Raw genomic sequence first — 64,445 nt, forward strand, 5'->3', positions numbered from 1 at the left:
TTGAGCTCAGGATCACTACTGTACTCCAGCCTGGGTGACAGAGTGAGACCCTGTCTCCAAAAAAAAAAAAAACAAAAAACAAAAACTGAGGCCAGGCACAGTGGCTGATGCCTGTTATACTACCAGCACTTTGGGAGGCCAAGGCAGGTGGATCACTTGAGATCAGGAGTTCAAGACCAACCTGGCCAACATGGTAAAACCCCATCTCTACTAAAAATACAAAAATTAGCTGGGCATGGTGGCAGATGCCTATAATCCCAGCTACCTAGGAGGCTGAGGCAGGAGAATCGCTTGAACCCAGGAGGCAGAGGTTGCAGTCAGCCAATATCGTGCCACCGCACTCCAGCCTGGGTGACAGAGTGAGACTCTGTCTCAAAAAAAAAAAAAAAAAGGACCAAAAAACAACAAATATTACCTTGCAATAAACCAGTACTAAAATTAAATCCTCCTGTGACTCTGACTGAGTCAGTAAATGGACATTCCATTATCATCAACATCATCATCAGTTTCTGACCAGTGTCCTCTGCATCATTATCAACAAAAGAGTGTGATTCAGACCCTAAGCAGAGTCACGCTGCCCTGGGTATTGTACAACATGATCTACATAGTCCTGGACCTTGTTCCCTGTAGGCTAAAACCTCATCTCGGTACAATCCTGTGTTCATCCAGACAGCACACGCAAGCAGCAGTGCCCTTTAAAATCCAGGTCTAAGATCATCTCAATAAAATGTCGCAACACCCCTAGTCAACCCAACAATTTAGTTCAGTCCAAGCGCTGCACTAAAGCTTAAAAGGACATGTTCCCTGCCTTTGTGCCCCTCTCAAAGTCTGGAAAAAGAGACAGAAACTTAAACAGTTCATTTCAACAGGATGGATGTTTCAGACCGCTGCCAGGCCAAGACTTCCATGAAGGGACTTCTTAGAAGTGGGGCAGGGTTAAAGGAGCCACTAAGGGATGTTAAAGATCCCAGGTAATATAATAGCAACCGTGGAAAGCTATTATGCATTATCTAGGCATTTAAGGATGGAGAGCCAGGGCCCTGCTGGGGGGTCTGTCATCTTGGAAGGAGAAAGCCTGAGGGAATACATACCCTGGCTCTCTCTCCTCCTGCCCTCCATCTCCTGTTTCCTCCCAGTGTTCAGTCTTGACCCAAATCCAGAGGGCAATGGGTCTGCAGTCTTTTAGAGTTAGCCTCCTGGAGCACAGAAGTCAGGCAGAGAAGGGCAAAAATTCTGGGGGCTGGAAGGGACACAGGGGAGGCACAGTGTGAAGAGGCAGCGTATGGGTTAAATGTCTATGGTAGTGTGCACACCCAGATCTCGGTCTCAGAGTTCATCCACTGTCCCCCAGCACTTTGGACAACTCAGGTACAGCACCTCCCACACGTGCATAAAGAGACATCTCCCTGACCTGGACAAAAATGGTGTCGGATTCATCTGACTCCCAGAGTCACTGCCCATCCTTTACCCTTGCTTACATTTCATCTAATTGTCTTGTTTGAAATTATGATAAGTGTATATTACATTTGCAATTCTAAAAAAATCATACAGACAGAAAAACCTTCAGATGCATGAATGTTTCTTCTTAGGTCCTTTTAGGCAATACAGCATGAAGACATACTCTGGTGGGAAACCAAAGGGCCTCATTTTCCACACTGAGCATATCAAGCCAGCTGGGCAGAGTCTCTATGCTCCTCATGGGTCAGCCCAAGTTCAACAATAAAGGGAAGGACAATAAAGGGTTGGACACACGCACCTTTATCTCTGCACTTTCACGTGCTCCACAAAGAAGCTATGTTGGACCTCCAGAAGCTGGCCACACCTCGTGGCCCTGGGTGTTTGATCAGGGAAAGAAGGAGAAAAAGAAGAGTTGGTACTTCCTAGAAGGCTTCCTGCCTCTTCCTCATCTAGGGGTTGTTCGGAAACTATTTCGACCTAGTGGAGACCACCAGCTACCACCACAAACCACAGTCCTATAATAGAAACCTGGTTCCTCTCAATTTTTTTATCCTAAATTAAATTCACTTGATGCATCCAGAAAAGATATTTTGCACATGCATTGCTCAAGATGAACATAGGAAAAAAGAAAAAAATCACACCTTTCTCTGTTCCCCACCCCTTCCCAATTCTGTAGGGTACAATTCCATCTAAGGACCGGGTCAGATTGGAACTGTTGAAGGGCATTTGCTACTTGTTTTAAGGGTGTTATTATTTTTTAGTATAGAAAATTTATAAATACAGAGTTTTAAAAAATGACAATATGGGTAAAGGTACTTTTATGACTTAGAATAAGCTTTGGTTTTAAGACAGTGCTGGGGTTAGGGCGGTGTGAAGACCACGAAGCGCAAGATGTGTGCTCTTATCCCTCCTCTGCTTCCGACCAGATAGGGGCCTTTTGTTCACAGCTTCATCGAGTATAATTGGTATACAATAAACTGCACATATTTAAAGTGTACAATTTGATACGTTTTGGCATATATATACACCCATGAAACTATACACACAATCAAGATAGGGAACCTATCCATCATCTTCCAAAACTTCTTTGCACCACCTTCTGACCTTCACCTCCTCCCCCTACACTGTACCCACACAACCACTGACCTGCTTTCTGTCACTATGGATTAGTTGGATGGGTGACTTTGTTTTATTTATTTATTTATTTTTATTATTATTATTTTTTTTTTTTAGCTCTGTTGCCCAGGCTGGAGTGCAGTGGCACGATCATAGCTCGCTGCAACCTCCAACTCCCGGGCTCAGGAAATCTTCCTGTCTCAGCCTCCCGAGTAGCTGAGACTACAGGCATGCACCACCACGCCAGGCTAATTCTTTTATGTTTTGTAGAGACAAGGTCTCGCTGTGTTACACATGCTGGACTCCAACTCCTGGCCTTAAACGATTCTCCAGCCTCAGCCTTCCAAGTAACTGGGATTACAGATGTGTGCCACCACACCCACTGAGGATGGGTGACTTTGATCTAGTTACCTAACCTCTCTGATTCTCTAGTTTCTCACTAGTAATATGTAATTTCAGAAAGAATCAGACGTGATGAATTCAAAAGTCCCCTCAAATTTTGAAATCCTATGAGGTCAGTATTCTGAGTAGAGTAAAAAGTTCAATCAGCCCTGAGGTGTAGCAGAGTGGGAACAGTGCTCCCCCTGAGTCAAGGCCCCTCTGAACTTAGACCAGCCACCCCAAAGTGGGATTCCATGTGGCAGACATTCAAAAGAGCTGAGTGCTACCATCAACATTCCCCACAAGTTATCAGACAGAGATCGGGGATGGAGCAAGAGGGACCTACTTTAGAAAAAAAGACCTCAGGAAAATGTACTAATTGCTGCACTCCATTTGTATTAATCTTACTGAAGCCCCTTTCTTTGGCCAAACACTCTCACCCTGCAAAGGATGCTTAAACAGAATGCACGCCAACTGAGGGTCCTCTACTGACACGGGCCCCCAAGATCCACCTGGAGGCTTGTGGCTCCCTCGGTGTTTCTGCCAACTGCCCAGATTCTCTCCTTGCCCTGACTGTGACGGGATGGCTCAGGCACCACAGCTGTGTGTTGGAGGTGGGGGGGTCCCACCTCCTCCTTCAGCTTCCAGCAGCCACCACCGCTCTTTGTAAGGAGCTGAGAGGGTGATAGGGAACAAGTGTCTGTCTTATGGTTTTCCAAAGCAAGGGATTTTCCAGAACTCCTGCCCATTTTACCCTTGGTTTTCCCAGAAATGGAAATGTCTGGAAGGGCACAGGAAGATGATTGTTACAGGAGACACAAAGAAACATTAAATGCTGCAAGAATGCATTTTTAATCCAGTTCAGGTGTTGCTTCTAAAGATCTACTTTCCCTAGGTTCATTTCTCTTTGTTTTGATGTGTGAACCTAATAATCGCTTTCTCTATTTGTGAATCAATCAATCTATCTGTCTGTCTAACCATTTATCCATCCATCCATCCGTCCATCCATCTTTATCTTTATGTCTTATTACATCACCTGAACCTTGGAAAAGCTAATTGTCCTTTTTTTCTCATCTTTCTTTATCTTTAGTAGACAGCCCTTCTGAGTTCAAAATTGAAGCCACCCTACTGACAGCAAATGTGGCGTTTTATTAAAAAGTACAAATCCCGGCCAGGCGCAGTGGTTCACGCCTGTAATCTCAGCACTTTGGGAGGCCAAGGCGGGCGGATCACTTGAGGTCAGGAGTTCGTGACCAGCCTGGCCAACACGGTGAAACCCCATCTCCACTAAAAAATACAAAAATTAGCCAGGCATGGTGGCACACGCCTATTAATCCCAGCTACTTGGGAGGCTGAGGTAGGAGAATCACTTGGATCCAGGATGCAGAGATTGCAGTGAGACAAGATTGTGCCACTGTACCCCAGCTTGGGCAACAGAGTAAGACTTCATTTAAAAAAAAACAACAAAAGCAAAAAACAAATCCTTAGGGGTGGAAGGAATGAGAAGTGACTGCTAATGAGTATAGTGTTTCTTCTTGAAAATGTTCTGGAATTTGTAGTAGAGATTCAGCCTGTGAATATACCAAAACTACTGAGTTGTATACTTTACAGGGTAAATTTTATGGTATGTGAATTATATCTCAATTTTTTAAAACACACGAGCCAGGTAGTGGCAGGTATCTGTAATCACAGCTACTTGGGAGGCTAAGGGAGGAGGATCACTTGAGCCCAGGAGTGTGAGGCTGCAGTAAGCTATGATTGCACCACTGCACCCCAGCCTGGGTGACAGAGTAAGACCTTGTCTCTAAAAAAATAATGATAATAGAATGAGCATTCTGTCCTCCTAGAATATTCTACTAGATCTTCCTCCTAAGGGCAACTGGGCTTGTCCCCCGGGGTGTCACATCCATTACAGGGGAGGTTGCTTTACTCCCCTGTCATCACCCTATTTCCAGGCTGGTATTAGGAGTTCCCCAAGCTTCCCATTGCCACTTCTGAGGCATCGTTCTTCTACTTTGGTGCTAAACCTTTCCTCCTCTGAGGTGTACACACCCCTCTCCACCCCTCTCCTCCTCCTTGCACTCTTGTCTTCCTCCAGATTTACCCCCACAGAACTTGAGCACCTTACCCACATCCTCCTCTTGTCCATCCTGGGTGATTTCAGGGTCCCAGTGGATGAATTCCCCAACCTTCTGACCTTAACCTCCTCCCTTCCAGCGATCTTTGCTTCTGCTTCACTTCAGCTATCCACTTCCATGGCCATATCCCGATCTTAACTTTGAGCTGAGTCGTCTTGGAAAGTCTGAACGTGTATATTTGCCCTCTAAGTCCAGCATTCAGTTCTGCTCAGGGTTCACTTACCTGTTGTTCATCATTGTGAAACCTCTAGATCCCAGGACCCTCTGTTTGCTCCAAGTGTCCCATCCCTCATGAGTTAGGTCTTCCCTCCTCTCAGCTTAAGTCTGCCACATTTGCTACTTTCATTTCTTTTTATTTTTCTCTGCGCCCAGGGGTCTCACTGCCACCCAGTCTGGAGTGCAATGGCGTGATCTCGGCTCACGCAACCTCAACCTCCCGGGCTCCAGTGATCCTCTGACCTCAGCCTCCTGAGTAGCCGGGACTACAGGCACGTGCCACCATGCCCGGCTAAATTTTTTGGTGAAGACGGAGTTTTGCCATGTTACCCAGGTTTGAACTCCTGAGCTCAAGCGATCCACTCACCTCGGCCTCCCACAGTGCCGAGATTACAGGCGCGAGCCACTGCACCTGGCCTACTACCTTCTTAAGAGCCTTTCAAGAAGAGCCCCTCACCTTCTTTCTAACAGACTTGTCCAAAATTTCCCAGTCATGGATCAATCAATCCCATACCCAGGTAGACACAGCCAGAATTTATTTATTTATTTATTTATTTGTTTGTTTGTTTGTTTATTTATGTATTTATTTATTTTGAGATGGAGTCTTGCTCTGTTGCCCAGGCTGTAGTGCAGTGGTGCAATCTTGGCTCACTGCAGCCTCCACCTCCCAGGTTCAAGCAATTCTCCTGCCTCAGCCGCCTCAGTAGCTGGGACTACAGGCTCATGCCACCATGCCTGGCTGATTTTTGTTTTTTTGTTTTGCTTTGTTTTTCTGTTCATTTGTTTGTTTAGTAGAGTTGGGCTTTCACCATGCTGGCCAGGCTGACCTCAAACTCCTGACCCCAAGTGATCTGCCCGCCGTGGCCTCCCAAAGTGCTGGGATTACAGGCATGAGCCACCGTGCCTGGCCAACACAGCCAGAATTTATTTCACTGAACTTATGTCACTGTTATCTAGCAGTTCAGAGAGGCCGAGCACTGCAGTCATGGAAAGAGCACAGGATTCAGAACAAAATAAACCATGGCTGAGTCTTGGTTTGGCTGCTTACTAACATGCGCACCCCTGGGCAAAGCCTCCACTTTCTAATAATTCATTTGCTTGCTATGAGAAAATCAAATTATTCTTAAAAAATTATAATTAATATTGTAAGTGAAAATGTTTAGGCCAGGCATGGTGGCTCACGCCTGTAATCCCAGCACTTTGGGAGGCCAAGGCAGGCAGATCACCTGAGGCCAGGAGTTCGAGAACAGCCTGGTCAACATGACGAAACCCCATCCATACTAAAAATACAAAAATTAGCTGGGTGTGGTGGCGCACACCTGTAATCCCAGCTACTTGGGAGGCTGAGGCAGGAGAATCACTTGAACCCGGGAGTTAGAGGTTGCATGAGCCAAGATCATGACAATGCACTCCAGCCTGGGCAACAGAGTGAGACTCCGTCTCAAAAAAAAAAAAAAAGTGAAAATGCTAAATTCTGCTAAATTGCAGAATCTGGTGGTAGGAGAAGTCAGTTCAGTCAGGAAGTCCTCTATCTGTTAGGTTCTGGATGCTTCACCGAAGATTGCTAAGGGTTACCAATACCTGAATTAAGACACTATTACATTAATACTAATTAGGACTTCATGGAAAAACTTTCTAACAACTAATTTTGTACTTTAAGCAGATGATCTCACAGACCAGGGAACTGGGTGTCTTTGGAGTGTTCCCAGCTTCAGTGGCCACGGTCCAAAGTTGTAGATGAGATCTACTCTATACTCAATGGCAAACTGTGCTGCTGTCCATCTCTTTCAACCCTGAGAATTTCTGAGTCTCAGATGGATTCCAGGAGAGTCTTGTACAGCAGAGAAATTGATGCTGGTATCACTCGTTCAGTATCACCATCAAAAGATGAGCAATCACTCATTAGAAAGGGTTTTCAAGGGTTTCCAGGCTGGCCTGACCCATCTCCTCCAGGCACCTAATGAAGCCTGTCCTTTCCCTAGTGTCTTACTATATCTTTGTTGAGATGGGGTCTCGCTAGGTTGCACAGGCTGGTGTCGAACTCCTGGACTCAAAGGATCCTCCTGCCTTGGCCTCCCAAAGTGCTGGGATTACAGTTGTGAGCCACCATGCCTGGCCTTGTTTACTGTATCTTAAGCCTCCTCTACACTTTGCATTTTATGTCTGAATTTTTGCACATAAATATTGGCCATGCGGGGTGGTCTTTCCTGAAGGCAGATTGGATCTATCTGAAAAGAATGCTAATTTCTCCTGTTAGTCTCCGAGGTAAGAGATGATTTCTAAGGCAGAAAAAGGAAGCAGTAATTCAGAAAGTGAATCTTAGGCACAAGTCTGTCCTTAGAACTCATCTGTCCACCACATGGGAGCCAGTCCAGGGCTAGGGAGATAGGGAGTCTGCAATCCCCAGGGATCAAGTGTTTTTTTTTTTTTTTTAAAGAAAATTGTTCATATTCATGTGGTTCTCTCTATTCCCCTTTTGTTTATCATCTAGGATTTATCACCTTTTCACTAGTTGTTCCAACTTCTTTCTCATCTCTGGGCTCAAGGCTATTCCGTTTCTTCAAGAAGCCTTTATTGAGCACCATTTCTGGGGTGGGAACTGTGTTAAGCACCCAGAGTACAAAGATGAATAAGACACAGTCCCACCTTCAGGGTATTCCCCATAGGAAAGAAAAATATAAAATAAATGTCTAGGATAATGCAGTAGATGATATTGCAACATGTGGAAAGTAAAAAGAAAAGGAAAGAAAGGAAAGGTGGTAATAAAGCGTGCTAGACATAGGAAATATTGATCAGAGTCACAGAGGTAGGAACTGATCATGGTAGGACATAACAAGCACTGTTATACCTGCTTCATTCATTTAATCTTTACCCCTGTGAGGCAGGGGACTATTAATGTGCCCATTCAACAAATGAGTATACTGAGAGTCAGAGAAGCTGAGTAACAAGCTGACATTCATGCATCTGTTAAGCAGCAGAGCCAGGACTCGGGGCCTTCAGCCTGGCTCATGACTTCATGTCTTACTGCCTTGCCATGCTGGGATATTCTCATTGGCCAGGCCTGGGTCATGGGCCCACCCCAGAAGTGGATTGAGGGCTAGTAGGTTTCCCACAGAAAAATCCTACTGTTAAAATCATTAAAAGAAAAACTGAATGTTGGGCGAACAATAACAATAGTTGTCCATTGCAGAATCACTTCAAAAATACAGCTTTTCCTTTCTCTTGCATTATTTGCTTGAGATAAATTTTCACAGATGGGATCCCATGAGTCACGGTGGCTTTTGATATAAAATGCCAAGTAGTTTTTCAACAGGATGCATATATTTACATTCTGTCTGCTCAGAATGAACAAATTTCACCACACCCTTATTTGTGTTGGATGCCATATGTTTTGTAAACCTAGACAATTCTAATTTTAGTAGATTCTGCAGTTATTTATATTTGCATTGTTTTCCCTATCCCTTTTTAGAGTGGAAAATACAAATAAGAAAGTATATATAAGTTGGTTAGCATGAACCTTCGAATCAACAGATGGGCCAACTGGAACCCTGGGAGCAAGTGGAAGAACAGGTGTGTCTCTCCTGCTCGCGGCCTTAGGGACCAGAGGACAGGGTCTGTGCTGAGAGACGAGGCCAGCTCATCCAGTTCCAGCCTGGGGTTCAAACTCAAAAGGAACTTCAAATGTCAAACATTTCTGGGTTATTATTATTGTTATTACTCGTCATTTCAGCTGTGTTATTGCATGAATGTTAGACTTCATCTAAATTTTAAAAATGCATGTGCGCATACACTACTGGAAAAAAGCTAGAGAAACTTGTTGAGTTTGGGGGTGTCCTATTGTGTTCTGTGTCTTCATTTTGTTAAATCGTGATGAAAGCAATTTCCGAGGCTCTGCTGGTGGTACTGCCAGGTGCGCACGAGTGAGAAGGGGTAGGAAAGGGATCGCGAAGAGACAAGCCGATGCTCCTTCCCCTCCTCGCTGGGAGGTCACTTTCCTTTGCGCCAGAGACCACAGGCTCCGCCGCTCGAGGCCCAGACCATAGAGATGCGGAAACCTCCGGATTCCTAGAGAGGAAATGCGGGCTCAGGATGTCGGCTTCGGGCGGTTGCCCACTTTCGGCTTCTTTCAGACAGCGTGAGTGCACTGAGTTTGCGGGCTTTTTTCTGCTGGAGGGTTTCTCGCATCCTCTTAGGTCCCTGCTCCGGGCTCACGGGAGGCCTTGCCGGGTGGACGCGAACCCCTAATGCCGACTCTGGGGCCGCGAGCGGCGGGGCGGGGCGGGGCGGGGTGGGGGGGGTGGGGCCTCCTCCTCGGAACTCGCGCGCCGCGGGATTGGGGGCCGGGGTGGAAGGCTTTTCGGAGGGGCCCCCTTGAAGCCCATAGCGCCGGGATCCCTTTCGCCTAAGTGCTCCCTCGAGATCGGCCCCTCCAATACCTAAGCTCTGGACTTTCCTTTTTATAACCCCTACAGCCTCGAAAAAAATAATGGTGACACTGCAACTTAAAAGTATTTAATTTAGGCCGGGCGCACTGGCTCACGCCTGTAATCCCAGCACTCTGGGAAGCCAAGTTGGGAGGATCGCTGGAGCTCAGGAGTTAGAAACCGGCCTGGGCAACATAGCGAGACCCAGTCTCTACTAAAAAAAAAAAAAAAAAAAAAAATACAAAAATTAGCCGGGCGTGGTGGTGTGCGCCTGTGGTCCCAGCTGCTCTGGAGGCTGAGGTGGGAGGATTGCTTGAGCCTGGGAGGTCGAGGCTGCAGTGAGCCTTGGTGGCACCCCTGCACTCCAGCCTGGGCGACAGAGCAAGACCTGTAAATATATATACTTTAGGGCCCATTTTTCCCGTATGTAGGAGAACGACTGACTTGTCAATTTTAAAGTCAAGTAACCAAAACAAACAAACAAACAAAAAATGCACTTTAGTATTGTGACCACATAATGGGGAAGAAGATTAGTTCAGAAGATGAGGAACTATGAGCCTGGAAGAGTAGAGTACAAGAACTATGCAGACAGTGCCACTTGGAAGGAGGTTTGGAGGTACAGGGGTAGAAAGGGTCCTAACGTCCTCCCTATGGGAGAGGAGGGTGAAGACAAAATCTAGATCTCTTAACCAAAGGCTGTGCATCATGGTGCACGCCTGTAGTCCCAACTACTCGGGAGGCTGAGATAGGAGGATGGCTTGAGCCTGGGAGGCGGAGGTTGCGGTGAGCTGAGATCGTGCCACTGCACTCCAGCCTGGGTGACAGAATGAGGCCCTGTCTCAGAAAAAAAAAAAAAAAAAATCTTACCAAGGAGAAATGAGACTCATGATTGTAGACTACTAGTTTGAGAATACTGGCCTGGATTCTCTACCAGGGCAGCCACTTACCACAGGTGTTAGTTCCTCAATAATTTTGAGATGTTATTTTACTGTTCATGATGTATGCTGGAGGAAGGCCAAGGCCGGGTTTTGTTCATTTCCATTTCCAGGTGTTATATGGCTTGTGGCAGTTCAGTGATTATGAATCATTTTCTTGAACATTTATAAAACGGAAACTATCCATAAAACGGAAACTATTCATGTGTGAAACTGATATACCTTCTCTGACACTTCTATGAGATTGTGTTGGGAAATATTCCCTATAAAGAAGCATTTGCCATTATGTGTTCCTGAGGAGAAAATAAGAGAGAGAGAGAGAGAGAGATAGAAAGAAAAGGAAAGAGAGAAAGAGAGGGAGGCAGGGAGGGAAAAGGAAAAGAGAAAAAGAAGGAAAGAAAGAAAAGAAAAGAAAAGAAAGAGAGAAAGAGCGGGGGAGGGAGGGAGGGAGGAATCTGCCAGTCTCTTAACACAGTTAATAGAATATTAGATCGTTCAGAGAAGGCCTGCCGTGATGAACTTGCTTAACTTTGTTTAGTCTGGTGTTTCTCTAGCATTTTAACCACAGAAACTTTAAAGTAACACTCTATTAATATCCCTCCCATGTGGTTTTTCCCAGAACACATTTTGCAAAATGCTGACATAAAGCATTCACCTGGGCACAGGACTGCTCAGAAGGCACTCGCAGCTCTCAAAAGGCATTTCAGATCTACTTTTTTGAAATCATCTGACTGGATTTCGGTAAGGATAGTTTCTGTTTTATGAACATTCAAGAAAATGATTCCTAGTTAGTCAAGTGCCACAAGCCATATAACACCTGGAAAAGGAAATGAACAAAACCTGGCCTTGGACTTCCTCCTGCATACATCATGAACAGTAAATAACATCTCAATATTATTGAGCAAACATTATCAATATACAGTTATTTATAAAACAGTAAAAATAATTATTTGGAAAAAATGTGAATTGTGTCGAAATTCTAAAATTCAGTAGATTCAGGGATTCTTAATGACAAACCTAGAAATTTGTTCACAGTCTCCTAGATGGACCTATTTTAATAAGATATGATCAACATTTGCTAACTGTATAAATAGAATGTAATTAAAAACCATTTAAATGTGTTGTATATTTGCATTGATATTCATTGGAACCTTGCTCTGACATTATAGAATAAAATTTAGAACAATTGTTTTGAACATCACTCAACATAGCTTAGTTACTGAAACTATCTTGTTTGGCACAAACCTTCTTCAAGTAGAGCTACAAATTGACTTACTAGTATATTACTAAACTGTTGGAGTTTCAAACAAGACCTGACTGGGGATGACTGGGTAACAATGCCTTGGACTGTCTTCTTCCAGTATCCTGTCCTTCACTCTGTAGGGCCAAAAAGCTGGTTCCATTAGTTCACACAGAGGTAAGCAGGATCCAGAGGACACATGCTAACCAAACTAAAAGAAGTTGATGTATAAACCTGGAGTGTGAGTTAATTCCTTTCTAGTGAAAAACATAATTATCAGTCAGACTGGATCATTGTATTTGCCAACAGTGTGTTTCTTTCCTGTAGGAAGATCTACATGGGAGACTAGATTCTTATATTGTACTGAGACATATAGTGAGCTTGCAATCAGAACAAGGAGATGGTCAGGAGTTCAAGACTAGCCTGGCCAACATGGTGAAACCCTGTTTCTACTAAAAATACAAAAATTAGCCGGGCATGGTGGCACGTACCTGTAATTCCAGCTACTCAGGAGGCTGAGGCAAGAGAATTGTTTGAATCTTGGAGGCGGAGGTTGCAGTGAGCCAAGATCACACCACTGTACTCCAGCCTGGGCGACAGAGCGAGAATCTGTCTCAAAACAAACAAAAAAAAATAAAGTGTCCTGAAATTGTGCTGCCTTTTACTCCCAAATAGCAAAAACCATACATTTTGTTTACAGTGGCCTCCATCCCACTGACCACCTGCCTCCGCTTCACATTCGACTATCAGTGTTTAAAAGTGTTAACATCCCTCCCTTTCTTCAGGCCTTAGACTAACCCCCATCAGCGCCACCCTTTTTATTGGACCTCAGGCTTATTGAATTGGGTTAGTCATAATTCTCAGTCCCTGGTACAAAAACATCTTTGTTCCATGCGTGGCCCTTTCTATTTATTTTATTCTATTTAGATTTATTTAATAGTATTAGGAATATTTCATGAACCAACATGACCAATAACTTACAGTTACAACATGCTCCTCTCTGACCAATCCTCCTGCTTCCCTGTCTATAGGGGTGACCACTGTGATAAACTTTGTAAAGTTTATGCTCTTGCCTTTGGAGTTTTTTGTTTTATCACAGCCATTTATATCTAAACAATACATTGGTTTCACTTTTTTAAAACTTTATCAAAAGGATGTCTTACTGTATTTTGTCTTCTGGACTAGCTTTTTTTACTCAACATTATGCAGCTAATATTAATATATGTAGTAGTGTTTAGCTCTAGCTCATTCATTTTGATTGCTTGTATGTCATTCTGATTATACCCCTCATCCTTTCTCAATTTTACATTAGTTTAGTTCCAGACCCTTTCCTCATCCAATAAAGAAGAAAATTTTCTTAGGCACTTTTGTGCTCATTTTCACTCTTTATTCATCCATCATTTATCAAGTGAACCACAGTGGGTAAAGGGTTAACAAAACCCTTTCCACTACTCAACAAGAATGTGACCTTCAGCTAACTCTCATGTTAGTTATTGCTGAGTAACAGATTTCCACAAAACTTGTGGCTTAACGCAACAAGCATTTATTATCTCACAGTTTCTATGGGTCAGGAATTTTGCAGCATCATAGCTAGGTAGTGCTGGCGCGGGTTCTCTCATGAGATTGTAGTGAAGATGTCGGTCAGGGCTATATTCATCTGAAGGCTTGGGTGAAGTTGGAGGATCTGCTTCCAAGATGGTGCCCTCACATGGCTGTTGGCAGGAGGCTTCAGTTCCTCATCACATGGGCCTCTCCATAGGATTGCTTGAGTGTCCTCACAACATGGCAGCTGACTTCCCCTGGAATAAGTGACTCAAAAGAGTAAGACAGAAACCATAATATCTTTTATGGCCTAACCTCAGAAGTCACACACCATTATTTCCCCAATAACCTAGCGATTACATAAGTTGACCCTACTCAATGTGAGAAGGCATGAAAACAGGTGCAGGGATGATTGGGAGCCATCTTGGAAGCTGGCTACCAAAACTCTCTTGCTATTCCCTTGCTATAAACACACACATGTTTATAGCAGCACAATTCACAATTGCAAAAACATGCAACCATCCCAAATGCCCATCAATCATCGAGTGGATAAAGAAAATGTGGTATATATATATACCATGGAATACTACTGAACCACAAAAAGGAACGAAATCATGGCATTCACAGCAACCTGGATGGAATTGGAGACCATTATTCTAAGTGAAGTAACTCAGGAATGGAAAACCAAACAGCATATGTTCTCACTTATAAGTGGCTAAGCAGGGCGGGCACATTGGCTCACACCTGTAATCCCAGCACTTTGGGAGGCCGAGGCAGGTGGATCACGAGGTCAGGAGTTCAAGACCAGCCTGGCCAAGATGGTAAAACCCCGTCTCTACTAAAAATACAAAAATTAGCCTGGGGTAGTGGCACGCGCCTGTAATCCCAGCTACTTGGGAGGCTGAGGCAGGAGAATTGCTTGAACTCAGGCAGCAGAGATTGCAGTGAGCTGAGATCATGCCACTACACTCCAGCCTGGGCGACAGAGTGAGACTCTGTCTCAAAAAATAAATAATAAATAAATAAACAAAAATAAGTGGCTAAGCTATGAGGATGCAAAGGCATAAAATTGATGCAGTGGACTCTGGGGACTCTGGGGGAAGGGTGGGAGGGGGGTGAGGGATAAAAGACCTCACATGGGGTACAGTGTACACGGTTTAGGTGATGGGTGCACCAAAATTCAGAAATCACCACTAAAGACCTTATCCATGTAATCAAACACCACCTGTTCCCCCAAAACCTATTGAAATGAAAAGAAGAATAACACAAACTTGCTTTTTGACAGTGTGAGTGAGAGATTCATAAACCAAAACATTGCAGCATTTGAGTGTTAATGCAGGAAATCTATATTCAAGCATATGGCAGAACATATAGCAGGTGCGCTGGGGATCCCTAAGACAACTCAAGACTCCCAGGTCCAGTGATTTGCTTGGAGGACTCACAGAACTCAAAGGATAGCCGTCAGCATGGCTGTAATTTATTACCATGAAAGGATATAAAGCAAAATTAGCAAAAGGAAAAGGCGCATGGGGCAAAGTCTGGAAGCCACCAGGGGCAAGCTTCCAAGAGCCTCTCTCAGTGGAATCACACAGGACACGTTTAATTCCTCTAGCAATGCTCTGTGACAAGTGTGAAATGTTGTCCATTATCAGGGAAGCTCATTAGAGACTCAGTACCCAAAGTTTTTACTGAGGGCTGGTCATGTAGCCAACCTCTGCCTAGCATGCACCAAGATTCCAGACTCCCAGAAGGAAAGCAGGTGTTTCACATAAGCCATACTGTTTGCACAAACAGTCCAGGCACAATGAGCCACTCTTATCAGGGAATCATGGGAACTCTCCTGAAACCCAAGCTCCTACATGCCAGCCTTGGAAAGGCCAACCTTGAAAGCAGGGCTTTCTAAGGTTAGCAGTCTCAGGCATGCTGTGGTAACTCCCCTGCACAGTAGAAATTGCTAAGTGTAGCCTGCAGATACTCAGGAGATGATGAGAGAAATGATGCTTGGAGTGAATCTTGAAAGCTGAAAAGATCATTAACAGTGTGAAATGAGGAGAAAGGGCACTCCAGCAGAGGGAAACTTGTTAGCAAAAGCAGAGAGGTGGGAACACCCAGATGCCTTTGGAGAAATGTGTGTAGTTTGGAGTGACTGGCACATGGGTATGGATGGCACGTGGGTGTGAATGACAACCACTGACCTGGTCCAAGTCTCAGTTTCCTCATCAGTGAAATGAGATGGTTGATGTGGATGACCTCTGAGGTCCTTTCCAGCTCCTACTATTCCAAGGAAAATGGGAGCAGCTGAGTCACGTGTCAGCAGCTGAGATAGGCATAGAAGATGTGACTGGACCTAGAGCAAAGAGCATGAATTAAATCTGATCCAAACACTCTGTGCACTTAGGCAGAGACCTTAGGCAAATTGTGTGACCTTAGGCAAATTGCTTCCCTGAGCTTCCTCTTCCTTATTTGAAGTTGCATAGTGTATTAATCCATTCTCACACTGCAAATAAAGACATACCTAAGACTGGGTAATTTATAAAGGAAAGAGGTTTAATTGTCTCACAGTTCAACATGGCTCGTGAGGTCTCAGGAAACTTACAATCATGATAGAAATTGAAGCAAACACGTCCTTCTTCACATGGCAGCAGGAAGGAGAAGTGTCGAGCAAAAGGAGTAAAGTCCCTTATAAAACCATCAGATCTTGTGAGAATTCACCCATTATCATGAGAACAGCATGAGGGTAACCACCCCCATGACTAAATTACCTCATACTGGCTCCCTCCCATGACGCATGGGGATTATGGGAACTACAATTCAAGATGAGATTTGGTTGGGGACACAGCCAAACCATATCAGATAGTAATGATATTTTCTTCACAGAATTATTTTGAGGATTCATGAGATGCTCTATAGAAGTTTCTGGCAGAGCACCTGACAGTAGGTGCTTAAGGAATGGTGACTGCTAAAAAAATTTGTTAACTTCGTTTTGTCCATAATTCAGTTTATTATTATTATAATTTAATAAGACAGGGTCTTGCTGTTACCCAGGCTGTCACGAACTCCTGGGCTCAAATGATCCTCCTGCCCAGCTTCCCCAGTAATGACTACTAAAATTGTAATATTCAGTCTTTCCTCCCATACAGTTCAAGCTCTTGTTGCTGAACCAGTCATCAATGTCTCAAGCCTTTCCAGTCGTAATCTCCACAGAAGGCTAAAGCACAGCTAACAAATGGTGCAGTCAAAGGGAGGCTCTGCCCCCATGACCAGGCCATGTCTCAGAGCAGCCACAAATGACAGCAGGTCTCCAGATCAGCAACATGCAGAAAGAGAAGCTGATGGGGGTTGTGGGGAAAGGCTTCCATCCCTCAGGGCAAAGGAAGCCAGAAGGTTGACAAAAGGACCCTGTCTCGGTTGGCCTGAAGCAGAGGTGAATTGAATTGAGGAGGACACCTTGACAAGGAGAAAAAAAAATCAAGTCACAGATGGGGCAGTCTGGGAGGGCTGACAAAGACAGCCCCATAGTGTGAAGTCACACACATTTCCTCAGGAAACCATCTGTTTGAACAGTAAGTAATGTGTTCCTAAAATACAAAATTTTGCTTCTTTAAACAGAATTTAATGTTTTAAAATATATGTACCACATTCTGCTTGTGAAAATGTATTGATCTGTACGTGTTTTCTGAGTGAATACCATATTTCAATTAAAATGTATATATATATATATTTTAGTATATGTATTTTAATATATATATATGCCAGGAGTGCCTATAATCCCAGCACTTTGGGATGCCAAAGTGGGAGGATTGCTTGCACCCAGGAGTTTGAGACCAGCCTGGGCAACATAGTGAGATCTCACCTCTACAAAAATTTAAAAATTCGCCAGGCATAATGGCGCATGCCTGTAGTTCCAGCTACTCAGGTGGCTGAGGCGGGAAGACTGCTTGAGCCCAGGAGGCTGAGACTGCAATGAGCCATGATTGTGCTAGCACACCAGTCCAGCCTTGGTGACAGAGCAAGACCCTGTCTCTCAAAAAAGAAGAAAAATACCAGAATGGATGAATATATAGGTAATTATTAATGAATATTTATTGCCAACCCAATAGGTATAATGTCTTATGGAATTTAAATATATGTGTAGAACTAAACATGTATAACAACAACACAAAATGAGGAAGGAGATAAATAAAACTAAAGTTTCCTAAAGTTTTAAATGTTTTGGGAACTGGTAAAAGTAATAATTTGTATTACACAGAAATAAGTCAAGATTGCATGTTGTTTAATCTCTAGGATAACAGCTAAAGAAAAAGAATATGTAACAAAACAATGTATAACTAACAAGCTTGAGGTAAAGAATAGAATGATAGAAAATATTTTCTTAATCCAAAAGAATGCAAGAAAGAAGAAAAACAACAGAAAACAGATGGGTGAAGCAGAAAATAAATAGAATAAACCCAACTTTATATCAATAATTACTTTACTATTATTTAAATAGACTAAATAATCCAAATGAAAAACTAAGATTGGCCAGGTGCAGTGGTTCATGCCTACAATCCCAGCACTTTGGGAAGCCAAGGTGGGCAGATCACAAAGTCAGGACATCAAGACCATCCTGGCCAACATGGTGAAACCTCATCTCTACTAAAAATACAAAAATTAGCTGGGCATGGTGGCATGTGCCTGTAATCCCAGCTACTCTGGAGGCTGAGGCAAGAGAATCACTTGAACCAGGGAGTCAGATGTTGCAGTGAGCCAAGATCGCGCCACTGCACTCCAGCCTGGGGTGACAGAGCAAGACTCCGTCAAAAAAAAAAAAAAGAAAAAGACTAAGATTATCATACTGGATGAAAAATACAAAACCTAACTCTATGTGACTTCTAAAAGAGACACTTTAAATACATGGAGATCGATGATTAAAGAAAAAGGATGAGGAAAGATAGACTGTAAAAGTCTAACAAAAGAAACCAGGCATTCTATAGCAGTATGAAGTAAGATTTTGAAGCAAAAAGCATTACTAAATATTAAAAGGTACATATTGTAATGGGTCAATCCAACAAGTAGATATCAAATCACAAATCTATACATACTTATAACTTCAGAATACAGAAAGCAAAAATTAAGCAACTCAAAGAAGAAAGTGACAAATCCACAATCATTATGGAAGACTGTAAGATACATTTCTCGGTAACTTATAGAGCAAGAAAATATAGTAAGGATCTAGAAGATTTAAATAAAGCAACTAACAGACTTAGTTGTTGTATATGTATCAAATTCTGTACCCATAGTGATAGAATTTATTTTATTTATTTATTTTTTTTTTAAGATGGAGTTTTGCTGTTGTTGCCCAGGCTGGAGTGCAATGGTGCAATCTCGGCTCACTGCAACCTCCGCCTCCCAGGTTCAAGCAATTCTCCTGCCTCAGCCTCCCAAGTAGCTGGGATTACAGGCATGCATGAATTTACTTTTTAAGTGTACATGAAACGTATCAAAATTGATCATATGATGGGCAATAAAGAAAGCCTCAGCAAATTTCAAAACATTGAAATCATTCAGAGAATGTTGTTTGACCAGAATAAAATTAAGTCAGAACTCAATAATAAAAAGATAATCTCCACGGCCTGGAAATAAAAAATATATTTCTAAATAACTCATAAAGAAGAAATCTAGACAGATATTAGCAAATATTTTGAACTCAATGTGACCCCATAAAAGACGTAACTTCTAAAACCTCGTAGGATGCAGCTAATGTAGGGACTAGAGAGCTATTTATAATCTTAAAAATGTGTATATTCGAAAAATGGACAGGCTGAAAGTCAATGATTTATTTTTTTAGTTTAAGAACAAAAAGAACAGTAAGTTATATCTAAGGAAAATAGAAGTAGATAATAAAGATCATAAATCAGTGAAATAGAAAACAAATCTGCCTGGCGCGGTGGCTCACGCCTATAATCCCAGCACTTTGGGACGCCGAGGCGGGCGGATCACGAGGTCAGGAGATCGAGACCATCCTGGCTAACACAGTGAAACCCCGTCTCTACTAAAAATACAAAAAAATTAGCCGGGCGTGGTGGCGGGCACCTATAGTCCCAGCTACTCAGGAGGCTGAGGCTGGAGAATGGCGTGAACCCAAGAGGTGGAGCTTGCGGTAAGCCAAGGTCGTGTCACTGCACTCCAGCCTGGGTGGCAGAGCGAGGCTCCGTCTCAAAAAAAAAAAAAAAAAAAGAAAGAAAGAAAAGAAATAGAAAACACATATACAATGGAGAAAAATCAACAAAATCAAAATTTGGTTATTTGAAAATATTATTTATATTGATAGACTCCAAACAATACTGATCAACAGAAACAAAAAAGACAAATTTTCAATATTAGAAAGGAATATCAGTACAGATCCCACAAATATAACAAAGATAAGAGAATATTATTGTCTTTACACCAAAATATTGACAACTTGGATAAAATAGACAAACTCCCTGAAAAATACAACTTTCCAAAGCCCACATAAAAAAGTAAAATCTGAATAGCCAATATCTAATAAATAAATGGAATCTATTCAAGAACTTCTCACAAAGAATTCCAAGCCCCAGATGGCTTGCTTCATCAGTTAATTCTTCCAAATATTTAAAGAATAATACCATGGGCTGTGTGTGGTGGCTCACACCTATACACCCAGCACTTTGGGAGGCTGAGGTAGGAGAATCACTTGAGTCTAGGAGTTCAAGACCAGCCTGGACAATACAGTGAGGCACCGCCTCTACCAAAAATTTAAAAATTAGCAGGCCATGGCAGCGTGCACCTGTAGTCCCAGGTACTTAGGAGGCTTAGGTGGGAGGATTGCTTGAGCCCAGGAGTTCAAGGTTATAGTGAATGATCTGTGATGGCATCACTGCCACTCCAGTCTGGGTGACAGAGTGAGAACCTGTCTCTAAAAAAAAAAGAATAATACCAATCTTGCATAAACTTGGACAAACTCTACCAAAGAATAGCAGAACAGAGTATAGTTCCCAACTCTTTTTATGTGGCCATAACCTTAATAGAAAAACTGGACTAGGCTATTACAAGCAGAAAAAATTACAGACCAATGTCAATCACTGTGGTATGAGAAAAAATAAATATTTGGGTTTTGTCCCTGGTTCCTGGCACATGGCTCCCAAAACTCCTGAAATCTCCACAGTGGCAAGAGTGTCTTTTGTATACTAATGAAATGACTAGTGGCTGGAGGCTTCTAGGTAGTTCAGGATGAAGAGGTCACCAGAAAGACCTAGACAATAGCTCTTATTCTGCATGCCAAGAAAAATAAACAATTAAAAAAAAAAAAGGAGAACTAGGCATGATTAGAGGGTTGGAACTTTTAGCCCCACCCACTGACTTCTGGGGAGGGGAGAGGGACAAGGGGCTGGAGATTGAAGTAATCACCAGTGTTCAAAGATTCAATCAGTCATTGCTATGTAGGGCTCACGCCTATAATCCCAGCACTTTGGGAAGCCAAGGCAGGCGGATCACCTGAGGTCAGGAGTTCAAGACCAGCCTGGCCAACATGGTGAAACCCCGTCTCTACTAAAGATACAAAAATTAGCTGGTCATGGTGGTGTCCACCTGTAGTCCCAACTACTTGGGAGGCTGAGGCAGGAGAATTGCTTGAACCCGGCAGGTGGAGGTTGCAGTGAGCCGAGATGGTGCCACTGCACTCCAGCCTGGGTGACAGAGTAAGACTCCGTCTCAAAAAAAAAAAAAAAAAGTCATGCCTATGTAATGAAACTTCCATTAAAACCTCTAAATGATGGGGTTCAGAGAGCTTCCAGGTTGGTGAACACATCAAGGTGCTGGGAGAGTGGCGTGCCTGGAGAGGGTAGGGAAGCTCTGTGCTCATTCTCCCTTGCCTTGCTCCATGCATCACTTCCATTTGGCTCTTCCTGAATTGTATCCTTTGTAATAAACCAGTAATATTAAGTTAAGCACTTTCTTGCTTTTCACTAATCATTCTAGCAAATTGTCAAGCCTGCGGGAGGTGGTCATAAGAACCCCCAATTTGTAACCAGTTGCCCAGAAGTATGGGTGGCTCAGGACTTGCAACTGGAGTCTGATTGGGACAGTCTTGTAGGGCTGAGGCCTTAAATCTGTGGAGGCTAATGCTAACTCTGGGTAGTGTCAGAATTGAATTGAATTGTAGGACACAGTTTGTGTTGGAGAATTGGTTGGTGTCAGGAGAGGAAAAAAATCCTCACTTGTGAATATAGATGCAAAATCCTAAATAAAATATTAGCATTTTTGCTAAGGAATTAGAAAAATCAAGCATCCATCTAGGGTTTATTCCAGGAATACAAAAGTGATTTAATATTCTAAAATCAATCAAGGTAATTCATCACATTAGTAGGAAAAAATAAGATCATAAAATCATATTGATATATACATAAAAATGATGAGTTGATAGATACATAAAAATGGTGACTTCAGAAAATGTGATTTCAAGAAGTAACATCAGATTCATTTTTCTTTCCTCTCTTGGAGTTCTGTCTGTCCAGTCTAGATTGATTTGTAGAAGAGAACTGCAGTCTGTTCCACGCCTAGCCTGAGCCATGGCCTGTACTGCCTGTTATGTTGTAAGACCCTCTGATTTCCAGGACCCTCTGGCTTTGGATTTTGGTCCCCATCTTTGGTTCTGCATGTTTTTGACTGATGTTTCAACCTGCAAGACAAAAAAGAAGGAGGCCAGTAAACAGGTATTATTTAACATAATTATTGACATATGTAATATAATTACTGTGTCGGACACTCTGGTAGGTTCTGGAGGGACAAATATGAACCCAAGTTCTGGAAGTCTAAGTAACTCATCGAAAGTCCCACTGCTGGTAAATGACAGAGCTGATATGTGAACCAGTCAGTCTGGCTTTGGAATTCATACTCTTACTCATTCTGTCACTAACTCTACATGACCAACCATAATACTAGGCATTAAGTGTCAAATAGACATAAGTTACACAGGCTGTGAAAGCACAAAGAAAAGACATCAATTCTGGCTAGGGGTGGGTTGGTTCTGGAAGGCTTTTAAAGAAAGAGGATTTAAGCTGATACTTAAAGATTTTTAACTGGCAGAAAATGAGAATGTATTACTCAGGATAATTTAGATTATGCTGTGGTAACACAGATTTAACCCAACAAGGGTTTATCTCTCTTAAGCAAATGCTAAGTCAAGTTGGGCAATGTCCAGGGCCCTCCCTTGATGTCTTGACTCAACTCTCTAGGCTGCTACCATTTATGGTTTCTCATTCCATTACATGTGCTCCATCACTGTGCAGGGGAAGAGAGAAAAACATGGAGAATTGGTACTCACCCTTCAAGGCTTCAGCCTGAAAACCCACACAACACTTCTGCTCACGGCCCAGTAATTCTAACTCAGAGAACATGGGCTATTTGGCAAGAAGTTGTTGCTTCTGCCCCAGAGAAAAGGAGCATTCCAGGCTGAGGAACAAGCACGTGCAAAGGCATGAATGGGTAAAACTGCATGGCATGCCAAGGGAGAGCAAATAAATCCAGGACACCATAGGTCTTCAATGTCATTCATAGACAAATGGAAGCTCTCATGGAGAAGCAGCAGAGTTTGCCTTGTTTTGCAAAATTATAGATGGTTTTAGATGTGCAAAATTATAGATGCAAAAAGGAGGGTATGCAGTTGTAGCCATGCCCTTGGACTTCCCAGCCTCCATAATTGTGAGCCAAATAAGCTTCTTTTCTTTGTAAATTACCCAGTCTAGGGTATTCTGTTAGAGCAACAGAAAATGGACTAAGACAAATAATCAAGAAATACTTCCTAGAGGAAGTGAACTTGGAAGGGAACGCATGGTATGGCCAAATAGAGAAAAAGGAGGAGTAAACCTTTCTGTATCAGAGGAAATAATCATGCAGGAGAGAGCACAGTTCAGGCAGAGGCAATGAGGAAAAGTAAGAGAATATGGTCACTAGAAGCACTATAGATGAGTCTCTTGTACTTAGACACTGCAATCCTAATTGCACAGGAGCTCAAAAGGGACAGCAATCATAGGATGGTCCTGTGGTTTGAATGTGACTCCCAAAAGTTTGTGTGTTTGAAACTTAGTTGATAATGTATACAATTTGGTGAAGGCAAGAGAATATGATTCCAAGATTTCCTACCTCTCTGCCAAGCCAATGGTGGTAGTCAGTATTTAAAACAGGAAACACAAAAGAAAGCAGCCTGTTTTGAAAGAGAAAAACTTGTTTGTGCCGTGCTCTGGAACATATACACAGAAATGTGTAGCAGACAACTGGAAATAACAGCCTCAAGCTCTGGGGTGAGGAGAGGCATCCCAGAATGAAGGTACAACAGAAGCAAAGGAATGGAGACAGGAAATATCAGGGTATACAGGAGACCTACAGTAAGAATGAAGGTCATTCCTCAACCATTTACTCTGCCCTTGCCGCCCTCCTCAGAGTCATTTCCCGCTGCCTGCTACACATCTGCACCTGGAGGGCCCCTCAAATGCAATCAACTCTTTGGCTCCTATCAACCAAATCCAGAGCCATCCATCCATACTGCTCTGTCTTCATTGAACTGTTTCAATCTTGCAGTATCTATTTTTCTGCCATTAAGCATAATTCTTTTTTTTTTTTTTTTTTTTTTTTTTTTGAGATGGAGTCTTGCTCCGTTGCCCAGGCTGGAGTTCAGTGGTGCGATCTTGCTCATTGCAAGCTCCGCCTCCCAGGTTCATGCCATTCTCCTGCCTCAGCCTCCCAAGTAGCTGGGACTACAGGCACCCACCAACATGCCCGGCTAATTTTTTTGTATTGTATTTTCAGTAGAGACAGGGTTTCACTGTGTCAGCCAGGATGGTCTCGATCTCCTGACCTCGTGATCTGCCTGCCTCGGCCTCCCAATGTGCTGGGATTACAGGCGTGAGCCACCGTGTCCAGCTGCCATTAATCATAATTCTATGCACCATTGTATGAGCCCTCAGTTCACAAAGTCCTTTTAACATATATGCACGTAGCCGTCCTCAGAATGAGACCACTGGTTTTTCTAGCCTCAGTGAAGCTGAAAAATAGATGATGTCAGCTGTGTGACACTGGACCAGTTAATTGACCTCTCTGAAACTTAGTATTTTCATCCACTAAGAAAAAAACATCTAATATCTGCCCTATCTATTTAAAAGCGTGGTTGTGATCAAATGAAAATAATGAATATGAAACAGTTATATAATCCCTAAGGCAATATAGGAACAGTGACAATAGGGTGGGAGTGGTAGTGATAGACGTTATCATTGTCACAATATGCCTTCTAGGGACCAGACAGTAAAGACACATAAGAAAAACTCAGCTAGACAACCTAATGCGAAGAGTGAGATTTAACTGAATACTTTTTATGAATCCAATGGTATGACTGCTACAAAAAAAAAACATAATCTTTGTCCTCTGGGAGCTGAGGTGGTAAAGTATATAGAGAGAGATGACCAATACACAGCACAGAATAAAAATGTGTCTCATGTGAAACATACAGATCCTAATTGCACAGGATCTGAAAAGGGACTGTGATCACAGGATGCTTCTATGGGTTTGAGTGTGTCCCTCAGAAGTCCATGTGTTGGAAACTTAGTTACTAATGTAACAGTATTGAGAGGTGGGGCCTTTGAAAAGGGAATTAGGTAATAAGGGTAGAGCCCCATAAGTGGATTAATGCTGTTTGTGAGTGAGATCATTTCCAAGGGACTGAGTTAGTGCCCTGAGGTGTCTTTTGTGTGCACTCACTTGCCCTTCCGCATTTCTGCTGTGTTATAATGCAGTATGAAATCCCTTACCAGGGGCCAGGCATGGTGGCTCACGCCTGTAATCCCAGCACTTTGGAAGGCTGAGGCGGGCAGATCACGAGGTCAGGAGATTGAGACCATCCTGGCTAACACAGTGAATCCCCGTCTCTACTAAAAATACAAAAAATTAGCCGGGCATGGTGGCAGGTGCCTGTAGTCCCAGCTACTAGGGAGGCTGAGGCAGGAGAATGGCGTGAACCCGGGAGGCGGAGCTTGCAGTGAGCTGAAATCAGGCCACTGCACTCCAGCCTGGGTGACAGAGCAAGACTCTGTCTCAAAAAAAAAAAGAAAGAAATCCCTTACCAGAAGCTGTCACCATGCCCTTGGTCTTCCCAGCCTCCATAACCGTGAGCCAAATAAGCTTCTTTTCTTTTTAAATTAGCCCATGTCAAGCATTCTGTTATAGCAACAGAAAATGGACTAAGACAGATGGTCAATGAATGCTTCCTAGAGGAAGTGAACTTGGGAAGGAACCCATGATATGGCTAGGTAGACAGGAAGGAGGTGTAGACTAACCTGGATATATCAGAAGAGAGCTGAATCAGAAAAATCCTAATTGCCCCCTCCCTCTCAGGCAGCCTGCTCCTGAAGCTAGGAGGCTCCAATCTTCCCAAGGAGGGAAAGAGTATGGAACAATGTCTTATGCCAACACTAAGGAAAGGGATTTCCTATTTCAATCTCTGTTGCTAAACAAGCATTTGCAGCTGAACCACAATCTCAAGAAATGGGCCAAGATCAGGTGCACAGGGAAGGCTCTGAGGATAGCCTCGCCACTCAGCATTCTGGGCACAGCGCCAGCCACTCAGACAGCGTGCAAAACACGGCTGGGGCTCCTTGTGCAAGACTGACTGCAAGCTTTATCTGCATGGACACTTTCTTGGCTCACAGAATTGTTTTGGAACAAAAGCTATTCATTTCAGCTTGATTTGGAGCCACAATCCTTGGCTTTCTGCAGTGTCAGGACTTGGCAGTGTTTCTGGCCACTGGGTCAGCCATGAGGCCAACAGCAGAGAAGGGAGCAAAGACACAACCCCACACTGTACTGAGGGATGCTGAGAGGTGGTCCTGCTCTTCCTGGGATGGCCAGGGGACTGAGGTGCCATGGCTGCTGGAGTGATTCTTTTCAGCAGCAGCCAACGGCCCCGTCCTCCCCAGCACGCACACACACACACACACACACACACACACACACACACACTGTTATGCAGTTTCTGATGACAGGGCTTAAAGCATCCTCGTCCTTTCAGTCATAACTTTTCAGATTATAAATACGGTACTTCATCGGGTAAAATAACCATCTCCTTAGTAGCGAGGCAGAGGGAGCTAAACGGTGGATGGCGGAGTTGTACCTACTTTGCCAGTTAGACATTTAAACTTCTCTGATAAAAATGACAGTCACTCCATTTCTTTCCCTTTGTGTTTAAAAAAAAAAATCAATCTCTGAAGAATTTGCAACTACCCCTCAAAAGAGATTAACAGGAGTTATTTCTAAAAGCACAATCAAGAGGGGCTTTCCAGCAATGACGTCTCTGCACAAAGGAGGGATTTTCTGGGAAGAGGGGAGTCTGTGTCTTGAACATTTTTAGGGGTCTTCCCATTAGGGGACAGAATAATTTTCCTCCGACCTTTTCCCCTGTAAACTCACTTAAGGGATTCCTTTTTAAATTGTAATAAGTCTCAATTATGAAAAATATGACTGACTCCTTGGGTCTGGAATGGTCTTGGAGAGGTGGTCTTGGTGGGCAAGGTGGCAGGTGGCAGGTGCCTGTACTCCACTCACGATGGGAGAAAACCCACCTTGACTTTCAAGCTCCCCAGGAAGGGTGCAGCTGTGGCCTTTCTCCAGGCTACCCCTTCTTCTGTCCAGCGTGCATCCCTTCTGAGCTATCTCCTTTCGTGAGACACATTGAAGACCCCCGGTCCTTCCCCATACCATCACCTCCCCACCCCACCCCACCACTGTTTACCAGACCACAGCTGCCCAGTTCTCCCAGAATCCTGACTTCTCCACAACTATTTCCTGAGGCCTCAAACAAATGCTACATAAAAGGGTCATCACTGGGCTGGGCACGGTGGCTCACATCTATAATCGTAGCATTTTGGGAGGCCAAAGCGGGTGGATCACCTGAGGTCAGGCGTTCGAGGTCAGCCTGGCCAACATGGCAAAACCCCATCTCTACTAATAATATAAAAATTAGCCAGGCATGGTGGCAGGCACCTGTAATTCCAGCTACTCTGGAGGCTAAGGCAGGAGAATCGCTTGAACCCGGGGGTGGAGGTTGCAGTGAGCCAAGATCGCACCACTTCACTCCATCGGGAAAAAAAAAAAAAAAGCATCATCACTGGACTCTCTCTGACCCCATCACAGGCCTAGCATTGCCCCTCTCAGATTCCAGCTAAGTGAGGTATGACATTGAACATTTTAAAGTACCCAGACAGTCACTGAAAGTATCAGAAAGTGATAGTCTCAATATTCCATCCACCCCATGATCACAATTTCTTCTCATAGTAAGTGGCTGTCACTCTCTACAAGATTTCAGGGACTGGAATTTTCCTATAATCCAGAGCAAGCTTCCTGGAAGACAATCATAATTATGAGTTTGCTGTGCAGAGATGTAAATAGTGACCCCAAACCACTGCGCTCTTTTTTTTAGTAGGCAACTCACATCCCAACTGTAGCACTGCCAGCCACAGTCCAAATGCCCAAGTCTAATATGCCCTGTTAACTGTACCCAGCCTCAGAAACATCCCTCATTTCTATTACATTCTCAATGACCAGTTTAATGTGTCTCCCAGGTTTTTCAGGCCCTGCCTCCAGACACAGAATTGCCTACTGGACATCACCATCTGGCTCTGACCAACAGCTGACACACAATAGATCCAAGCCAAGTTCATGTTCCTCTTACACCTTTGTCCCAACTCTCCTCCTGGCACCCCATCTGCCCTAAGAACAGCCTCACATCCTCAAGACCCAGAGAAACCACCACCATATCTTTCAGAATGCTTTCTTGACATTCCACCCAGGATAAAGTAAAGGCCCACACTTAAGCACCTCCTTTACCCTCCAGCTGTCTGCATGGCACCTGTGCCATGCCACTGTGTTGATACATGTGGCCATCTCCTACCACTAGACTACAAGTCACTTGAGAACAGGGAATGTGTCCTGAAGTCTGTGTTATTACAGTGTCTAACAATACCTGACACATAGTAGGTGCTCAATAAATGTCTGTCACGTGGAGGAGTGAACAAATGATACAAGCAATTCTAAATTCTGCCCAAGCCTCATTAAGATCCTTTCTTCTTGTAGCCCTCGTCTAAGCTCAACTCTCTTCCTGGCACCCCATCTGCTGCAAGAACACCCTCACATCCTCAACTTTTCCTTAAGTCAAATAGGAAAGCATTTTAGAAGTCCAGATGGAAATTTTTTCCACCTCACCCCAGGTGGTCAGGGCTGCCGGAACACAGGAAATGAGAAGCTAGGCTGAAACAAGAGCCCTGCGTGTGCTGGAGGCCACAGCAGGTTGCCCAGCCCTGCTGTTTAGTTCACTATGTGTCACCAGCTAACACCCCCCAGGCAGAGCCACTGGACAGGGGAATTCTTCATCTCCTTCTACACATTAAAAAAAAAAAAAATCTACCTGTGTATTTTTGAGACACTGTTTCATTCTGTTGCCCAGACTGGAGTGCAATGGTGCAATCACAGCTCACTGCAGCCGGGACCTCCTAGACTCAAGCGATCCTCCAACCTTAGCTTCTCGAGTACCTGGGACTACGGGTGTGCACCACCACACCTGGCTAATTTTTTTCTTTTTTTTTTTTTGGAGAGACAGTGTCTCACTCTGTTGCCCAGGCTGGCCTCAAACTCCTGGGCTCCAGCCATCCTCCCTCCTCGGCCTTCCAAAGTGCTGGAATTATAGGCATGAGCCACCATGCCCAGCCTCCACCACATTTTCAACAAGTCCAGGCATCAGAGGTGGGCATCAGCTTGGCTGGTTGGCATCAGCTTGGCTGGTAGACATACCTACACAGGGCTGCATCGAGCCTGGGACAATCACAGGAGTGATGACAGGTGTGAAGGCCTGGACAGTCACAGGAGAAGGGCCCTTCTGATCAGCACCACTCCCTCTGACCCCATGAAAATCTGTCATTTCCTAGGTGACTGGAGTTGCAGACAGCACAGAAAGACCCTGAGTGAATTCTCTTGGCTCAGGGAAGGAAATATATCCCATCCATTCCTCTGGCTTACATTAGAGCCCTCATTTGAACCTAAATCTGACCACTTCACTCACCTGCTCTTTGGGGGAAAACAGCACCACCTTTGTAAGGCATAGACCTTTCCTATCCATCCCTGCCTGCCTGTCCCACCTCACACTCCCCTTGTACTATATGCTCAGCGAACAGCAATCAGCATGCCCTCAGACACACCAGACTCTCATACATCCCTGTGCTTTGGCAGGGGCTGCTTCTGCAGGTGGGGTCTTCCTTCCTCTGCCCAGCAGAAGCCTCAGGATCCTCCAAGCTTCAAGGCTCTCTCTTCAGTGATGACTACCCCCACTCTTCACGTAGAATCAGAAGCTCCCTCTCACCACAGTCTTAATTTTATATTTCTCCTGGCTGGGCACAGTGACTCATGCCTGTAATCGCAGCACTTTGGGAGGCCGAGGCAGGCAGATCACATGAGTTCAGGAGTTTGAGGCCAGCCTGGGCAACATGGCAAAATCCCATCTCTATTAAAAATACAAAAAAACTCTATAAAAAAAAAAACAAAAAAAATTAGCCAGGCATGGTAGTGCCTGCCTGTAGTCCCAGCTACTTGGGAGGCTGAGAAGGGAGGATCACTGGAGCCCAGGAGGTCAAGGCTGCAGTGAGCCGAAATCACGCCACTGCACTCCAGCCTGGCCAACAGAGCCAGACTTTGTCTCAAATAATAATAATAATAAAATAAATAATTATGTTTCTACAATTGTAGTGAGACCAGCTTTTCTGTATCATGTCAACAATTCTTCTAGTGTTAGCCCTTACCAGCCTCAGTTTCCTTACCTGTAAAACGGAGATAATAATTGAACTAGCCTGTCGCATGGGTGGGAAGATTGATTCCCGAAAGTGGCTGGTGCCTGGGGAGGTGGGACAGGGTAAGTAAGGTGGACAATACAGGGCTCATTCATGAGCAGCAACCCCTGTGGGCCACCTGAGTTCTGTCCTACTGGGAGCCTCTGGGAGAAACAACATAGAACACCCTCAGAAGAGCCATACCCGCGGGGGAGGAAGCTTGGTACTTTTCATCAAGCAACTGTCTTTCACTATCAGTTGCAGGCTGATCCAGGGGGCATCCACTCCCTGGCACTCTGGCCACATGTGTGGCAGTCATGTTCCTATGGCCAGAGAAAACCCCCTGAGCAGAGAGGCTCAGGCACTTACAGTAGAAGTCCCTGATGTTGGGTGGGATGTCAACACCATCTGATGCCATTCACCTGCAGCTCTGCCATTGGCTGGCTGAGGGAGCTTGGCTCCTCTAGAAAGATGTATTTGGCCGGGCGCAGTGACTCATGCCTGTAATCCCAGCACTTTGGGAGGCCGAAGGGGGCGGATCACTTGAGGTCAGGAGTTCGAGATCAGCCTGGCCAACATAGTGAAACCCCGCCTCTACTAAAAATATAAAAATTAGCCAGGTGTGATGGTGCGCACCTGTAATCCCAGCTACTCGGGAGGCTGAGACAGGAGAATCGCTTGAACCTGGGAGGTGGAGGTTGCAGAGAGCCAAGATCGCACCACTGCACTCCAGCCTGGGCAAGAGAGTGAGACTGTCTCCAAAAAAAAAAAAAAAAGTAGATATATTTGACTGGGGGCACCCTAAGGTACCTTGTGGTGGGCCCAGTCCTCCATCAGCCCACATCCCCCAAAGCTGGGCACTGTTAAGCTGCCCTTGGGTGGGCCATTTAGCCTCAAGGGACTTTGAGAGCAGGGGCCATGCTCGTTTTGCTCATCACTGTGTCCCTGGTACCTCGAGCAGTGCCCAGCAGATGCCAGCCTCCAAGTCCACATTGGCTGCCTGGCTGACAGCACGTGGTGCAGAATGAGGTTATGGCAAAGGAAACCCTGACATTCAGCCTCAAACCCAGCCCCAGGACCCCAAGCAATGGAAGACCATGACCACTGCCTTTGCATCTGTGAGTAGGTTGTGGTGTAAGATACGTTTTAAGATCTATGTGTGTAAAATAACGTTTTTAACTTTCAAATATCACACTTCGGATGCAGAAAGGGCAACTTATAGGAGCTTTAAATTCGTAGGTGGTTGTCTGGGTTACCTTATATGACTCGGAGCTGGGGTGGGCTGCCTGCACTGCAGTCCGTGGATCTCTGTCTCAGTCTCCAGGCCCAGGACGCAGCTTGGAAACCTAAACGGAATTGTCTTTATCACAACTCACACCAGTCACTTAATGAAATCGAGCTGCACAAATCGACCCAAAGGGGTGCCCTCCACTCCTGCCCCACGTGTCCTCGGACGCTTCCCAGATGTGGTCCCCGGCACGCCTCCCAGGGCCCAGGTAAGGGGCCAGGGTTACCTTTTGGAGAAATGCCATCCTCAGCCTGTGTACTGCCGGCCTTGGTATCGGATTGTCATCCTGGCGCCTGGATGGATTCACAGCCAGAGCACCAGTGGGAGACAAGAGGAGAAGCCCCCAAGTTCGAAAGGCAGCCTGGCTCGCCCCAGCCCTGGGTGGTCGACGGGGAGGCGGCTGGGCGGGGAGGGCGCGGGCCGGGCCTCCTTGACCCTCACTAGGCGCCTCCAACTTGGAAAGCAGCTGGAATCCGCGCCAGCCAATCCGCGAGCGACGACGCGGGCTCATTAGCATGCGCTGCGCGGGCGCCCACCTGCCGCCAGGTGGCGCTTTCCGGCCCCCGCCGGGACCCCGCCGAGCGGCAGGTGAGACTCGCAGGGCAGGGCCCCGGGGGGCGGAGGGGTGCGGGGGAGAAGGAGGAGGGAGAGGAGGAGGTGGAGGGAGAGGGGGTGGAGGAGGAGGTGGAGGAGGACGAGGAGGAGGAGGAGCTGCCGGGAGGAGGGACAGGAGGATGTGTGGCAGAGGGCGAGCCTTAGACCGCACCACTAAGGCCTGGGGAAGTGAAAACAGATGCAACACGCTTTGGCTCCCTGGCTAGCCAGCCCCCAAGTCATTGAATGGCACTAAGCAAATTATTCGGGTTTTGCCATTAAAATGGCAAAGCCACAATTACTTTTGCTCCAACCTAATATTTAAACTTTCTCAGCGTCAGTTTCCCCATCTAACCCGAGAAAAGCAAGTGGGTAGGAAATGACTCCTGTCGATCATGTGCTGTGAGGACTGAATGAATAACTGGGTTAAGGACTGGCAGTGGGGTGTGCTTGGTGGTGAAGAATGCTGCTCACGGGCCAAATGGGCTGGCTCTGAGCCCTGGATTTGCCATCTAGTTGTAGGATCTCAAGCAAGTTATGGAACCTCTCTGGGCTTCCTTTGTCTCATCTGATGAGTGAGAATCACTGCACTCTCCCCAGGGGGTGGGCGGCGGTTTGTTTGGTTCTGGTTTTGGTTTTAAGATTACTGAGCTGATTCATGTACAAGCGCTTAGAACTATGACTGACACTTGGTGAATGTCCAGTAACCAATAGTTTCTCTCCTATGTCTCTTGGGACCTTAAAAAAAACAATTTACTAGGCGTAGTAGTTCCATTATATACATATATACATTATATACATAGTCTGGCATATATATATATACACACATATATATATTATTCTGAGAATAATTCTCAGAATTCTCAAAATAATATGAAAACTGTTGGAGCCATAATTGGAGGTAAAATATAATCTCTGGAATCAGATTACTTGGGGTCAAATATCAACTCCATTACTTACTTTCTGTGTGGCTTTGGGCAAGTTACTTAACCCCTCTGTGCTTTGATTTCTGTAAAATGGGGATGGTACAATGATAGGGGACAAAGGAGTAAAGACTCAATAAATACCAGTTGTTGTTACTATTGTTAACATTAAAATCTTTAAAGATAGTTTAAATATGGAATGCTAGCTACATCTCCGGCAGGAAGAGATTTTCCAGGTTTAACATTCAGGATCAGGGACGTTCCCATCTTTTATTTCTAGAGCCAGGTGGCCTGAGCATGGCAGACAAAGCTGATGTCAGATGGAGGCATGTGGGCATTTATCATAAGAGGTATGCTCAGGAGATATGTCTTCAGATCATCTGTGTCTCATTCCCGTGGAAGAGCCGCGTTCCCACCAAGCTACGAAGACATCTTAGCTCTAGGTTAGAGTACTGGAATAAAAGCTTCAGAAATGAGACTCTGAAGTCTGGTTGACTCACAGGGAAATTACTAGGCAGAAAGCCATGAGATGTAGCTTCCAGCCCTAGCTTGGCCACAGCCACGGTGAATGACAGCGTGGAAACCAGGTTTTCAAATTTAGTTGAATGGGTTCAGCAAAGCAATTTCAAAATCATTTCAACTTTGTATGTATCTGTGATTGGTTCCCATACTCTCTTATTTTGCTAATTTGGGCTTTCTCTCTCTTCTTTTATTCTTTTTTTTTTTTTTTTTTTTTTTGAGACGGAGTCTCGCGCTGCAGCCCAGGCTGGAGTGCAGTGGCGTGATCTCGGCTCACTGCAAGCTCTGCCTCACGGGTTCATGCCATTCTCCTGCCTCAGCCTCCCAAGTAGCTGGGACTACAGGCGCCCGCCACCACACCTAGCTAATTGTTTGTATTTTTAGTAGAGACGGGGTTTCAGCCTGTTAACCAGGATGGTCTTGATCTCCTGACCTCGTGATCTGCCCACCTCGGCCTCCCAAAGTGCTGGGATTACAGGCGTGAGCCACTGCGCCCAGCTTCTTTTATTCTTAATGAGGTTAGTATTTTTCTTATTATTATAATGAGATACATGTATTATTTTTCCTTGAGAACCAGGTTTTACTTGAAAGTTAGAACTTTAGGTTGGACATGATGGCTCATGCCTGTAATCTCAGTGCCTTGGGAGGCCAAAGCAGTTGGATCATCTGAGGTCAAGAGTTCAAGACCAGCCTAGCCAACATGGTGAAACCCCATCTCTACTAAAAATACAAAAATTAGCTGGGCAGTAGTGGTGCATGCCTGTAATTCCAGCTACTTGGGAGGCTGAGGCAGGAGAATCACTTGAGCCTGGGAGGCAGAGACCATGGTGAGCCAAAATAGTGCCAGTGCACTCCAGCCTGGGTGACAGAGTGAGATCCTGTCTCAAAAATAAATATAAATACATAAATAAAAGTTAGAACTTTAAAATTATTTTGTCATCAGATATTTATGCAGTTTAGTTAACAAATATGAAGGGACCCTGTAAACTAGAAATATCTTTAGGTATATGGAGTGACCACTTATGTCAGGTTGCATTTATTGTCCTGAAATAGCTAATGGTGCCCTCTTGCACTCTCAAAAGTGACTATGTTTAGGCCGGGTACAGTGGCTCATGCCTGTCATCCCAGCACTTTAGGAGGTCAAGACAGGTGTTGAGCCAAGGTGTTCAAGGCTAGTCTTGAGACAAGGTGTTCAAGACTAGCCTGGGCAACATAGTAAGACCCTGTCTCTAGTAAAGAAAATTATTTTATAGTTAAAATAAAAACAAAAAAGTGACTATGTTTTGATGATAACTTATGTGGTCACCCCAATCACATGCTAATTTCCTTCTCTAACAATGATCAAATCAGGCCTCCTTGTGTTCTAGATGAGGGAGACACCCATGTTGTGCTGGAAAGTTAATATGACTAGGACTCGTGACACTTGGATTCTAATCCCAGATCTACTACTGGCTAATTAGGGAGCTTAGACAAGGCACATTACTTCTCAGAGCCACATTCACTGATCAGACTTGTTCAGTGTTTCCCAAAGTTTGCTCTAAGATCAATGCTTCTCAACATTTAATGCAAATGTTAGTCTCCTGAGGATCTTGTTAAAGTGCAGATTCTGGCCGGGCACAGTGGCTCACGCCTGTAATCCTAGCACTTTGGGATGCTGAGGCAGGAGGATCACTTGAAGCTAGAAATTCAAGATCAGCCTGGGCAACAAAGTGAGACCTCCCTTTCTATGAAAAAAATATATATATATGAGTTGCATGCTGTGGTGTGCGTCTGTAGTCCTAGCTATTCAGTAGGCTGAGGTGAGAAGATCTCTTGTGACCAGGAGTTTGAGGTTGTAATGAGCTATAATCATACCACTGCACTGTAGCCTGGGCAACAGAGCAAGACTCTGTCTCAAAAATAAATAAATAGGCTAGGTGCAGTGACTCATGCATGTAATCCCAGCATTTTGGGAGGCTGAGACGGGAGGATTGCTTGAGGCCAGGAGTTCAAGATCAGCCTGGGGAACAAAGTGAGACCTCCATTTCTACAAAAAATAAAAATAGGAGCTGGATGCTGTGGTGTGTGCCTGTAGTTCTAGCTACTCAGGAGGTTGAGGTGAGAAGATAGCTTGTACCCAGGAGCTTGAGTTTGCAGTGAGCAATTATCAAGCCACTGCACTCCAGCCTTGGTGACAGAGCACGAACCTCTCTCAAAAACAAATAGGCTGCACATGGTGACTCGCGCCTGTAATCCCAGCACTTTGGGAGGCTGAGCTGGGAGGATAGCTTGAGCCCATAAGTTTGAGACCAGCCTGGGCAACATGGCTGGTCTCAAGCCAGATGAACACCTCATCTCTATTTCTTTTTCTTCTAAAAAAAAAAAAAAAAAAAAAAAAACAGGATACATGTGCAGAACATGCAGGCTTGTTACATAGGTATATGTGTGCCATGGTGGTTTGCTTCACCGATTGATCCATCCTCTGAGTTCCCTCCCCTCACCCCCCACTCCCCAACAGGCCCCGGTGTGTGATGTTTACCTCTCTGTGTCCATGTGCTCTCATTGTTCAACTCCCACTTACGAGTGAGAACATGTGGTATTTGGTTTTCTATTCCTGTGTTAGTTTGCTGAGGATAGTGGCTTCCAGTTTCATCCATGTGCCTGCAAAGGACATGATCTCTTTCCTTTTTATGGCTGCATAGTATTCCATGGTGTATATGTGCCATATTTTCTTTATCCAGTCTGTCACTGATGGGCATTTGGGTTGGTTCCATGTCTTTGCTATTATAAATAGTGCTGCAATGAACATATGTGTGCATATGTCTTTATAGTAGAATGATTTATATTCCTTTGGGTATATACCCAGTAATGGTATTGCTGGGTCAAATGGTATTTCTGGTTCTAGATCCTGAGGAATTGCCATACTGTCTTCCACAATGGTTGAACTAATTTACAGTCCCACCAACAGTGTAAAAGAGTTCCTATTTCTCCACAGCCTCATCAGCATGTATTGTTTCCTGACTTTTTAATAATTGCCATTCTGACTGGCATGATGGTATCTCATTGTGGTTTTGATTTGCATTTCTCTGATGATCAGTGATGATGAGCTTTTTTTCATGTTTGCTGGCCACATAAATGTCTTCTTTTGAGAAGTGTCTATTCATATCCTTTGCCCACTTTTCGATGGGGTTGTTTGTTTTTTTCTTGTGAATTTGTTGAAGTTCCTTGTAAATTCTGGATTTTAGACCTTTGTCAGACAGGTAAATTGCAAAAATTTTCTCCCATTCTATAGGTAGCCTGTTCACTCTGATGATAGTTTATTTTGCCATGCAGAGCTCTTTAGTTTAATTAGACCTCATTTGTCAATTTTGGCTTTTGTTGCAATTACTTTTGGCATTTTTGTGATGAAGTCTTTGCCCTTGCCTATGTCTTGAGTGGTATTGCCTAGGTTTTCTTCTAGGGTTTTTATGATTTTGGGTTTTACATTTAAGTATTTAATCTGTCTTGAGTTAATTTTTGTATAAGTTGTAAATTTCTAATTTAATTAATTTATTAATTTATTTACTTTATTTAATTTAATAATTAAATTAATTTATTTAATAATTTAATTACTTTATTAATTTAAATTCATAAATTTATTAAATTAAATTAATTAATTTAGCTATTTTAAAATAATTAAAACTTTTTAAATTTTAGTAAATAAATAAATTAAGTACAGTTTCTGATGCAGTAGTTCTGGGGTGAGGCTGAGATTCTGCACTTCTAACAGGCTGCTAGGTGATGCCCAAGCCAACTTCAATCTGAGTAGCAAGATGTAAAAGCAATAGCATGTTAGCTACTAACAGCTGATGTAAATAAAGAAATATAAGAAATGGGGTACAGGGGGGTGTATTATAGCCACACACATTCAGAAGTCTATGTGTTTAATACATTTAAAAAGGATTATTGCCGGACACGGTGGCTCACACCTGTAATCCCAACACTTTGGGAGGCCGAGGCAGGTGGATCACCTGAGGTTGGGAGTTCGAGACCAGCCTGGGCAACATGGTGAAACCCTGTCTCTACTAAAAATACAAAAATTAGCTGGACATGGCAGGCGCCTGTAATCCCAGCTACTCGGGAGACTGAGGCAGGAGAATAGCTTGAACCTGGGAGGCAGAGTGAGGCGAGATCGTGCCATTGCACTCCAGCCTGGGCAACAAGAGCAAAATTCTGTCTCAAAAAAAAGTGGGGGGGTATTTTTTAGTGCAGGGCTCCCCAGAGCCTCTAACATACTTCCAAATAGAATGACTTAAGCAACTCAGAAGAAAAGTCTTTCAGAAAGACAAAAGCATTTATTTGCAATAGAGGCAAGAGGGCAACTGGTTTTCCCACACTCCTGCTCAATCCCTCTCCCAGATGAACAGATGATGTCTTGCCATACTTAAACTTCATTGCAAAGAAATTGGTTTCATCTACAGCTCCCTTCACATTCCCACCCAATCCCTTAGCTTCCATTTTGGACCATGGGACTTGACTCATAGACTGGCTATCAACCTGTAACACAGCCAGGTATAAAAGGATGACCTGAGCTTGGGCAACACAGTGAGACTCCGTCTCTGCAAAAAAAAAAATTTTTTAATTAGCCAGGCGTGGTGGTGCATGCCTGTAATCTCAGCTACTCAGGAGGATGAGGTGGGAGGATCACTTGAATTCAGGAGGTCGAGGCTGCAATGAGCTGTGATTGCACCACTGCATTCCAGCCTGGATGATGGAGAGAGACCCTGCAAAAGAAAAGAAAAAAGAAAAAAAAGGATGACCTGGACCAATCAACTATATGATCACTCTTGGAAATAGCCCGTTGAGCCAGTTGGTAGAGGTGGACAAATTTGAAAAGGGTGAAATTAGGCCCATGGTGAGGCAAAGCCACATGAGAGCAAAGTTATGAGGGAAGTGAACGCTGAGTAGGCCGTGAAAACCCAGGGTAGAAACAGAAGCAGAATGTTCTGTTCCAGAATGGAACAGAAGCACAGAGCACTGCAGAGATGCCCCGAGAGCTCTTAGAAATGGAAGTTGATGTGGTGTGGATGCGTGTCCCCTCCAAATCTCATGCTGAAACGTGATCCCCAACGTTGGAGGTAGACATGGTGGCAAATATTGGATCATGGGGGCAGATTTCTCAAGGATGACTTAGCACCATCCCCTTGGTGGTAAGTGAGTTCTCCTTCAGTTACTTCACATGAGATCTGGTTGTTTAAAAGTGTCTAGAACCTCTCCCTTCTCTCTCTCGCTCCCTCTCTCACCATGTGACATATCTGCTCCTGCTTCGCCTTCAGCCGTGAGTGAAAGCTCCCTGAGGCCTCTCCAGAATTGAAGGGGATTCTGGCACCATGCTTCCTGTACAGCCTGCAGAACCATGAGCCAATTAAACCCCTTTTCTTTAGGAATCAACACAGAAGGAGGCCGGGCGCGGTGGCTCACCCCTGTAATCCCAGCACTTTGGGAGGCCGAGGCGGGTGGATCACGAGATCAGGAGATCGAGACCATCCTGGCTAACACGGTGAAACCCCGTCTCTACTAAAAATACAAAAAATTAGCAGGGCGAGGTGGCGGGCGCCTGTAGTCCCAGCTACGCCGGAGGCTGAGGCAGGAGAATGGCTTGAACCCCGGGGGGTGGGGCCTGCAGTGAGCCGAGATCGCGCTACTGCACTCCAGCCTGGGCGACAGCAAGACTCCGTCTCAAAAAAAAAAAAAAAAAAAAAAAAAAGGAGCCAACACAGAAGGGAAAGCCACTGGGGGCTGGGTCAAAAAGAGTAACTTAGTTTTTCATGATGGTAACAGGCTACAGACTAGAAGAATAGTACAGTTATGTTTCAATGGGACTTTTTTTTTTTTTTTTTTTTTTGAGATGGAGTCTTGCTCTGTCGCCCAGACCGGAGTGCAGTGGCGCGATCTTGGCTCACTGAAACCTCTGCCTCCCGGGTTCAAGCGATTCTCCTCCCTCAGCCTCCAAGTAGCTGGGATTACAGACGTGTGCCACCACACCCGGCTAATTTTTGTATTTTCAGTAGAGATGGGGCTTCACCATTTTCAGACCAGAGGGGAAAAAGTGAACTTTGCCCCCTTCCCTCTAGGAAGCCCAAAGCCAATTTGCAGCCAACTTGAAGCAATAGTAGAAGTTTATTGCCTTTATATCTTCATTCTCTCCAACCTCACCCTATATCCACCCTGGTCTTGACTCCACATTTAATTTGTTTTTCTTGTACCGATTTTTAATTTATACTTTATCATTTTATTTCATGCATCTCCTAAATGCCTTGTTGACTCACTTGTGAAAAGAGACACAACGGCTGGGCGCGGTGGCTCACGCCTGTAATCCCAGCACTTTAAGAGGCCGAGGTGGGTGGATCACGAGGTCAGGAGATTGAGACCATCCTGACTAACACAGTGAAACCCCGTCTCTACTAAAAGTACAAAAACGAAATTAGCCGGGAGTGGTGGCGGGCGCCTGTAGTCTCAGCTACTTGGGAGGCTGAGGCAGGAGAATGGCGTGAACCTGGGGGAGCGGAGCTTACAGTGAGCCAAGATCATGCCACTGCCCTCCAGCCTGGGCGACAGAGCAAGACTCCGTCTCAAAAAGAAAAGAAAAGAAAAGAAAAGAGACACAGAGACACAACATAACTAAATAAATGTACCAGATGAGAGCTAAGTTAAGTGATTTGTATCTGAATGACCATAACCCCAATTCCTCCTGTTAATCATCATCACAGGGGTAGAGATAGGTCTCTAGAAGCATGTCACAGGATTCACCCAAAACTGCCTCCTGTTAAAAATTAAAATGATTTAGATAACAACATTGATGACACACTGTTTACATTTGCAAACAAAGATGCAAATGGAAAGAATGACTAACATGTTAGAAAATAGGATTTGCTTCCAAAAGTTCTTGCTAACCTAAGCGTAAGCTATTGTGCTTTCAAGAACTGATCAAATCTCCACTGTGAATCAGCATCTCTGGGCTAAAGTTCAGTGTTACAGTTTCCCACTGTTATCTAAAATCATTATAAGAATTAGTTGTGCCCTGTGCAGTGGCTCGCACCTGTAATCCCAGCCCTTTGGGAGGCTGAGGCAGGCAGATCACTTGAGGTGAGGAGTTTGAGACCAGCCTGACCAACATGGTGAAACCCAGTGTGTACTAAAAATACAAAAAAATTAGCTGGGTGCAGTGGCTGTAATCCCAGCTACTGGGGAGGCTGAGCTGGGAGAATCGCTTGAACCTGGGAGGCAGAGGTTGCAGTGAGCCGAGATCGCACCACTGCACTCCAGCCTGGGCAACATACAGAGTGAGACTCCATCTCAAAAAAAAAAAAAAAAAAAAAAAGAATTAGTTGTGTGAATTTCTCTTTGAAAAAAAAATTGTGATTTGATACCAAATCAGATCCAAACACTGTTGTCAAAGAATTACCCATTCTATCTATCTACCATGTATAATAGGAGAAATTTCTTTGAAAGTTTTGTACCAAGAAAAACTTAATTTTCCTTAAAAAAACTCAAAATGTTTCTCTGCTCAAGAGAGATGTGTATCATGTTTCTTTTTTCATCTTGATCATCAGATCACTTCAGATCTGCCATCAGGCTCCCTTGGAATAAACATTTGATTTCTAGTATTTTCTCCACTCTTTTCCTATTTTGATTCCTATACAATTGGCTTTTATTATCTGGGCTTTTATCTATTGGTAAGCCACAACAACTTTTTTTTTTTTTAGAATGACTTGGGATATAAATAAACTAAATATATCCTGTTTGAATAATAAGTGGAAGACAGCTTGATGAATTGGACAAGGTAGGTGAAAAAAGGGTGAAAAGGAGCAATCTCAACAGTTTTCAAGATAAGTAACTGTATCAAACTGATTTTTTGAATCTACATTGTTTTACATTGGTCCAAGACATCTGCTAGAGGGAGAACAGTCTGAGGAAGTGTAGTCAGCTTTGATAACCTTGCTCCTTCTTATCCTTACATTCTTTTGCATCTTTGTTTGAAAATGTAAACACTTTGCTTAGAGCACCTCTCTCCATCTAAATCAATTGGCTTTGCTTGACAGTAAAAGGGTGTCTTGTTCCCGCAAGCCTGGAACTCTGTTCTTCTCCCTGCACCTCCATCATTTCCAGGCAAGGTGGGCCAGTGAGCAGGTGAGGAAGGGAGGAGTGGGGAGGAGAGTGGGTTTTAGGGATTTCATGGAGAACGATTTGCCCTAAGACAGACCTCCTGGTCACCTCCTCCATATGCTACCCTACAATAAGAGATGTTTCCTCCTTTCCATCCTAAGGAATGGAGTTCTTGCAATGATAGAAATTTCCCAGAAACACTTGCTAGAAATTATCAAAGACAAATATGGCAATACCATCCTGTCTTCTGATACCCCACATGCCTCCTTTAGACCAAAGTCAGATGAATTCTGTTTAATAATATTGATGTCTCTGCTTTTGCAAGTCTCTTTTCCCCACTATGAATATTATACATGTCCCCTACTGAAAATTTAGAAAACGGAGAATCACAAATTTTTACAAATGTAATAATATCTACACAAGGGATGGTGGCTCACATCTGCAGTCCCAGGTACTCAGAAGGCAGACAGGAGGATCACTCAAGCTCAGGAGTTCAAATCTGCAGTGAGCTATGACCTTGCCACTGTACTCCAACCTGGACAACAGAGCAAGACTCCATCTCTAAAAACAATGAATCCGGGAAAAGAAGTCTAAAAGATGTGAAATTGAATGTATGGTAGAAAGGGATGTGCTGAGAGTCAGAAGACTTGGATTATAGCCTCATGTCTGCCATAACTATTAATAGCTGGGGTGATCTTGGGCAAGTAACTTATCCTTGATGATTTTTTTTTCGCCTATAAAAGGAAAAGTTTAGGCTAGGCAGACCTGCTCTTCTAGCATTCCAGGATCACAGAATGGTTCAACAGGAGACATAATAACCAGACTGTCAGGGTTTATATTCCCAGCACTGCCACTTATGAGTTGTTTGACTTTGGGTAAATTTCACAGCCTCTCCATGTTTCAACATCCTCATCTATAAATGAAAAATGATAATATCTGTCATATGTTGATGATTTGGTGAATGTTGGCTACTGTTATCTTTTTCTTTCTTTCTTTCTTTTTGCAATAGGGTCTTGCTCTGTTGCCCAGGCTAAAGTGCAGTGGTGCTATCTCAGCTCACTGCAACCTCCACTCCCAGGCTCAAGTGATCCTCTCACCTCAGCCTCTCAAGTAGCTGGGACTACAGGAGCGTGCCACCATGCCTGGCTAATTTTTGTATTTTTTGTAGTGATGGGGATTTTCCATGTTGCCCCAGACTGGTCTTGAACTCCTGAGCTCAAACAACTGCCCACTTTGGCTTCCTAAAGTGCTGGAATTACAGGCATGCTATTATTATCTTAAACATGGCCCAGTCTACCTTTCCAGCTGTATCTCATGTCACACAAGACCTCTTTTCTGAAAGCCATGTGTCCAATGCTGTCTACCCAGCAACACCATAACCTCTCATGTCATTTGGGATCTCAACTTTGTGATATCCAAAACCGAGTGAATAATTTCTATGCACCTATAGCCCATGTCTCCTTAACTGTTTCCTATCACAGCAGAAAATACCAACACCTACTCACTTGCTCAGCTCAAAGACCTGGGAGTCAACCAGATACCCCTTTCTCCCTTACTCCTGAGAGCCAATCAATCATTAAATTAACCAACTCTGTCTCCTTAATGTTTCTTTAATACGTCAATTTCAGTCATCTTCACTGCCACCCACCCTACCAGTATCTCTTGCCTGGGCAACTTCCATGGTGCCTTATTGGTCTTCCCGCATTTGCTCCTGCCCCACACCTCCTTCTAGCTTCCAATTCATTCCTCCACTGTGGCCAGAGCAACTTTTTTTTTTTAACTCTATGTTTAGACATTCCACTTATCTGCTTAGAGGGCTTCAGTTGTCTACCACAACTCTTAGAAAACAGCCCATTTGTAATGAGTCCTGAATGACCCCTCAATCTGGATGCTGCCCACCCCAAGGATCCCCCCCATGCCCCTCTCTCTAAGGATTTCTGTGCCCCAGTCACACTGCTCCCTTTCCATTTCTGGAACAATCTAAGCTTCTTTTTGCCTCGAGGCTCTTACGTGTGGCCAAAACTATTCTTCACTTACCTTTTACCCAGCTAACTTCTCATCCTTTGGGCTCCAGCCAAAATAGAACTTCCTCAAGGGAAAACCTTCCCTCTCTCCCCCTATTAGGTTAGATCCTTCTATTATGCCTCTTTTTAGTCCATTTTCCTTAACTGTACTTTTTTTTTCACTTGTAAAAGGAAAAGGTTAAATGTACACCCATGTTCATAGCACCATGATTCACAATAGCCCAAAGGCGGAAGCAACCCAAGTACCCATCAATGGATGACTAGACCAACAACATGTTGTATACATGCAGTGGAACATCGTTCACCCTTCGAAAGGAAGAAAATTCTGACCCATGCTGCAACACGGATGATTTTTATGTGATTCTCCATATTGTCTGTCTTGCTCATTGGCTTGTCAGTCCCTTCAGGGCAGAGATTTTATTATACACTCTCTCTTCCCAGCACTTGGCTCCATACCTAGGATACAGCAGTTCCTCCATCAATATACAAAAGAAGAAGATTCAGAGAGAGATGCAGAGGCCAGAGATGGAGAACCACATAGCCCCAGGAGCCTCCGTTTCTGCCTGCTGGGTTCCAGCCCTGAAGAAGCTCAGCTGTCCACTGTCCATGGAGGCACAGACACGTCATTTAAATCCTTTACTTAAGGTGGCATGAGGTCCTTTTTCTTCCTGGAGAGCTGGAAATTTGCTTTTTCCCTCTTCAAAAGAGAGGCTGCAGCGAGCCTCATGGGCTGGGTGTGGTGGCTTATGCCTGTAATCCCAGCATTTTGTGGGGCTAAAGCAGGAGGATCACTTGAGCCCAGGAGTTCGAGACCAGCCTGGGCAACATAGTGAGACACCCCCATCTCTACAAAAAATAAATAAACACAATTAGCCAGGTGTGGTGGTACCCGCCTGTGGTCCCTGCTTTTTGGGAGGCTGAGGTGGGAGGATCACTTGAGCTCAGGAAGTCAAGGTTGCAGTGAGTCAAGATCATGCCACTACATTCCAGCCTGAGCAACAGAGTAAGACCCTATCTCAAAAAACAAAAAGCAAAACAAAGGAACAAAAAAGCCCTCAAGGCCTTTCATTTAATAGCAAGGGTAATAACAAACACTCATAGAGTCTATCTGTAAAACATTCATTTAAAGACCACTCATTTAATCTTCATGACCAGCCCCTGAGGGGGATATGGTGATAGCCTCATTGTTCAGGTGAGAATCTGGAGGCAGGTGTGGACTTGGCACAGAACTGGGAAGTAGCGAAGGTCAGATTCAAAACCTGGGTAGTCCAGCTCCAAAGTCCATTGCCGAACCATTATACTGATTGCAACGCCCAGCCCCAAGTGTAGCATAAAAGTGTTTGTAGAATAGACGTAAGAGACATGGAGTAGCTGAGTGTTAGGAGAAGGCTTGCTCCCCATTCCCCTTTTCTTCTTTGAGTCTGCCCTCCCCCCAACAACTGCTGAGGCTTTGCCCCTTTGCTGGCTGGGCCCTAGAAGAGATGGAATGACTCACTGGATTAATATATTTGGGAAGAACTATGTAATGAAAAATAAATATTATAAATCTAATATAAACTATATTCATATTAATAAAATATTTAATATATTATAAATATATAGTTTATATAAATATTATTTTTATATTATATTATATATGACTGTTAAATTTATTTATTTTATTTTTTATTTTATTTTATTTTTGAGACAGAGTCTCACTCTGTTGCCAGGCTGGAATGCAGTGGCGTGATCTCAGCTCACTGCAACCTCAGCCTCCTGGGTTCAAGCGATTCTCCTGCCTCAGCCTCCCGAGTAGCTGTGATTACAGGTACCCGCCACTATGCCCAGCTAATTTTTGTATTTTTAGTAGAAATGGGGTTTCATGGTGTTGGCCAGGATGGTCTCGTTCTCTTGACCTCGTGATCCGCCTACCTTGGCCTCCCAAAGTACTGGGATTACAGGCATGAGCCACCGCGCCCGGCCGTTAAATTTATATATAATACATGAATATATAACATATTAATATTAATGCCTTTCCTCTTAGGCACTGAGCTTCCTGCAGGCAGCATCTATTCTGCATTACTCCACCCTAGGCCTGCCCCTGCCTGGGGCCAGCGTGGCTGTGACCAGGTGGGAGAGTCCACCCCACTCTAACTTTAGGCAGGCCCATTTGGCTCTCAGACTAAGCTAAGGTCTTCACTTAGCCTTTATCAGAAATAAAAGTGTAGGACAGGCATGGTGGCTCATGTCTGTAATCCTAGCACTTTGGGAGGCCAAGGCATGAGGATTGCTTGAGCTCAGGAGTTTGAGACCAGCCAGGGCAACATACTGAGACCCTTGTCTCAGGAAGGAAGGAAAAGAAAGAAAGAGGGAAGGGAAGGGAAGCAAAGGAAAGAGAAGGGAAGGGGAGGGAAGGGAAGGGAAGGGGAGGGAAGGGAAGGGGAGGGGAGGGAAGGGAAGGGAAGGGGAGGGGAGGGAAGGGGAGGGAAGGGAAGGGGAGGGAAGGGAAGGGGAGGGGAGGGAAGGGAAGGGGAGGGAAGGGGAGGGAAGGGGAGGGAAGGGAAGGGGAGGGGAGGGAAGGGGAGGGAAGGGAAGGGGAGGGGAGGGGAGGGGAGGGGAGGGGAAACAGGAAGGGGAAGGGGAGGGGAGGGGAGGGAAGGGAGAACAGGAAGGGGAAGGGGAAGGAAGGAAAGAAAGAAAGAGAAGGAAGGGAAGGTAAGGAGGGAAAGGCAGGCACACTCCACACCCATTAGGATCTTAAGGGAGTCCTGAGTGGTCTGGGTGGAGGGCTGGGGTTCAGTGCCAGGCCCCTCTGACTCAGACACCCCCAAGCTGAATTCCCAGTGGCAGGCACTCAGCCATGAGCTAAAGGATCATACCCCACCTTTACTGGGTGTTTGGGGTCCCCACCTTTCAATTCATTTAATTCTCACAAAAACATCCCTATGAGGAAGCAGCAATTATGATCCACATTTTAGAGATGGGGAAACTGAGTCACAGAGGCTTTAAATCACTTGGGGAAACTGAGTCACAGAGGCTTTAAATCACTCGCCTGGGTTCTGTAGCTTTGAATGGAAAGTGGCAGCACTGGAGTTTCGCCCTCGGCAGGCTGGTTCTGGAGTCCACACTCCTAACCTTTCCCAATCCCTGCCTGGGCTGCTTCGGCCAAAGAGACACCAGCTGATGGCCCTCAGAGACACCAGCCACCAAGACCTCCTGAGGGGTCTTAGCATCCCTAGTGTTCCTGTGACTCAAGCTCAGCCTTCCAGACCCCCAGCCCCTCCTTGTGCTTCCGGCAGGCGTCTCCTTCCGTGAGCAGCAGATGGGGGAGCAGGAGCCGGTGCATCCACCCAAGACCCTCCACAGCAGAGACTTTCCAGTTCCCACCCATGCTGCTCTCTGCCCCTGATTTTCCTGGGAATGGCAACATCTGCAAGGGTGCAGGAAGATGACTGAGCCAGGATATGCAAAGGAAATGAAAACGGGAGCACCTGCAAGGATTTTGTTTACTATTCCACAAGTTCCACTTTCTTTCTTTAGACAGGGAGTTTCAAATTCCATCTCCTTCACTCTTCGGGTCCTCCCACCCTGGTGTGAAGATTCAACCTCCAGTCCCCCAGGTGCGGGACCATCTGTGTTGCGTTTCACCAAACATAACTATGACATCACATCAGGACACTCCCAAGGCTCACCATCCAATTGGGGTCCCCAAACTGTTCATCCCCCTCTTGAACTTGGCAGCTCCCTCTGCGGCTCTTACACATTAGCCCATCTTCTCAAGCTCCTGACCAAGCCTCTACTCCTCTCATTCTTGGCAGCTGACAATGCATTTGCTAAGCTAAGCAGCTGGCAGCCTTGACTGCTACCTCCCCCACCACAAATGCATCTTCATCTGCCCGTGTTAGAGGGTGATGTATCTCTTTCCTCTTCAAGGCCACCCCCTCCAGCTGTGTGTGCTCTCCTCCTATCTCCTTTTTGACCTTGCCCACCCCTATTCTTTTGATCTATAAATATGCTAAAGCCATTTCTATCCTTTATATTTATTTATTTATTTATTTATTTATTTATTTATTTATTTATTTTTGAGACAGAGTCTTGCTCTGTCGCCCAGACTGGAGTGCAGTGGCACAATCTTCGCTCACTGCAACCTCTGCCTCCCAGATTCAAGAAATTCTCCTGCCTCAGCCTCCCGAGTAGCTGGGACTACAGGCGCCTGCCACCACGCCTGGCTAATTTTTGTGTTTTTAGTAGAGACAGGGTTTCACAGGTGATCCGCCTGCCTCAACCTCCCAAAGTGCTGGGATTACAGGTGTGAGCCACCGTGCCCGGCCACCTTTTCTATCTTTTAAAAAAATGTGGTCCTCCCTTCCCTGCCCTCAGCTATCACTTTTATCTGGTTGCTACCACTCTATCTGTTTTCGGCCCTTCTCTGTCCCTTCTGGTGGGTGGTCGTCTCTTGCTCTCCTCCCATCTACTCCCTAATCTGGGGCAATCTGGAATTGGTCCCATCCCTGTTTCATTTAAACTGCTCTCTTCACAAATGTCCTGCCAAATGTCAACTGCAAGAGACACCCTGCATTCCTTTTTTATTTTTTATTTTTTCCCAGTCAGGATCTTACTCTGTCACCTAGGCTGGAGTGGCATGATCACGGCTCACTGCAGCCTCAACCTCCCAGGCTCAGGTGATCCTCCCTCTGCCTCCTGGGTAGCTGAGACTACAGGTGTGTGCCATCCAATCCCAGCTAGTTTTTTTTTGTTGTTGTTGTTGTTGTTTATTTTTTTGTAGAGATCAGGTTTTACCCTGTTGCTCAGGCTGGTCTGGAACTCCTGGGCTCAAGTGATCTGGTCACCTCAGCCTCCCGAAGTGTTGGGATTTGCAGCTCTACAAAAGAGGGCCACTGTGCCTGCTCCCCCTTTTTTGTTCTATCTGCAACATTTCACACTGCTCACCTCTCCCTTCTTCATGGCTCTTCCTGGGTTTCCGGGACATGACTCTATTCTAGTTCTTAGTCTTCATCTGATAGCTGTTTCTTGGTCTTCTTTGCTGGCTCCTCAAGCTGCCCAGTAAATGTGTGTGTTCTGCAAGAGTTCACTCTTTTTTTTTTTTTTTTAAATACTTTAAGTTCTAGGGTACATGTGCACAACATGCAGGTTTGATACATAGGTATACATGTGCCAAGTTGGTTTGCTGCACCCATCAACTCGTCATTTACATTAGGTATTTCTCCTAATGCTATCCCTCCTCCAGCCCCCCACCCCATGACAGGCCCCAGTGTGTGATGTTCCCCACCCTGTGTCCAAGTGTTTTCATTGTTCGATTCCCACCTATGAGTGAGTACAAGCGGTGTTTGGTTTTCTGTCCTTGTGACAGTTTGCTGAGAATGATGGTTTCCTGCTTCATCCATGTCCCTGCAAAGGACATGAAAGAGTTCACTCTTAGTCCGTCTTCTCATTCTTCGTGCTCTTCAAGCTGACTTCACTCATCCCATCATGGTTAACCACGCTTACGTGTTGATGACCTCCAAGTCTCTCCTTTCCAGCCCTACCTACTCTCCAATCTTCTAGACGAGTGCTGTGCAATAGACCTTGCTGTAATAATGAAAATGTTCTATAAATTGAGCTGTCCAATATGGTAGCCACTAGCCACATGTGGCTACTGGGCACTTGAAATGTGGTTAATGGCCAGGCATGGTGACTCACACCTGTAATTCCAGCACTTTGGGAGGTTGAAGTGAGAGCCCAGGAGTAGAGACCAGCCTGGGCAACATAGTGAGACCTCATCTCTATATATTAAAAAAAAAAAAAAAAAGAAAAAAGGAATGTGGCTAGTGTGTTTAAGGAACTGAGTTTTAGATGTTATTTAATTTTAATTTTAATAGCTGCAGGGCCGGCTCAAGCCTGTAATCCCAACACTTTGGGAGGCTGAGGCAGGTGGATCACAAAGTCAGGAGTTCGAGACCACCCTGGCCAACATGGTGAAACCTCATCTGTACTAAAAATACAAAAATTAGCTGGGCACGGTCGTGGGTGCCTGTGATCCCAGCTACTCAGGAGACTGAGGCAGGAGAATTGCTTGAACCCGGGAGGCAGAGGTTGCAGTGAGCCGAGATTGCACCACTGCATTCCAGCCTGGGAGACAGAACAAGACTCCATCTCAAAGAAAACAAAAAAATTAAAAATTAGAAAAATCAATAGCTACAAGTGGCTAGTGGCTACTGTATTGGACAGTACAGTTGTAGACCTACATTGCCAACTGCCTGGGGACATCTTGATTAGGATGTCTCTCTGGCTCCTCAACAAGTCCCAAACTGAGCTTATTAGCATCACACTCTCCCCTACCTTCGCCTCCATGCCCTTGAGCAAAATGAAAACCTTCTCTTTCTCTTGATTTCTCTTCCTGAGTTGACAGCATCAACACTCATGCCTTTACCCAAAGCCTAAACTTCTAGACTTCCAGGCTCTTCCTTTTCACTCATCTTCTATAATTATGTGGTCAATTCTCCCTCCTAAATTTCTTGTAGCTCCATCCTTGCCTTTCCAAACCTTCTCAGAGGCTTGAGTTCAGAATCAAAGCTTCTCTTGTCAGGCTATTACCAATTCCCTACACCCAGCCTCCGCCAAGCCACCAGCAGACCTCTGAGCTGGACAGCTTTCCTTTGCTTCTCCGGATGTCCTCTCCATCTCCACCCTTTCCATCCTGATGTCCTAGTAGCTGGCTTCTATAGACTCTGTCACCTGGACTTCTTTGCTCTTGGACTTCCAACTGGGTCAGGAAGACTGGAGGGTGGGAAGAGGTTGGCACATCTAATCACTGAGCTCCTAGGGTTATTGGTAGCTGCCTTCCTCTACCAAAGCCCATGTCCATGAGGTGACCACTCCTACAGCTACGGGATTCTGGTTCTCACTCTTTTCACTTGCTGCTTCCAGCCTAGATGCAGTAAGAGTTCCCTGCTGTGGTTCTGCTGGGGCACTGCGCCGCCCTTTGTTGTTTCCCTAATCCCCCCGCGCGCCACCCCCCCAAATTTTTTTTTGAGACAGGATCTCACTCTTGCCCAGGCTAGAGTACAGTTGCACAATCATGGCTCACCGTAGCCTCAACCCCTGGGTTCAAGTGATCCTTCCAACTCAGCCTCCCAAGTAGCTGGGACAACAGGTGTGTACCACAACACCCAGCTGAGTTTTTTTGTTTTTGTTTTAATTTTTAGAGATGAGGGTCTCACTATGTTTCCCAGGCTGGTCTTGAACTCCAGGGCTCAAGCAATCCTCCCACCTTGGCCTTCCAAAGTTAGAATTACAGGCATGAACCACCTTGCCCAGCCCTTCTCAAGTCTTTATTCATGGTCCGTTTATTAAACTCTCCTTGGTTGCCCAGATTGAGTGTGTTATCCATTTCTTCTGGGACTTGATTGATATTTCCAAGCCTTGAAATGCCTCCTCGTCACCCACAGGAGACAAATAAAGCCTGTGCTTCTTTGAAGAGCACCTGAAGCCACTTATGATCTGTTTCCTGCTTGCTCTTTCCACTTCATCTCCCGCCTCTCCTTCTCTTGCGCTTTATAGTCCTATAATGCCAGATTGCTTATGATGCCCGGAAGGGGCCCTATTGTTTTCCACCTCCATGCCTATGCCTGCCAAACTCTTGCTTAACCTTTAAAACCCTTCTCCAGATGTTGCCTCCTCTGGGAAGTCCCCCAGGCCTTCCTTTCTGCTTCTACTGTATTTTGTAGGTATTTCCATTATTTATGACATCATGATATATTATAATTTCTTGTTTAGGTCTGTATTGTCTTTTCTGCCCATAGAGTGCCTCTTAAGGAAAGGACTAGGCCAGATGTGGTGGCTCACACCTGTAATTCTAGTGCTTTGGGAGGCTGAGGCAGAAGGTTCACTTGAGGCCAGGAGTTCAAGACTAAGCTCAGCAACATAGTGAGATTCCACCTCTACAATAAAATTTAAAAATTAGCTGGGCAGGGTGTCACACACCTGCAGTCCCAGCTACTCGAGAAGCTGAGACAGGAGGATCACTTGAGCCCAAGAGGTTGAGGCTACAGGGCTACAGTAAGCCATAATCACACCACTGCACTCTAGCCCAGGTAAGAGAGTGAGATCTTATCTCTTAAAAAAAAAAAAAAAGTAAGGATATAAATATATATATTTATTTAATAAAATATTTATTGATCCTGGCATTCTAGCTGCTAGATAGCTAGATATATCAGTAGTGACCCCTTTCTACAAGCACTATGAGGGAAGCACTATTGTCCCTACCTTAGAGGACACCCAGAAGGCCGAGGTTGCAGTGATGTGCCAGGTTCAGAAAACTGGCAAGAGGTTTGGATTTGGTGTCAAACCAAGTCCTTCTAGCTGCACAGTTCATACTTTTGGCCACAGTTTTACGTTGCTGTGGGTCTTGCCAAGAATAGTTTTATTGGCTGGGTGCGGTGGCTCATGCCTGTAATCCCAGCACTTTGGGAGGCCGAGGCGGGCGGATCACGAGGTCAGGAGATCGGGGCCATCCTGGCTAACACGGTGAACCAGTCTCTACTAAAAATACAAAAAAATTAGCCGGGCGTGATGGTGGGCGCCTGTAGTCTCAGCTACTCGGGAGGCTGAGGCAGGAGAACGGCGTGAGCCCGGAAGGCGGAGCTTGCAGTGAGCCGAGATCGCGCCTGGGGGACAGAGCGTGACCCCGTTTCAAAAAAAAAAAAAAAAGTTTTATTAAGACTGGTGTTACGGGTTGAATTGTGACCCCCTCCCACACTCACAAAAGGATATGCTGAAGTCCTGACGCCCACTGCTTCAGAATGGGCCTTATTTGGAAGGAAGGTCTTTACAGAAGTAATCAGGTTAAAATGAGGTTCAGGGCTGGGTGCAGCAGCTCAGGCCTGTAATCCCAGCACTTTGGGAGGCTGCGGCAGGAGGATCACTTCAGCCTAGGAGTTTGAGATCAGCCAGGGCAGCACTGTGAGACACTATCTCAATTATATTTATAAATATATATACACACATATATGTACATATTGTTACATATTTATTTAATATATATTTATAGTTTAAATATATTTTAATATATGATATTTTTATAATATATAATAAAATATAAATGTAAATGTTATATATCATGTATTATATATAAATTTAACATTTTATATAATATAATATAAACATAATATTTATATAAGCTATATATTTATAAAGATTAAATATTATATGAATACGACTATAGTTTATATTAGATTTATAATATTTATTTTTCATTATATATACATATATAAGAAAAATAAAAATATTATATTAGATTTATAATATTTATTTTTCATTATATATACATATATATAAGAAAAAAAATGAGGTCAGGGGCCCTAATCTAATATGATTAGTGTCCTTGTAAACAAGGGAAATTTGGACACAGAAATACAGAAGGAAGGTGGTGTGAAGATGCAGGGAGGAGACAGCCATGTGAATAGAGATGTCAAGGATACTGGCCAGCAACTGAAGCTGGAAGAGACGAGGAAGCATTCTTAACCCAGAGCCATGGAGAGAGTACGGCCCTGCTGACGCCTTGCATTTAGACTTCCAGGCTCCAGAACTGGGAGATAGTAAATGTCTGTTGTTTTAAGCCTCTCAGCGTTTGGTTCTTTGTTATGGCAGCCCCAGGAAATGCGTACATCTGGGGAGGCTCAAGCCCCTCCTCGCTGGGAAGTGGGGGGGGTGTTGGAATACTAACTAACTGGATGTGGAGTCCCCCTGGGGCTCTACTGGGAGTGCCAAGTGGATCCTGGCAGTCACTGAGTAGGCTTCTTTGTGTCATTTTGCTCCAGCATTGACCTGACAACTCAACAATTATTTTTCTTTTTCTTTTTTTCTTAGAGACAGACTCTTGCTATGTTGCCCAGGCTGGTCTTAAATTCCTGGGCTCTTGCTCTGCATATTCTCAGTGCAATAAAAAAAGGAAAAAAAAGTGGCAGTCACCAATTTTATTTTTTGGTGTTTTTTTTGTTTTGTTTTGTTTGTTTGTTTGAAATGGAGTCTCACTCGGTCACCCAGGCTGGAGTGCAGTGGCGCGATCTCAGCTCACTGCAACCTCTGCCTCCTGGGTTCAAGCAATTCTCCTGCCTCAGCCTCCTGAGTAGCTGGGATTACAGGCTTGCACCACCACGCTTGTCTAATTTTTGTATGTTTATTAGAGAGAGGGTTTCACCATGTTGGCCAAGCCAGTCTTAAACTCCTGACCTAAGGTGATCTGCCTGGCTCGGCCTCCCAAAGTGCTGGGATTACAGGCCTGAGCCACCGTGCCTGGCTGTAGTCACTGATTTTAAATTACACTTCCAACTGCCTCTGGTTACCCCATAAGTCTGTGACATGCAGTAATTTGTAAACCTGAGCCCCCCCGCCCCAAGAATGTGATCCTCAGCATGCTCAAATCCCCAGCTCCCAGCGCAGGGCCTAACACCCCACAGGCTTCCAGTGCTGGGCACTGAGTCACTAAATCCTGCTCAACTAAGGCACCAGGAGTCCGTGGAGTGCTTGGGATCTCGAAGGGTGTCAAGGAGCCTGGTAGAGCTATTGTGCCCATTCCCAAAGGCCAGCCCCCAGGACATATTCCAGTCTCATGCCATGGTCAAAACAAACAAGTCAAGTTTCAGGATGCTCTAGTGGGTTCTACTGACTCTTTCCCAGGGTGACTCACTGCTGCAGGGAGAGAAGCGGGCTGGGACTCAAGTGCCTGTGCTTTCTTTTTCTTTCTTCTGTCTTTCCAGGAAGCCCTTGGAACAGGATGTAAAAGCAGCACTTTCCATCCAGCCTGACATCCTGCTTCCAGATGCAGAAGGCTGAGCAGGCCACCAGGATCACATTTAAATGGCTGTGGCCATGATGTTCCAATTTGAAACCTGGACTCCACCAACTTCCATACTCATCCCTTGCTCTCAGCCCTCTCCCTCCCCTGTCCAGGTCCTCAGGATGATCTGAAAAATATGTTACACTTTTCTTCCTCGCTAGATGTCAACACGTTGGAAGGCAGGGACCTTGCCATATTAATCCTTAGGGCCTTGGGTTCTGCTGTAGTAAAGACTCAAAAAATGTTGGGTAAAATTAATTTTAAAAACAACTGGTGGCTGGGTGCGGTGGCTCACACCTATAATCCCAGCACTTTGGGAGGCCAAGGTGGGTGGATCACCTGAGGTCAGGAGTTCGAGACCAGCCTGGGCAACATGGTGAAACCCTGTCTTTACTAAAAATACAAAAATTAGCCTGGCGTGGTGGCAGCACCTGTAGTCCCAGCTACTTGGGAGGCTAAGGCAGGAGAATTGCTTGAACTTGGGAGGCAGAGTTTGCAGTGAACTGAGATTGTGCCATTGCACTCTAGTCTGGATGACAGAGTGAAACTCTGTCTAAAAAAAAAAAAAAAACAAAACAAAAAACAAAAAACTGGAGAGAGTCAGGTATAGTGATGCATTCCTGTAGTCCCAGCTACTTGGGAGGCTGAGATGGGAGGATAGCTTGAGTGCTGGAATTTTTTTTCTCTTTTCTTTTATTATTATTTATTTGTTTGTTTTTTAATTGAAACAGAGTCTCGCTCTGTCACCCAAGCTGGAGTGCAGTGGCACAATCATAGCTTACTCGAGCCCAGCCTCGATCTCCCTGGGCTCAAGTGATCCTCCCCGCTCAGCCTCCCAAATAGCTGGGACTACAGGCATGCACCACCATGCCCAGCTAATTTTCGTATTTTTTTGTAGAGATAGGGTTTCATTATGTTGCTCAGGTTGGTCTTGAACTCCTGCCCTCAAGTGATCCTACTGCCTTGGCCTCCCAAGGTGCTGGGATTATAGGTGTGAGCCACCATGCCCTGTCATATTTTTTTCCTTTTTTATTGGACTGAGAATATGTAGAGCAAGAGCTCAGGAGTTTAAGGCCAGCCTGGGCAACATAGCAAGAGTCTAAGAAAAAAAGAAAGAAAGAAAAAAAAAAATTGTTGAGTTTTCAGGTCAATGCTGGAGCAAAATGACACAAAGAAGCCTACTCAGCTGGGGGTCTGCTGGCCACCCATCCTATCAGGGTCCCACTAGCACCACCCAGCTAGTGATCATCTTAAACAAGGACTCCACAATTTTACAGTCTCCTCATCCTCTTTTTTCCCAGGTTCTCAAAGCTCCAACTCCCAGAGTAGGAGACAGGAGCTGAAATGAGCTGATGTTTACGTGGAACATGACTGATTGTGCTGTTAAGTGAAATAGATGCCAGAGGTTTTTGCAGGTGTCCGACTAATAAAGGGAAGGGACTTTTAATGTCCCCAGGTCCATGGTGAGAGCTGAGCACCCCAGAATGGGCAGGATAGGAGAGTAGAGGATCAAGGAACATGAGTGACCACAAGTCAAATCCTGTGGCCCAAACCCAGCCTCACATTTGGTAGCAGCCTGTTTGGGTAAACCCATCAGGGTACGATTCCTCATGACTCTAGCTAAAAAAAATACATTTATTCATGCAGTGTCTTTGTCTGGGCCTCTGTGTGGCAGCAGTTCTGCTTGTGCCAGGAAAAAACTTCTAAGATCTTTCCATGTGAAAAGTGCCACAATGGCACTATCATTCAACCTGTTAAATGACAGTACTGAGCTAGGGGATGCACCTGACCATCAGGCATCTATTGAGCCCTTATTGGGAACATTATTATTATTATTATTATTATTATTATTATTATTATTATTATTTTGAGACAGAGTGTCACTCTCGTTGCCCAGGCTGGAGTGCAATGGCATGACCTCAGATCACCGCAACCTCTGCCTCCTGGGTTCAAGCAAATCTCATGCCTCAGCCTCCCGAGTAGCTGGGATCACAGGCGTGCACCACCACACTTGGCTAATTTTTGTATTTTTAGTAGAGACAGGATTTCACCATGTTGGCCAAACTGGTCTCGAACTCCTGACCTCAAGTGATGTGCATGCCTCTGTCTCCCAAAGTGCTGGGATTACAGGCGTAAGCCACTGTGCCTGGCCAGGGCACTTATTATTAAGCCCTTAGGAAACCTGGTGGTCCCTTGCTCCTGGGAGGCCATCTTATTGATACTGAACTTAGTGCAGACGTCCAGTTGGCATAGTGCACTACAGCCCAGAACTCCAGGACTCAAGCAATCCTCCTGCCTCAGCCTCCCAAGCAGCTGGGACTACAGGTGCATGCCACCAGACCTGTATGCATGAATACCAGGCATAGAGTCACATTGGGGCTACCCTGGAGGCCGGCTACTGCTAGTACTAAATTGTGTATACAGACCATGAGCTCCACAGGAGTTCAGATGAAAGGGAGAAAAATGAAAATTAGAGGGCTCAGGGCATGTTCAGATTATTATCCGGTCTATAAGCTAGATCTTGAAGGAATGTCTTTCCTCATTTCTTTTTCTTCATATTCCTCCAGTCAGCAAAACTTGGAAAGAAAGGAGGATGGAGGACAGGACTGTCACAGTCAGAAGGGCAAGAAGGAAGCAGCGAAATATGAGGAAATGTTTAAAAAGAGTCAAGCAAGCCCTGATTTAGGGGCAGTGAAGAGTAGACTGACATTGAAAAGCATAAAAAGTTTAGAAATAATGAAGATGAGGCCAGGCGCGTTGGCTCGCACCCGTGATCCCAGCAATTTGGGAGGCTGAGGCGGGCAGATCACTTGAGGTCAGGAAATTGAGACCAGCTTGGCTACCATGATAAAACCCTGTCTCTACTAAAATAAAATAAAATACAAATACAAATACAAATACAAAAATTAGCCTGGCATGGCGGCACACTCCCGTAATTCCAGCTACTCGGGAGGCTGAGGCAGAAGAATCATTTGAACCCCGGAGGCGGAGGTTGCAGTGAGCTGAGATCGTGCCACTGAACTCCAGCCTAGGGGACAGAGCAAGACTCTTGTCTCACAAAAAAAAAAAAAAAATACATAAGATGAAAGAAGCTGAAAGAAGCAGCGGACCCATCAAGGAGGGCCCAAAAAGCCAAGAAAACACATTTTAACTAGCTGGAGTAGAAAGTAAATGTTCGGGGCCTAAGGCTTTGAAAACAAATTCCTGCAGGTTTGTTTAAAGTGGACGATTTGAGGCTGGGTAATGGATGGGGGGGGGGCGGGGGTGTGTGAAAAACTTCTCCTCTAAAGGACATCTGCTTCCACACAAGTTAAGTCCTGATGGGGTCAAGGCAATACCAGGAAAGGGACTTTAATAGCTTCCTTATATCAGAATAGGAAACACAAGTTGATAAGAAGTTGGAATCCAGTATCCCAACTGGAGGGGGAGCCTCCCCAAAGGAAAAGCTGCAGTGGGAGATAGTCTGTGTTTACACAGCACGCCAGCAATGTCTGCAGTTTACACAAACCGTATCCTCGGGCCAGCCTGAAGATAGAACTGCCTGACCTAGAAAAGCCTGGGTCTGGGAGCGGTGCCCAGCCAGCTCCGGGAGGAAGCGCCTGCCCAGACCCACCCAGCCAGGGGGCTCTAAGCTGCTGGGACATGCTGGGGGCTGGGGGAGAGGGGCGGGGGCTGCCTGCACACTGCTGGCTCCATATTGCAGGCTGAGCAGAGCCATGACAATAGCTTAAGTATCCCTTTCACGTCCTGCACAGAATTGCCTGTTCAATTCTTTCATTTTATTCCAATGAGAAATAGGAAGTACCTCATGACACCCCTACTTCATGACTTTGGTCCACTCATCAAAACCATAATAAAACCTAGTTTTTGTAGACCAATGTGGGGTTCCCCAGTACTCCCAATAGGCTGCTCAGTGGTTTGCAGATCTGCGCTGCTTAAAGAAGTGGACATGAGGCCGGGCGCAGTGGCTCACGCCTGTAATGCCAGCACTTTGGGAGGCCAAGGCAGGCAGATCACGAGGTCAGGGGATCGAGACCATCCTGGCTAACACAGTGAAACCCCGTCTCTACCAAAAATACAAAAAATTAGCCGGTCGTGGTGGTAGGTGCCTGTAGTCCCAGCTACTCGGGAGGCTGAGGTAGGAGAATGGTGTTAACCTGGGAGGCAGAGCTTGCAGTGAGCTGAGATCGCGCCACTGCACTCCAGCCTGGGTGACAGAGCGAAACTCTGTCTCAAAAAAAAAAAAAAAAAAAAAAAGAAGAAGTGGACATGAGTCAGGCTTTTATGGGTTTGAATGTGCACCATTCCTTGAGTATGACCTTGGACAAGTGCATTTTACTGCTCAGAGCTTCAGTTTTTCCCTCTGAGCAATGAGAAGGCTAATAGATGAGAACCCCTTGAACAGTGCCCAGCATGCAGCAAGAGCTCAGCAGACGACAAGCGCCATCATCATCCTATTATGGTTGCATTATTATTCCACGTCTCTGTGTCTTTACCCCATATGGTTCCCCAGCCCAGAACGCCCTCCTTCCCCTCTGTTGCCTAGGCTGGAATGCAATGGCCCGATCTTGGCTGCCTCCCAGGTTCCAGGGATCCTCAGCCTCCCAAGTAGCTGGACTACAGGTGCATGCCACCGTGCCCAGCTAATTTTTGTATTTTTAGTAGAGATGGGGTTTTGCCATGTTGGCCAGGAGTTGGCTGGTCTCCAACTCCTGACCTCAGGTGATCCACCCTCCTTGGCCTCCCAAAGTGCTGGGATTACAGGCATGAGCCACCGTGCCCAGCCTCTTCCTCTTCTTTTGAAACTCATGCCAAGCTCCAGGCTAGTTCTCACTCTCAGAGTCCTGGGCAGCTGTCCCTGCCCCCATCATGGCACAGAGGACTTAGCACTGTAGGAGCTGGGTGACACATTTGCCTCGCCCAGGTTGACTGTGATCACCCCATAAACTCTTACTCCCAGCATCTAGCCCAGTACCCAACCCAGGGTGGGCACTCCTCACATGTCTGAACAATGCAGCATTGGGCTTGTTTTACATAACAGAAAGCGCAGTCCATGGGTCAGTCGCTGAGTGCCTGCAGCCTGTCTGAGTCCCAAGAGGCTTGCTTTAGACCTGGTCTGTCTGCGTGTGGTGACTGGACTTTGCAGAGACTCAGGGGAGTGGAAGATTAGGGAAGCTGAGGGGAAGAGGAGGAGCAATTTCCCCAGCGGAGCCTCCTCCATAAGGCACAGCAAAACCTAAATTCACATTAGAAGTAATGCATTTCCCAGGGAAGATGTCGGGGTAAGAAATAGCAAGCCAGAGAGCCCAGGGGTTGCTGCCTAGCCTTCCTTTTTCTCTCACTTCTGAGTTTGAAGCGCCTTTAATTCAAATCCCGTTTGGACCCAGCACCTCAAAGAGTTCCCTAGAACAAAGGAGTGTCTCTGAACAATCTCAGAGACTCAGGGCAAAGTCCAGGGTCACTGTGATTCAGAGGGTGGGGTGGGTGTTACACATTTTACATTTACATTTTAAAAATCCATTAAAAAAATACAGATTCCAGGGTCTGGGTTCAGTTATCTGTCTTTAGGAGTCATGTCCTAACCAACAGAATCACCCTGGTTCCTTGAACTTTTCAGTGTCCACCCAGTCTCCCAGGCACGTAGGCCCCAAGCTTTCTGCCCTCTCTGCCTCTTTCCTCTAAAGAGCTATCTCTAAATAGCCTGGCTGGTTTCTAAGTCCTTTGGAGTATGGCTTTGTAAAGCCTCTGAATGGTTCTATTGGCTCACATGCTAACTAGGTGCTTTAACCCCATACCTGAATCACTGCAGCCATCTCCAACCTGCTCTCATTGGATGGTGTCTCTTTTCTCCATCCCCTCACGGGCACTGGTGCCAGACAGTTAACCTAAAACAGTGCTCACATTGCCTGCCCCTTGCTCAGAAATATTCCTGTTGGCTGGGCACAGTGGCTTATGCCTGTAATCCCAGCACTTTGGGAAGCCAAGGCAGGCAGATCGCTTGAGGTCAGGAGTTTGAGACCAGCCTGGCCAACATGGGGAAACCCTGTCTCTACTAAAAATATAAAAATTATCCAGGCGTGGTGGTGCACGCCTGTATCCCAGCGACTCGGGAAGCTGAGGCAGGAGAATCGCTTGAACCCAGGAGGCAGAGGTTGCAGTAAGCCAAGATGGCACCACTGCCCTCCAGCCTGGGTGATAGATCTCTACCTCAAAAAAAAAAAAAAAAAAAAAAGAGAGAGAAAAGAAAAGAAATATTCCAGGGGTTACTGTTTAACAACAGAACAAAATGCTAACCTCATAACCTGAGGTCCAAACCCTTCCCGATTCGACTCTACCCTGACTCATCAGCCTCAGCTTGTTGGTCCTAATCAAACTGGCTTCCACACTGTCCCAGGCTCACGCCAGCTGCATGCCAGCTCTCAGGCTATTCCATCTGCCTTTCCCTACTCCTTTCCTCATATCCAATCATTCAAGGCTCCTGCCCACTTCCCATGGACTAGCCCAGGAAATAACTGCTAGCTCCAGGTAACTACTGAACACTTGAAATGTGGCTAGTGTCACTAATTGGAATTTTTATTTAATTTTAATTAATTTTCAGACTGATACTTAACTCTGACTAGAAATTGTATGACTACATTTGGAGCAGCTTGGTTTTGTGAATCTACTTTTTCTACTGCAAATTTTATGAAATTTAAATACAGATGAAGTATCTCTGACGAAAATTTCACATCTGAACTGAGATTGCTGCAAATATAAAACACATGCACTGGATTTTCTTTTTCTTTCTTTCTTTCTTTCTTTTTTCTTTTCTTTTCTTTTCCTTTTCTTTTCTTTCTCTTTGGTTTTCTCAGAAACAATTCTTCCTCCAGACACACTGGTTGTTGTTGTTTTTTATTTTTATTTTTATTTTTTGAAATGAAGTCTCACTCCGTCACCTAGGCTGGAGTGCAGTGGTGCAACCTTGGCTCACTGCAACCTCCGCTTCCCAGGTTCAAATGATTCTTCTGGGTCAGCCTCCTGAGTAGCTGGGACCACAGGAACGGGTGTGGTGACACCCGACCAATTTCTGTATTTTTAGTAGAGATGGGGTTTCACCATGTTGGCCAGGCTGCTCTCGAACTCCTGATCTCAGGTGATCTGCCTGCCTCAGCCTCCCAAAGTGCTGGAATTACAGGCATGAGCCACCTCGCCTGGCCCAGACACACTGGATTTTGAAGACTTAGTCTCATATCTCTTAAATGATCTTTATATTGATTACATGTTGAAATAATACCTTAGAGATATTGGACTTGATAAAATATTATCGAAATCAATTTCACTTTCTTTTAACATTTTTATTTATACAATTTTAAGTTTTAAGAAACTTTACATGGACTTTTAACCTTTCTAATGTTGCTACCAGAATATTTAAAATTACCTAGGTGGCTTGCATTGTATTTATGTTAACAGTGCTCTGGTCTCTGCATTCCTGAAGCAATGATCAGCACACCTTCTTTAAAACTCAGTATATGCAACTTTGTGTTCGTTTTAAAAATCTTCGTATGTATATAATGACTTCATTGTTACCATTTTTTATCTCCAATACCTAGCAGCAAAGGCTACTATTCCTGGACTCCTGTTATGGGCCAGGCACTTTGCTAGGTGCTTATGTTATCATACTTAACCCTTTCAGCAACCCTGAGGTGTGGGCATAATTAGCTCTATTTTTCAGGTAAGGTAAATGATGCTCAAAGAACTTAGGTGGGTCGTGACCGGGAACCGATAGATGCACGAGGTGCCAGAGCTGGGATTTGAAAATGCCAGCCGGCTTCTTTCTGACCCCAGCTCACATCTAATAGGAGTGGGAATCCATGAAGTATCTGCTGTTGATATTGATGGCTGAAGTTCTAATTTACCCTGGCCTACACAGGGAAACGTGACTGTCCCACTCACCCATCTGTGAGGAGGCTACTAGACTGATGTCTGTTGTATGCTGTTGTGCCCCAATCTTCCATCCCCACCCCAACATAGATACATCCTTAATTAGATCCACTTAATAGCCCACAATGTGGTATTATGTGCAACCTCCCCCTCTTGGGTTCAAGCAATTCTCCTGCTTCAGCCTCCCGAGTAGCTGGGACTACAGGCGTGTGCCACCACAGCCAGCTAATTTTTGTATTTTTAGTAGAGACAGGGTTTCACCATGTTGGCCAGGATGGTCTTGATCTCTTGATCTCTTGATCTCGTGATCTGCCCTCCTTGGCCCCTCAAAGTGCTGGGATTACAGGCGTGAGCCACCGCACCTGGCCTATTTACCCATTTCTAGGTAGCACAGTATGCAGTAAGACCCAGGACTCTGGTTCTAACCAGTAGAGATGAGCCAAAAATCTCTTTTCTAGCCATTGCATAGTTCCCTATCATTCTGGTGGACAGCAAATCCAGCTCCCAACCCTCAGAAATGCAGGAAGAAGGGTGGTTGCCTGGAGATGGTGCATACTCACTTAAATTATGTTCAATTGTTGCGTCTTGCCGAGGTGTGGTGGCTCACTTCTGCAATCCCAGTGCTTCGGAAGGCTGAGGTAGGTAAATCACTTGAGGCCAGGAGTTCAAGATGAGCCTGGGCAACACAGCAAGACCCCATCTCTAAAAAAATTTTTTTAGCCAGGCGCGGTGGCTCACGCCTGTAATCCCAGCACTTTGGAAGGCTGAGGCGAGTGGATCACAAGTTTAGTAGATCGAGGCCATCCTGGCTAACACGGTGAAACCCCGTCTCTACTAAAAATACAAAAAAAAATTAGCCAGGCCTGGTGGCAGGTGCCTGTAGTCCCAGCTACTCCGGAGGCTGAGGCAGGAGAATGGCATGAATCCGTGAGGCGGAGCTTACAGATCATGCCACTACACTCCAGCCTGGGCAACAGAGCAATACTCCATCTCAAAAAAAAAAAACAAAAAAAAATTAAATTAGCTGGCTGTGATCATACCACTGCACTCGAGCTTAGGCAACGCAGCAAGACCTCATCTCTACAAAAAAGTTAAAACTTAGCCAGGCATGGTGGTGCACAACTGTAATTCCAGCTACTTGGGAGGCTGAGGCAGGAGGATCACTTGAGCCCAGGAGTTCGAGGCTGCAGTGAGCTGTGATGAGGCTGAGGCACAAGGATCACTTGAGCCCAGGAGTTCAAGGCTGCAGTGAACTGTGATCTTGCTGCTGCACTCCAGCCTGGGTGACAGAACGAGATGCAGTCTCTAAAAAAGTAAAAAATTTTAAAAAACACTATTGGGCCTTTATTATATGCCATGCTAGGTGCTGAAGATACAGAATAAGTTAGCTGTGTCCCTTTCTCCAAAGAACCCATATTCTGGTGTGGTAGGCAAGGAAGGGGACAATTACAATCTAGGGTGACAAGTGCTGTGATGGAAAGAAGCGAGGATGCTATAGAACCTCAGAGGCAAGGTATCTTGAGCAGCCTGGGAAAGGAGACTAGGGAAGGAAGGGCTGGGAGGGAGGGGGAGGAAGGAAAGGATGGGAGAGGGGGCAAGATGAACTGGAAACCAAAAACAAGGAGAACTTTGTGTGTTTTCTACCACTGCTGGTAAAACTCGAAAAACGGCTGGCACTGTTGGGATGGACATAAAATTAACCAAGACAGTAATCTGTCAAAAAAAAAAAAAAAAATCCGAAGAAAATGCTGTTATTCTGACCAGCCTGGCCAATATGGTGAAACCCCGCCTCTACTAAAAATACAAAAATTAGCCAGGCGTGATGGTGGGTGCCTGTAATCCCTGAGGCTGAGGCACAAGAATCACTTGAACCTGGGAGGTGGAGGTTGCAGTGAGCCCAAGATCGTGCCACTGCAGAAAGAAGGAAGGAA

At 45.0% G+C, this 64,445-nt stretch overlaps 2 long non-coding RNA genes across 2 annotated transcripts; one reads left to right on the top strand and one right to left on the bottom strand.

Moving 5' to 3' along the window:
- The first annotated feature begins 9,293 nt into the window (after window positions 1–9,293).
- LOC109026715 (uncharacterized) lies at window positions 9,294–22,090 on the top strand. The gene is made up of 4 exons (XR_008679752.2): window positions 9,294–9,444; window positions 11,288–11,409; window positions 16,591–17,013; window positions 21,950–22,090. It is a non-coding gene; the product is annotated as an uncharacterized lncRNA (long non-coding RNA).
- Window positions 19,252–32,083, bottom strand: LOC129533484 (uncharacterized). Its single transcript, XR_008679751.2, has 3 exons — window positions 31,821–32,083; window positions 31,563–31,652; window positions 19,252–22,127 (listed from the first exon to the last, which is right to left on the bottom strand). It is a non-coding gene; the product is annotated as an uncharacterized lncRNA (long non-coding RNA).
- Between the last annotated feature and the right edge of the window lie 32,362 nt (window positions 32,084–64,445).

Source organism: Gorilla gorilla, chromosome 4 (genome assembly GCF_029281585.2).
Source record: "Gorilla gorilla gorilla isolate KB3781 chromosome 4, NHGRI_mGorGor1-v2.1_pri, whole genome shotgun sequence".
Lineage (NCBI taxonomy): Eukaryota > Metazoa > Chordata > Mammalia > Primates > Hominidae > Gorilla > Gorilla gorilla.